The sequence below is a fragment of the Sturnira hondurensis genome, unplaced genomic scaffold (genome assembly GCF_014824575.4).
Source record: "Sturnira hondurensis isolate 20B ecotype Veracruz unplaced genomic scaffold, ASM1482457v3 Scaffold0017436, whole genome shotgun sequence".
Lineage (NCBI taxonomy): Eukaryota > Metazoa > Chordata > Mammalia > Chiroptera > Phyllostomidae > Sturnira > Sturnira hondurensis.
The window spans coordinates 19,898,418-19,967,816 of record NW_028090067.1 but is presented as its reverse complement, the minus strand read 5'-3'; the positions used below and the strand labels follow the sequence as shown (position 1 = coordinate 19,967,816).

The window sequence follows — 69,399 nt, the reverse complement described above, 5'->3', positions numbered from 1 at the left end:
GCCAGACCACAGTGAATGATGGGGGTGCGGAGTAGGAAGGCGCTCTGAGAGGAGGGGGGCAGGCTGGTTCCACCTTCCCCAGAGTGTGAGCGCGGTAATGTGATTTGGTCTGGGTTGGAAAGCCTTGCTCTAGTTGTGGTGGTGGGAACGGAACGGAAGGCCAGGGAGGGCCCCCAGGCGCCCCCGGGGACCCCTCGAGCGGATGTGGGACACGGAGTCTGATGGAGGAGCCAGCAGGCTTTGCTGTCAGACCGGGTGGGTGGTGAGGGCAAGGCGGCCGGCCGAGGCTCACGTCCCCTCCTTCACTGCGTCCTTGGGTCTGTGGGTTGCTGACTCGCTCCGTACCTGACTGTAGTGGGGAGAGCCACAGGGTGGGGCCTTGTCTTTGCACAGTACCCAGCCTGGCACCCAGTAGGTGTTCAGCGTATCTTGAGTGAAAGAATGGCTGGGGAAAAGTTGCTATCTTAATTTTCACTGTGCCAGTAAGACATCTGAAACAAAGGAAATGAAATCAAGGGCTCCTGGAAGCAATGGCTGGCTCAGGGGCAAAGCGGGGTGCGAGCCCGGTTCCCCGGCTGCACCTCTGCTGCAGGGGCCCTGTGTGCATGGCCTCCTGGCCTCACATCCTCAGGCCAGCTTCTTGCCTTTGTTTGAAATGTGGTACCACGGTGAAGTAATGGCCTTGCAAGTGCCCGGGTTCGGAGGCGGAGGCACAGGCGATCTGGAATTCAGTTCACAGAGGAAAGCTCCCTGGGAGCTGAACTGGGCCAGATGCCAAAGAACGGGGAGCGTCACCCCCATTCCCGCGGTCAGGCCACGGGGGAGACCAGGGCCGGCCGGCCAAAGCACTCACCCCTTCCCGACTGCATCAGGGCCGTGTTGCCAAGTATTTGCCCTGATAATGTGGGAGGAAAGCCTGCGGCCTTCTGATTTGTATTAACACGCTCCTTTCTCCGCTTTTCTTAACTGTCTGTCCTCCAGCGGAAGTGGCCCGGGAGCTGCCTGGTGAGACGGCATGTGGGGCCCGGACAGGGAAGGCGGGGAGGTCGCAGGGGTGCCCGCAGCTCTGTGAGGGGACGCCCTGGTCTTTCTCCCAGGCCGGCTGCGTGCACTGCCGTGTCTTTGCCAAGCGCAGGCTCCGTTCTGTGTGAGGCAGCCGCCCTTTGATGATGTGTGATTCTCGTGAAGTTGCTTGAGGTCTGACAGTAGCGAGCAGATAATGTCTGCTCAATCAGGTCACCTCTTAAACTTGCTGAATGGACCACTTTACCCTTCAAAGCGAAGGCTGGACGTGTTTGTCCAATTCTGACATACTTATCCTGAGAGACTGAATACGCAGAAGGACAGTGGCCAGACCGTGTATAAAAGTAGAACTTCGACCCACGCCCCGCAGCAGCCTGCCCAGGAAACCGTCCACTCCCTGAGCTACAATAAACAGCCCAGGAAGCCCGCCTGCCGTCCTCAGACGGACAGGGAGACCCACTCCCCTCCCTGGTGCCAACCCAAGGAGCTGACCAGCTTCTGTAACAACGGGGCCAGAAAGACCAGATCTAGATTAGTCTACAACTCCCCTAATTTTGTCTCCTCCTTCCAACTTAGGACCAGCTGGAGGGAGCCAAGTAGGTCCCCTTAGCCAGCTACACGGGACCAGGGCTTTTAGCGAGCCTGCAGCTTCCCCGGGGCCGGCAGCCTCCGATCAGGGCCCAGTGGAGCCTTCCCTTCCTCCCCTGGGAAGCCTTCCCACTCCGTTGCCACGGCGAGTTCAGGACAAACTGCCTTGGCCTTTCTCCTCTGGTGGGTCTTCGTCTCTCTCAGCAGTCCGCAGGGGCTGGGGGGACTTGGCTGTGCGTGTGTGTGCACAGGCAGCCCAGAGCTAGGTCTTATCTTAGAAATTAGTTTCAATTTGCCCATGACTGAATTTTCACCACACGATTCTCATGGCCAAGGTCTCAGTGAAGGTGTTTCCCAGCACTTGGCCGGAAACTACCGTATCCAGAACGTCAGGGCTGTATGTTTGCAGCGTTGCCCTAAAGGTGTACACTCTGCACTGGGTGTGAATGGGTGGCCCTTCCCTCGGAGGGGGGCAGGCCTGAGATGGGAAACCAGCACAGAGAGCCCCTCGAGCTGCAGCCTGGGGAGGCCACAGACCTTCGCCTGTTCCTGGAGCAGGCTGCGACAGTCCACAGGCACAGGCGGCCAGGAAGACCAGAGGCTCTGGGTGTCCCCTCGAGAAAGGCAGAGCGAGGCCAGGCCCAGATGGTAGGGGGCAGCAGTTCCAGAGGCCGTGGTCACTCTGAGAGAGGAGGAATCAATCGACCTTGGAGACTGAACCAATCCCCCGTGGGGATAAATAAATCAGCTCTGGCCAAGCACATAACATTTTTATTAAAGATTCAAAATCTAGCCCTGGCTTCCAAACCAACCAGATGAGCATTAGGACTTTCTGTGACTGACCTCGGATAGACTAGGCTTAGGGTCCGGGGAGGGGACATGGCTGGTCCCCTGCATTGTGTCTCCCGGGAACCCTGAGGGCTCAGGACAGAGGCAAGCAGTTCAGTGTGGGCTTTTGGACATGTCTGTACCACCAGCCACTGGACACCCCATGTTCCTCTGTCCTGAACTGCGCCCCCTACCATGTCTATCACAACAGGGACGCCCAAGCTCAAAAAACTGGGAGCACTAGCACCGTAACACGAATGTGTCCTTCTGGCTGGTGGGACCCTTTCTGGTGGGTTAGATGCCGTGTTTAGCTGCTGCATTCAAGTGTCCAGCAGGCCACCCCAGGTAACTATACACGACGCTGCTGGGACTACCCCTACACGTAACTGTCACGCTTGTACATGAGCATGTCCTCGGGACGTTTGTCTGCAAGTAAAACCCTGGGTCGGAGCATCACTAGATAATGTCAAGTGGTTCTCTGCAGCCGTCCACTACCCTCCGTGTCTCAGTTTCCCCTGAAGTTTTTCAGATATTTATCTTTCCACTTTGCATTCTGGATTTTTATTTATTTTATTATTTTAAAGATTTTATTTATTTACCTTTAGAGGAGAAGGGAAGGAGAGAGGGAGAGAAACATCAATGTATGGTTGCCTCTTGTGCATCACCTGCTGGAAACTGGCCTGCAACCCAGGCATGTGCCCTGACCGGGAATCAAGCTGCAATCGTCTGGTTTGCAGGCCCGCGCTCAATCCACTGAGCCACACCAGCCAGGGCACATTCTGGATTTTTAAAATGTCTTCCGGCCCTGGGTGGTGTGGCTCAGTGGATTGAGCACCAGCTTGCCAACCAAAAGGTTGCAGGTTTGGTTCCCAGTCAGGGCACATGCCTAGGCTGCGGGCCGGGTCCCCAGTAAGCCTGTCCTGAGTTTTAAATTTTATTATTTATATTATTCAGATCTATATGGAGCTTTTTATTTTTAAATTTTTATGATGGGAAAATTTTTAAGTGTATATGAAATTAGAGATGAGAGAATAGGAAACCCCTCCCTACTTATTGTTATTCGCCTTCAACAAGTACCAGCCCATGGCCAGGCTGGTTTTACACATATTCTTCCCACAGCCCCCACCTCGCCCTGAGACGATTTTGAGGCGAGACTCGGACACTGTAGCATTTCATCTGTAAATATTGTTCTAAACCTCTTTTCTTGTTTTTGTGATGTATTGGTATCTCCTCAAGCGTCCGCGTCCTTCTGTGGGTCTGCAGTCACCACCAACATTCTATTTAGATGGAGTCTCGGGGCTCTGACCCCGCGCTGCCGGGGCGCCCCAGGCGGCCTCTTTCTTCCCCTGCACTGGGCTCTGCCCCGCACGCCCATCTCTGGATGAGCTCGTCTTTCCCTTTGGGAGGTCCTGCTCCCCAAATGGTGGGAGTGTCCCTCTAAAGCCCTTTCTCAGCTGCTTTTAGCAGCTGGTTTAGAGTCACCACCAGCGTGGGACCAATTTTTTTCTTGACATGTGGTTCTGAGACCCCGCGTGCAATCTCAGTTTGGCACTCAAAGTGCAGCCGAGTGGCCTGCGTTTCTCCAAGGACCCTTTTTGAAGCCCCCACTGCTCTTGCCTTTGCTGTGACGGACAAGCTTCCTCATCGTCCCCCGGTGCCAGGGGACAGGTTCCCTAGCCCACACGTCCACCCACGGATCAGCCCTCGCAGGAGCCTTGCTTTGCAAGGAGTCACAGCTTCAACTCTCCACATCCTGCAGCTGAGATCTGATGTTGGGTCCCCGCATCTCATCTCAACGCAGAGGCCGAGCTCGGGCCCTGTTACCCTCGGATATCCCTCCGTCGCTCCCGCATCCTGCCCCGAGGCCATGCCGGGTTGAATCACGATACAACCATCCTACTTTTGCCTTCTCTGTTCTGGCCCCTGGGGGTGTCCCATTTCTACAGGTTAACTCAGCCCTGCGCTCCTCACAAGATACAATGTGGTTATATTTTATCATGCATGGCTCCATTTTTATAGGGAGAGCTTTTTCACGTTATCCTGCTCAAGAACTGAGTCCGCTTTATTGTAAAAGCTGGCTCAATTTGTTTTTGTTTCTTACAATTAAAAAAAACCCCAAAACCTAACCAATACAGTTATCAATGCATCTGGCTGCAGTCAGAGCCACCTGCCCCCGGAGCCACAGTAGAGTCCCCGTTCTCTTTGGTCCTGGCCTTGCTAAGGACTTCGGGTTTGAATGCGCCGCCCGCACTGCACTAGGGCAGACCTGCTAGCACCCCGGCTCGCGATGACCACCCTCAGTCGCCCTGCAGAGCCTCTGAGGACAGAGCCCCTGACCCCTCTGTGGGTGCCCACAAGCTGCGGTTTTTGCTCACTGAGTCACATCGACAGCGGTCTGTGCGCTTCCCACTTTGCAGAAACTTCAGAATTCTGGATTCTGCTGTGTGGTGGCCTCTCTGTCCATTTTTACTTGTAAATTGGAGACATTCCTCCGTAACCCTGCCACGAAATTGCCAGCCAGCAGACAAAGGGCCCCCGTGCTCACGAGCCAGTTCTTTCCCTCTCCAGAAAGGGGAGTCTAAGAAACGGAGTAAATTGTGTCCCGTCTCTGCCGGGGACCTGTAGCCCTCGGTGCAGTCCCCGCTGTGTGGTTGCTTGTGTTCTGGGCTCAGGGAGGGGCCAGGCAGGCCCGGTCAGCCCCGCCCCCAGCTCAGCAGCCTTCCTTTGGAGAATGATGAAATGTTGTAACCTTAGACTGTGGTGATGTACCCAGCTCTGCAAATACAGGGTGGGCAAAAGTAGGCTTCCAGTTGTTCGTAGGGAAAATAATACAATAATTATTCAATAATAATGCAAGATAAACTCTGTGTTTCGTTGACACAACTGTAAACCGACTTTGGCCCCCTGCTGGGTACCAAAACCTTTGCATTATATACACTTGAAGCAGGTGAACGTTGTGGTTTTATAAGTTCAATCTCAGTAAGGTTATTTTTATAAAGTGCATGAACCATATGGCGGGGACAACCCGCTTGGGTAGCCCAGCCAGGCTGCACCCCGGCCTTCCACATGACGCGAACCTTCGGCTAACTGCTCCCCATGCACCACCCTGTCCCGTGCACCCTGACTTTGTACATCTGTCTTCTCCCTCCGGGCCCCCCAGGGACGTGGTACAGGGGCTGAGGGCAGAGACCGCTGCTGGGAGCCAGGGAAGCCCTGGGGCATCCAGAGGCCCAGCCCTGGGAGGTGACCCCAGTCTCCCACCTCCCCCCTCCTTTCTGAGCCAGCCCGGAAGCCAGAGGACAGCTCTGACTCTCCGCTGGCTTTGGCTTCTCCCCGAGCAGTCCTTTCCTCTGACCTTATCGTGGCAGGAAGCCACATGAGGCCTCTTCACTCGAGCAGTGTGGGCTGGGGAGAGGAGGCCCACTGCACCTGCTATCCAAGGGCCCTCATGCCCTGAATGAATAACCGGGTGTGGGGGCAGGGCCCCAGCATCAAACCATGGAGCCGACTGACAGACAGGCTCCTTCCTGAGTGCGCTAGGTAATTTGTCCTATAAATCAGAGCTTATAAAGCCGATAGGAATTAATAGCACTCAAACTCAATAGCTCTGGGGAAGGTAGTGCTGGGGAGAAGATGGACTGGGTAGGGAAGATATTGATCCACTTTTAAAAACAGAACCATCCACTTTCTATTTCACACATACGCACATTTTGCTGAAAAATAGGCTGCCGGCAAGGGTGCAGATGGTACGGAAGAGGCCTCGGACCAGAGCGGGATGTTCGTTTCTGCTGTGAACACCCATGGGCAGACGGGGCCTGTGCGGTTTCAGGTCGTGTCCAGCCTCACAAACAACGATGAAGCGCAACAACCTGAGAACAGGCTCAGTAACCGAGAGCATCGACACTCCTCCCCAGCCTCTATGTGCCCATCACAGGTCGAAGAAAACAGAAGAGTGTGACCACGCAGGGACCCCTGCGTCACCAGACACTCGTCTTCCACAGACGTGAGCTGGGGAAAGCAGAGATCCGGGCTGGCCTGGTGGGCGGCGCTCGCTCTGGGCCTGAGGTTTTGTGAGTCACTCCCCAGAGCTGGTGAGCCGGGATTCCTGAATAGTTCTCATGTCTAAAATCCTCCACGTTTTTTTTTTTTTATGTTCCCATTAGAGTAAGTATAATAAGGCCATAAACTTAAGGCCTTTAATACCCAAGAATCGATTCCGGATAAAATCTGTAAGTTCAGGTACTTTCAGGGATGCCACATCCTTAATGGACTATTCAAAGGCATCTTTCGGGTTGCAATGAGGATTTTTGAGGTTAACAGCAAGGAAATTCTAGCTCTTGTTCACACACAAATCCTGAACTATTATTAATGGCTTAACATAAAAGAGATGTTTCTCACCCACGAAAGAGACCCACACATGTGTTTGTGGTTGGTTCATCGTTTCCTCTACACAGAGATTCGGAGACACTCACCCTTCCGGTCTCCAGGCTGCACTGCCCTCGGAGGCTTCGTCCATCAGTCCGGAGGGCGAGGGTGCAGAGAGAATATTTAGCTCTTAACCACATTGGCTCGGCAGTGACATACAGTGGAACCTCGGTTCTCAAACTTCATTCGTTCTGGAAAACTGTTCCAGGGGATCTCCTTTGCCGCCTGAGAGACATGTGACTGATGTGTCAGCATGAAAAGGCTGTCCGGGAGAGAATCGAGGTCTGAAGTCTGACTAGAAAACTGAGACATTTTGTCCGTGAACTTGGTCGAGAACTGAATTGTCCAAAACCGAGAGGTTCAAGGATGGAAGTTTGAAGGTACCGTGGTCCTTCCGGCCCTCCCTCCATCACCAAGGGCTGCACGTTGTCTGGCCAGGGTTGAGGACAACTCAGAAGCAGAGTCCCTGGCTGGACAGTCATCTTCAGGTGACACCTCTGTGCTGCCGAGGGGAGGAGCATGCTGTCTTTGTCTCCTCCAAACATCTCTTGGGGCCACTTTAAAAAATAACCTCAGTAGAACTGAGAATAAAAACATGCGGAAATTCGCGGGGCGCAGGTGCAGTGCAGGTGGACGGGAAATACGCAGCGTGAGACGCTTACGTTTGAAAAGAGGAAAGTCTCAAATGGATAACCTAAGGTCCTGCCTCAGGAAACTGGAAAAAGAACAGAAAGAAAGAAATGATAGCCCTGTCTGGTGTAGCTCAGTGGATTGAGCACGGGCCTGCAAACCAGAGTATCGCGGTTCAATTCCCAGTCAGGGCACATGCCTGGGTTGCAGGCCAGTTCCCAGCAGGGGACACACGAGAGGCAAACATACATTGATGTTTCTCCTTCTCTCCTTCTCTTCCTCTCTAAAGATAAATAAATAAAAAATCTTAAAAATATAAAAATAAAAAGGTATTTTAAAAAAAGAAAGAAATGATAAAGGGTAGGAATCACTGAAGTTAAAAACAGGAAAACAATAGAGAAAAATCAATAAAACAAAAAGTGGTTCTTTGAAAAAATGAATAAAATGTATAAACCGCTAGAAAGACTGACAGTATAGAAAAAAAGAGAAAACACAAATCACTGATACCAGGAATAAAACAAGGAGCATCACCCCAGTTCCTATGGCCGCTAAAAAGGCAAGAAACGAGTACTATGAACAACCATGTACCCCAAATCGGTGACCTAGATATGGTGGACCCATTCCGTGAAAACAGCAGACTACCAAAACTCGACCAAGATGAGATACATAATCTGAAAAGTTCTATTTATAACCGTTAGGGAAATTGAATTCATAATTTGAAATCTCCCATTGAAAAAAACATCTCCAGGTCCAGGGAGGTTCAACAGAGACGTCTACCAAACATTTAATGAAAAATCAACCCCAAAGTTACACAATCTCTTCCCAAAAATAATAGAGGAGAAAACACTTTTGACTCTTTGTCTGAGGCCAGTACTCCCCTGCTGTCAAAACCAGACAAAGGCAGTAGGGAAAAAGAAAACCACAGACCAATACTTGTCACGAACTTATGTAAGTCCTCACCAAGCATTAAAGCGAACACAGTAGTTATAACGAAGGAATTATACAGGGTCCTCTGGCCGTGAGAGTCTCACGAGGGGCCACTCGAGGAGTCACCAGGGCTGCGTCATCGCAAGGCTTGCCTGGAGAAGGACCTGCGTCAGAGTTCACGCACGTGACTGTTGCAGGGAGTCAGTTCCTGGCAGCCTGTTGGGGGGGGGGGCTACCCCAGTGCCTCGCCACGTGGGGCTCTCTGTGAAGCAGCTCGCAATGTAGCGGCAGAATGAGCAAGCGAGAAGGAGAGAGAGGAATGGAGGGAGGGAGGGAGGGGGGCAGGGGGCAGACAGGGACAGAGCTGGCAAGCCACCATCTTTTATAGCTTACTCTCAGACGTAGCACCCCAACAGTTCTACTGTGTTATTCCACTTCTAGGATACCCCGGACAAGGCGGAGGAGAACAGGTCAGGGTGGCCAGGGGTTTGGGGAGGGGCTGACCACCAAGGGGCAGAGGAGGGAATCTGAGGACAGAGGGATGCTCTTTATATTGACAGAGGCAGTGGTTACTGGACTATGGGCGTTTGTCAAGCCCCAGGGAACCGAATAACCGAATAACAAAGAGTGAATTTTACTGCGTGTAAATTTTTAATACAATTTTTAAAGTTAAAAAGGAGAAACCCTTATTGTTTCTAAATGAAAGAAGAAAGTTTCGACACATCCAATTTAGGGATTTTGGAACCAATCCGATTTCACTGTTAGAAGGTTTGTTTTTGTTTTTTTGGTCAGGGAGGTAAGGAGGTGGGCTCGGTGAGCACCTCGCGGAGGTGTGGCAGGTGCCCAGGAGCATGCTGGGACCTCGAGTGTCTTCCCATTTAACCCTCACTCATTTGGGAGGGCGGGGTTATTATCCCCACTCTGCAGAAGAATAGGCCGAGCCTCAGAGGAGCGAATGACGTCCACGGCGAAAGGAAGGCCACAGAGCAGGGATGGGAGTGCGGCTCTGCAGAGCCCAGGGTGTCACGCTCTCTTCTGTTTTCCAGACTTTCCACGAGTTCATGTGGCTTTACGATCAGGGCTTGCTCCACTTCTGCCTACAGCTGCTCCGAGTAAAAGCGCTGCTCCAAGCACAGCTCTGGAGGTGCTAAACCCGCTCCCTGCCTCCTCTTAAGAAGCATCGCCATTCTTGCAATCGATCCTTGTTTGCTTTGTTTGATTCGGTGTCTTAGTTTTCCACGGTTGACCTAAGAGTACCACCAACAACAGATGTTTACTCCCTCACAGTTCCAGCCGTTAGCAGTCCACACTCCAGCTGTCAGCAGGCCTTGCCGCTGGGGCTTCTGGGAAAGGGTCCTCGCTCTCCCCGACCAGCTTCTGGTGGGCCTTGGCTTGCAACGGCGTCACTCCCACTCTGCCTCTGCCCCTCAGGGTCCCCTCTGCTTCTAACAAGGACATGGGATGTAGGGCCCACCCTAAATCCACGATGATTTCCTCTTGTGGTGAAAGGAACTAATTATATCTGCAAAGACCCCTTTCAAAATAAGCTCACATTCATGGAAATAGGAGGTCACTCCTTGAACATGTCTTTCTGGGACCACAATTGAACGCACTAAGTTCGGTAAGACTTGCTCCAAGGGGGCAGAGGCAAGCTGGAGCCCCAGTGTGGTGCTTGCTGGTGGCCCTGCAGACTTCTTTGTCCTCTGCTATCACCCCCATGCCTCGGTCAGAGTGCTCCCTTATCTCCTCTGTCCGTCTAGGGAGGGGCTGGGAGGTGAGCTACACTGGCCACTTAGCAGCAGAGAATCACAAACTCACTCTTCCTAATACATCCCGCTACTTCTCCCTCCTTCCTTCTTCCAGAAATTTCCCCTGTGGTGTCTGTGGTGAGGTAAGCTCTCAGGGAAATGGGAGGGAGGTGATTATGGATTAGAAAGCCCCCTGACAACTTACCCTTTTGTGATAGGGGGCTTCTGTTAGTTTCGGCCTGCCCTGCATCCTCCCCTGCCCCCACTGCCCACCCCATGGTTTCCCTGGAGGCCCAGTAGTGGGCAGGGCGCCTCTCTCTCTTGCTTCTTCCAGCTCCCTGCGCTCAGGCCTCCTTTCCTGGGGCAGCCCCTTTCTCCTCCCTCACTGTAGATCTTTGCTTGCCTGCAGCCTTGCCCGGCCCACTCCTGCCTTAGCCCACGGCTGGGCAGCCAGGCACAGGCTGGAGCTGCCATCGTGAGCCTGCCCGCCAGCCCCAAGCAAGATGCATCCCAGCAGAAAGGGCCAGGGTGCCCGGCTGCAGGCTCCCCCTGAGGCTCCATGCTTTGTGTGTTTGCAGAGTGAGAAGGGTGAGAAAGGGTGCAGGTGAGCTGGAGGGAGTAGACACCTTCGGGGGAGGGGCAGGGAGGGAGAGTGCAGGCGAGGAGCTTCTTCTTTGTAGATCTTTGGTTATTGCGCTGGCTGAGCTCTGACTTGGCTCCGCCCCCAGCACCCTCTCACTGGGTTGGGGTTCTGTCCCCTCTGTGCTGCCTCCTTCCCCATCCTTGGGGTTTGGGGGCTTCCCTGTGAGCCGTGGTCCGGGGTCTGCTCCCACCCCTGCAGCCCTGCCTGCTAGGGCCCCTGGCTTCCTGGCTCTGATGCCAGCAGGTCCCCACCCCAGAGCTCCTGGCCTTTCCTGTCACTGGACCGACCTGTGCCCCACCCCTTGCCAGTAACTTGTGAACTCGGCATAGCTTCTCAGATCCCCTGCCCCCTTTTCTGGAAACAGGAGCTGCCAGCCCCACTGGGTTCTGGGCTCAAGGGAGAGAATGGCTGAGAAAATGCTTTGTAAAACCAAATTAGAAAGCTCACTTACTACTAGAGACATGGGATGCAGAACACAGCCAGCTCAAGCCATCCCTCTTCTGTCTGGAAGGCTGAGCACTGGGGCCTTGGGATCCAGGCCAGAGATGCCCTCCTATTCCTCCCCAGCCCAACCCCTTTCCTACCCCTGCCCTTCCTATCCCACCTCCAGGGGGCAGCATGTCTCCATCCGTGTGGACAGGTTCCCCTAGAGCGACCGTTCAGCCTCCGCCACTGTCCCTCACCCAGGCTCTGGCAAAGGGAGAGGGGGGGGCCTGGGGGCTGGGAGGGGGAGTGTGGGGGAGTCCAGGGGCTGGTTGGGAGCAAGGCAGCCACCCAATGTCACATTCGGGACCACATTGATATATTGCCAAGGTGCAACTTATAGTCTTGCAAGATTCAGAACATCCCTAAATCGCCACATTTGCGGAAAATGGATGGGAAAATGGATGAAAAGCCGATCAAACAGACGTTTGATGCCAGGATGAAGAGCAGCGGGTGCAGCAGGATGGAGTTGGAGGCAAAGTGCGGCCTGGAGTCTGACAGCTGGAGGCGGAGTCTCCTATCATCCATCAAGACTGAAAGGGAAAATGAAGAGAGGCCTCCCTGACTCTCCTTCTAGGAGCCTGGCTTCTGATGTGGAATGGGCTGGCCAGGGCTGGTGGGCAGAGGGCCCAGGGTGGGCAGGGGCAGGCACAGGCCAGGGCGACTGGGATTCTGGGGGCTGGCTTGCTGGTAAACCACAGCCCAGTTTGGCATTTGGCTTGGAAGCCTGACTTGGAAAAAGCATGGCTTCTCCATGCTTGTGGGGATAAATGAGGGCTCCTGGGGCCACAACAGCAGAACCCTAAACGGCAGAACTCCCCAGAAAGAAGATGGCTGTTATGGGGCGGGGGGGGGGCTGTTACTGTGTACCCCGTATGCAGGCATGGCCTTTCACGGGCCACAGGCAGTTTCCACTCCTTCTGGCCTTTCTTCTCCATTCAGCTTTCTTTCTTTTTTTAGACTTTATTTATTTGTTTTCAGAGAGAAGAGAAAGGAAGGAGAAAGAGGGAGAAAGGAAGGAGAAACGCCAATGTGTGGTTGCCTCTTGCGCGCCCCCTACTGGGGACCCAGCCTGCAACCCAGGCTTGTGTGCCAACTTGGAATCCAACCAGCAACCCCTCGGTTCGAAGGCCAGCACTCAATCCACTGAGCCACAGCAGCCAGGGTTCTATTCATCTTTCAAGGCAGGGTAATGTGAACCACTCTCTCCTCCCTGACAAGGAAGGCGTGGCTCAGAGGGCCCTCAGGACTTGCCCAGCCCCACAGGTGGGAAGTGGCAGGGCTGGGTCTTGAACTCAAGTCCCTTGCTTGCAAGTCCAGACTCTGGTTCCTCTAAGTCACAGTCCACCTCTACCTGGAAGGCTTGTTTTCAAGGTTGGGCCTTCCGAGCAACATCAGAAACCAGCAGGACAGGCTGCTACTTTCTCTCTGGGACACTTTTTCTGGAATGGCCAAGGCCCCTTCTGCCAGAATGTGCCTGCCTATTCGGTCAGTGCCATTCACTAAAAACCCATCCTGTTTTGCCCCTCAGTGACAGTATATAATTGCAGTGTGTCCCCATGGTCATACCTCGCTGTAAAGTTTGCAAACGTGAGCCAAGAGGCTCAACCTCAGTTAAGTCTCTTCCCACTCGGAAGCTGGGTTTCATTCATCTCATTCATCGGTGGGGGGCAGGGGTTTCTGGAAGCCCTGAGTGAGGAAGAGTGAATCCAGTGAACATGATGGAAAAGGATTTAAAGGTCTTGCTGATCTGATGGAAATATCAGCACTCACAGAGACGCCACAAAACGCCTCATCGGCCCCTGCAGCGAGGGCATCTGGGCCACGTGGGGGGACTGGTGTCATCCTGCAAGGAACATTAACAGCTGGTCCCTGTGTGAGAAGACTTGACCTGCCCTGAGTTCTTACCACTCACCGGTGAGGGAAACGTGGCCCAAGCTCACTTTTCTCTACAGCGTACGGATGGGGCATCCGCGTGGGAGCCAGAGGTGAGGAGAATGCACGAAACGCAGGGTGTGTGTGGTAGGGGCAGCCGGGCAGTTGATGCAAAATACCTGTCACTTTCCCGGGTTGCTGTTTATTTATCGTATCTGTCAGCCTTTTAGAATTTGTAACTTGTGGTTTCTATTCTCACTAACAGGGGAAGTTAACATTCACTGTCATACCTAATTTTGGCTTTGTAATTGTGGGTTGTTTTTCAGTCAGAGACCCTTCCAAGCTGTGGAAGCCGCGGGCCCAGCTTCCCCTGTGCTGTGAGGCGGCAGTTTGTGGAGACGCTGGGGCTTGGCGGCTGCGCCGCTGCCCTGGGTGCGGGTTCAGGCCGGGGCTGTGTCCCACGGGGGCTCTGAGTCCTTCCCAGAGCCAGCTCCTCACCCCTTCCTCCCTCTTTCCGCTAAGATGGTTTCAGTTCCTGCCTGGGCTTATCCTTGCCTAAAGGCTTACCCTCACTGAGAGCTGAGGAAGCCTTTTTCTAAACTGAAACGACCGGCGGACAGTCTCAGCCAATGATGCAGGAGCTGGGGTGATAGTGGGGCAGAGGGACGGGGGCGGGGGGGGGGGGCTTCCCAAACAGCACCCTTCCCAACGGACCATCCTGATGGGCCTCCAGGGACAGGCGGGGCTCGGGCTTCGCCAGGTGAGAAGCCAAAAGACCCACGAGGGGGGGCAGCTCCCACACCCCCAGGGGAAGGAAGAGCTTCTGGGGCATAGAGGGGGTGCAGCAGAGGGTCCACCAGCAGCTGGTCGGCCCTTCCCCCTACTCAGAGGAAATGGGGGATCCAAAAGGACATGGGGGACTCTCCAGAGGCAGAAGCCCAGAATGGGGGAGGGTCCGTGTCCCGCCGGGCTCCAAGGGGCTGCAGTGGGAGGAGCCCTCCATGGGGAAGGGTCTGGAAGCCAGGCTGGGGGAAAGGAACAGGACCAGGGACATCTTGGCCTGGAGATGGGGAAGTGGAGGGCCACAAAGCCTGTCCTCCCCTGCAGCTCAGGAAACGGGAGAAGGGCCTGGGAGTGCCAACTGCCCCCGCACTACTCATCCCGGGCAGGGGCTTCTCAGCCAGCCCGGAGTCACTTATAGAACCAGGGCAGAAAGGAGGGGAGGGGAGGGGGAGGGTAGGAGAGGGGAAAGGGAGGGGCGGGGGAGGGAGAGGAGCTAGCTTCAGAACCTTATGGGGTGGGGCGGTGACCCAGGAAGCCCCCTGAGCCTGTTCCTCACCCTCACTCCCAGGCAGCCAAGGCTGCCCGCTCCTACCCTTCCCACCAGGCCCAGAAGCGAGGCCTTGACCCACCTACCCCTGGACCCCAGGACTCTTTATAGTCTCCTGTCCCCCCTTGGCTTCTGCACCTGTGTTCCTGGGAGTGAGGTCTGTGACTCGGGAGTCTGGGATCTTGCCTGAGGGGATGGGAGGGATGGGTGGAGGGGTGTCTTAGTTTTCCTGTGTTCTCAGCATCTAGCACAGAACCCTGTCCCCAGGGCACCCCTTAACCACCTGCAGAATTGAATTAAAAGGAGAGCTCTCCATCTGAGGCCAAGTTGCCTATTTATAATTCTTTGTGTTCGCCAGTTCTTTCCCAGGAGGGCCAAATCCTGTGTGTTCAGACTCTGACCTCCACTGCCTACAAGTTTGTAACCAAAGTCATATTTGTCTATCAGTGATTTGATTAGAATTCCCCGCGGGGTCCTTTTCACCTCTTTTCACCTCTGTATCCCACCTCACGCAGGGATGCCTCTCCCGAGCTGTTCATTCCTTCAAGAGATACATCTGGTTGACCTGAGCACCTGCAAAGATGAAGCCATCCTCACCCGGGAAGGGGGGGTGCTGCTGCAGGTGGAGCAGGTGAGGGGCTGGGATAGGGCACAGGCGGACTGGAGCTCTCAGTCTAGCCGGGGAGTGCGGACAACCCCGGAGACCGTCACGAATCAGTGCTCATGAGCAGGCAGAAAGGGATCCAAATCCCAGCTCTGCCCTCAATGGTTATGTGGCCTCAGAGAAGCGAATTTCCCTCTCGGTGGAACCTGAGCTTCCTTATCTGTAAGATGTATGCACAATAGAACCCGCCTGGCGGTAATGGCTTTTGGACGGACGCAGCCCAACATCTGGCAGAGAGGAGTTCCACTCCCTTCTTCAGTCACTGCCCCCCCCCCCCCCCCCCCCCCCCCCCCCCGCCGCCCCGACCCAGGCACAGGCCAGGTGGTAGGGTCCAGGAGGCAGGAAGGCTGCGGTGAGGAGTGAGGTGCAGGCCCTCCACAGGCAGGCAAAGTGCCTCCTGCCCACTCTGAGCCCAGCGGCCTCCAGCAAGGAACCCCTCCCGGTCTCCCACAGGCAGCGCAGGACCAGCCATTGGAGCGCATCTCATCTTCCAGAGGGCCTGACACAAAGGTCAGCAGATACACGTGGGGAGGAAAGGAAGGAAGGAAAAGTCACAGGGCGTCCCGCCAGGCTGGCGGCTGCTGCTTGGGAATCCGTTCACCCAAGTCAGAGGAGAGAAGCCTGAAAACAGTTCCTTCCGTCCTCTGTGGGGGTGGGGAGTTTCCGGGGAGAAAGCTGCTGGGCCAGTGAAATCATCGTAGGGCCCTGGGGCCGCTGCTCTGCCCTGACCTCGTGGAAGCCTCATGGTTAGGCCGTCCAAGGCCAAGGCTCAGCTGCGCTTTCCCTTCCTTTTCCTGTCGGACAGAGAACACACTATGGTTCTTGTGGATCAGCTCATCCCTTGGGGATCTCTGGTCCCAAAAAGATGTCAGCGTCCCTCCAGGGTAGAGGGTATTCTGTAGAGAACGGTTTCACACCGGCGAACACAGAGGTCTCCAAACTCTCAGAGGAGCCGCGTTCCTGAGAGGGTCTTTCTGGAGAGTCTTCCTGTTCAGACACCATGTTGTCAATGACGCCTGGCTTCCAGGACCGGCCAGAAAGCGGCTCAGCGTGTGCCTGAAAACTACACACGAAATGAAACCAGTAGAAATCAATACTAACCGCCATACCAGTCATTTTTAACGGAAAAATAAATGGTTTTATTCATCAGACTGTTGACACTGGAGAGAGAGGTTTCATCACAGGATGATGGGGAGGAGGTCTTCCCAGCCAGGCTCCCTGGGGCCCCTCTCCTGCCTCAGTAGTTGGGGCCAGGACACGACACCCCAGCCCCTCTGTCTGCCCTCTTCTGCTAGAAGCTTCCAGCAAGGCTTTGTGAATGCTTGGGCCTGGGTTTCCATGGCAGGAAGCCCGCTCTGGGCTCGTGTCCCCTTCCTGCTGGGTTTCCATTGGGTTGTGACTTAGATGTGTGGGGTCAAGCTCTGCCCTAGTTGGAGGGTGCCCTGGATGGGGCCTGGCCCTGAGCAATGCCCTGGAGAGGTTTGTTCAATGAAGTGACTCAAAATTCCTTGTGGGTCACTGGAGAGACTTCAGGGCCCCTGCAGAAATGAGAGGTGTTGGCCCGGGTTCTTTGTTGTCTGGGACCCTCGGAGTTGAGGGAAGACAACCTGTCGGGCAGAGAGGAGAGGGGAGGGCGGGAGAAGCGAGTGAGCTTTCCCGGGGAAGCAGGCCGTGCTGGGGGGCGGGTCCCCAGGAGAATCCCCTGCTGCCGCCCAGCCCCCCTGCACCCCACCTCTGGAGCCCTAGAGGGAACCAGCTCCAAGACCAGACTCCACACTGGCTGGGAGCCCTCCTCTCCTGCCCCGCTCCTTCTCCACTTCCCACTGGCCCCGAGCGCGCCCTCCTGCCCCCTCCACAGATTTTCTCATCTGTGGATAACTGCATGCTCTTGGAATCTCCACCTGCTCCATCTCCTTTTGCTGGACCCTTGCTGTTCTCTGCAAATCCCCCAATTCCCTTGGAAAGAGACCCTCAGTAAAGGTTTATGGCAGAACAGCTACTTTCAACCAACATCTTATTCTTTGCAAAATACTCTAATCTCTGTTACAGCTGGTCATCAAACCCATAGTTCCAGGTGGGTATTCGCTGCTTTCACACTGCGGTTGAGGAAACTCTCCCCATTGGTTTAGGAGATGAGGTGCAAGCTGCGGGGCCTTGCTCTAGGGTCCCAGGACACCATGCCGGCCGTCCCAGGTGGGAGGGAGGGAGGAGGAAGGGGTGGGGGACCAAGTCTCTTTGAAGGGCTCTTCCTGGCTGGCGGCCCAGCTGCCAGCCACCTGCCCCCACCCCAGGGAGTCCGCCTCGGGAGGGCAGTTTCTCAACTCAAGGACCAGTGTCTGTTAAAATACAGATCCCTCAGCCTCCCAAAGTGTCCTGGGGCCAGGAATCTGCAGCATCAGTGGCGGTCACACACACTCCTCTGCCCATAGAACCAAAGCGCCGTGTGGGGCAGCAAGGGTTGAATTAGCCTCCCCGGAGGCCGGTTCCCTTGTTGCATGAAATCACCACGGGGAATCCTGCCCAGAACCGTGGTCACTGTGTGGCCGAGAGACGGGTTGGCCTGGTGGTGGATCACTGGCTCCGCCCAGGAAATATTCCCCCAGAAGAGTTGATAGAGGGTTCCCAGCCACTGCAGCTTGTTAGAGCAGAGCGGGCGTGCTCTGACGGACGCTCCAGTGGGCGCCCAGGAAGCGCCCTGGAGAGGTGGGTTGGGGTCCCACCACTGGCACGCCTGCTCTCCGTTCCCACAGTCCCCACAGTCCCCAACACGCTGCTGGTCCTGCCTGCCCTGACCCCCCTCCACCACTCTATCTGTTGCTTCTCAAGCCTCGACCTGGCCTTGCTGGGCAGCTGACACCCCTCTAGGGTGGAGAAGGGACAGGAGAGGAAGATATCTCAGGTGAGTGTGTCTCAGTTAGCCACCAGGTGGTGCTATTGACACAGGTGGTGGCAGGAGGGGCAGGGGTGGCAAGGTTAGTGCAGGGCCTTCCAGACAATTAGTGCCCTCCACTGAGGACCCCCAGTGATGGGCCTCCTGGTCGGTGCTTGTCTCTTAGGGACACTGTTGTACCAAGGGCCTGACCCTAAGAAGGCCTTGGCACAGGACGAACACGGAATCGAGGCTGCAGAATGATGCCACCTCTGTTTCTGCACAGTATCGGCACTATTAGCGGTGTGGCAGGGGCTGGCGAGGGGCATGAGGTCTCACTGGCTCCTCCCAACCAAGTTAGCAAGGAGATTCTAGTCTAACCCCGGGGAACCGCCAACAGGGAGCCCCGCCCTGTGGTACCAGGTATGCCTCTGGTCCCCGCCTGGCCCCAAGCAGGCCGCCTACTCTGTTTTTCTCCATCACAATCTGTTGGGTGAGGCGTATGACAGCGGCCCCACTGGGAGAATCGAGAGAACTGCAGGGAGCACAGTGGTTAAAAACACAGCCACAGGAGCTCACGTCCTTGCTCCACTGCTTCCTCGCTGTGTGGCCTCGGGCAGGTGGCTTGCACTCTCTGAGCTTCAGTTTCTTCATCTGTAAAATAGGGGCAGCAACACCTACCCCCTCAGAGAGGTTTCTGTGAGGACTGAAGTGGTCAGCACATGAAAAAGCCTTTGGAAGTGTGTCTGGTATGAAACAAATACTTAATAAACAGGTGAAGATACAGAGCAGCTTGGGCTGAGAAGGGGCTCTGGGGAGGGGCTGGGCCAGCCACCCAGCCCAGACAGCACGCAGGGTAGATGGCCTCTGGGTGGGTTTGCACACCTCAGGTAACAGAGAGCTCACTCCCTTCTGAGCAAGGAGGCTGGTCTACTGTGGGACAGCCCAGCTCATGACTAGATGGGCAACCTTCAAATGAGGCACAGCTGGTTCTCGGGCTGAATCGTGCCCCTGCACCTGGTGGTCAGGGACCCCCAGTGTGGCAGGGGCCCATTGCTCTGTGATGCAGAAAGGGGGACCCCAAAGGAAAAGCTGGGTGTGGCTAGGAGGGAAGGGAGACTGCCCTCCACACTGGCCCTCTCCAATGTAGGGGTGCTGAGGAAGAGGATGGAAGGGAGCAAGGAAATCGACCAAGGCGTCCCAGAGCCCTAGGCCGTGGGGTCCCCGAGGACTGAAGGAGTGGGATGCTGTGGGGCTCAGACACCAGGGTCGTTGAGAGGGGCCCCTCCGTCTGGTGAGTTCCTCCTGGTGCTGGAGCCTGTGGGCCTGAAGGAAGTGACTTCTCATGGCGGTGGGGGAGGGGAGAGCGGAGCGTGGTCCCCTTCCCAGGCACCTCTGCGTCCTGTGCCGCTGCTGCCCACAGGGCAGCTGGGAGGAAGCACAGAGGAGGCGGCATCGGAACCAAACTGCGGCCAGGCCGGGCCACTCGCTCACACGCTCACCTTCGCTGCCCTGGGGCAGGTGGAAATCCTGTCTCGGTGGGGGGGGGTCTGTTTTCCTCTCTAATCAGGGGGTGCCTTGAGGGCAAAAGTATGACTTAGGTTTTGCACTTCCACTGCCTGGTACACAGTAGGCACTTAATAAGTGTATGTGGGAACTAAACTGAAAGCAGAGGCCAACCGTTTGGGTTCAGTGGAAAGCTTTAATCTTTAAGAGGACACAGCCCCTCAGGACTCCCCCATTTCCTCCTCCTTCAGGGCTGCTGCTTCCTCCAGGAAGTCCTCCCCTCTGCTCTGTATATACCCCTGCCACTGAGACGGGCTGCAGCAGTGGTTAGGAGCAAAGAGGCTGGGGCCATCCTCAGTCACTTCCCCTGGACACAATTCTTAGCTGTGTCACCTTGGGCAATTTCATTTTAGCTTCCCTGTGCTGCAGCACCCTCTTCTGTAAAAAGTGATTATTGTACCCCCTATAAGGGGTTGCATTGAGGATTAAATGGGCTTGATTGAAAGTGTGCACGGTGGGTTAGGAGCCGCCCAGAAGTGCAGTTGTGGCCCACATGCTGCCGCCCTGGTGCAAACCGGTGCTCAGCACAAGGTGAAGGGCTGGGCTGATGGGAGGATGGGCAAGACAGATGCCTGGACGAGAACGGAGTGCTGAAATGCGCCGTCCCTCAGGGGCCTCAAGGGCAGCTGCCCCCTTCCTTCCGCCAGCAGAGCCCACATCCTCTGCCACACCTCCCAAGTGGCTCATTCGCTGCCACCAACGGCGTGGGGAAGGAATGCCCATGGTCCAAGTCCAGAGAGTTTGCCGCCCCGCACCCACTTGGGTAAGAGGAGATGGAAAGTTTTGATGAAAATGAGGTTTCTGGATGTGCTGTGGTTCCTGTCGCCCTGGGTCCTGAGGCCCTGGCGGCACAGCCCGGCTCAGCCCCCTGCTGCAGCGGGCTCCTGCCCCAGGCCGGCTCCGGCCTCTTCCTGGAGGCTGCGGCTGCACGGAGCCCAGGGGTCAGAAACTCATCAGTGACTGGAGGCCCCACCCCCCTCCCCAAGCCCACCTCTTCTTTCCTGGTCACATCAGTGCTGTCCAGCCCGGGCACCTGCCCGGCATGGGTCCTGCCATCCTTCTGAAGCCAGTTGGGAGTCTACTGTGTGCCAGGCTTGATGTTGGGCACCCGCCTCCACTGCAAGCCTAGGAGGAAGGCGTTTTATCCCCCTTCACCCATTCACCCATCCATTCATGCACCAGAGTTTATTGAGCACATACTAGCTGCAGGCCCTGGGCTCTTGTTGGAGAAGGGGCCAACAAACAGGAGGCACCAGGCAGGCAAGGGGCTATAGGGACCAGGCCCAGAGGTGGCCAAGCTCCCAGGCTCCAGGGCTGCAGACTGGAGGCAGCTGCAGCGTGAGGGGTCTGAGGGCTGTGTGCAGGGGTGTGGGGAGAGAGACAGTGTCCGGGTGACAGGCAGGAGTGGAACTGGCACCTGGGTCCATGTTCTGAGGCGGACTGGCACTCGGCTGCCTCCTGATGCCAAATCATGAAGAGACTCCTGGAGGCACAGACAGAAGCCTTTAAACCGCTCCCTCCGCGCACAGAGGCATTAACGTGCCGTCTATCACCATGGCATCGCGGTGCGTAGACAACCTGCTCCCCCCAGGAGCTCCGGAACAGCGTGAAGCAGATTATCTGTGTCTCACTGTGACATGTGCGCTCATGTATCATCGTGATGGATCAACAGTCAATACCACTGGGGTCCCCTCCGGCCCCCAGCTGCTAGGAACGGTCTTGCGTTCACATGTCTCCCTCACCTGGCGGGCCATCCTGCTCCTGCCTGCGCTGTCTGCCCAGCACTCCTGGCGGTGGTGGGGACCGTCTTCCAGGTTTCCTCGTCCTTGTGCAAAGCAGCCTGGGGAGGGGAGGAGCTTGCTTGAAGGAGGGAACCAGCTCCCTGTCATACCATCGTTGGGGGCTGCAGTGGGAGGTGGGGGAAGGCTGGGGCCTCACACAGCTGGGTGTTACATGCTGGCCTGACGCACCTGTCCTGATCTTGGGCAAGTTGATTTGCCTCTTGGGGGCATGATTTTCTCCGTTGCACAATCTGGATACTAACATTTATCTTGATTAATGGAGAAATGCCAAGGGCAAAAGGCTCCCTGTCTGCAAATAGTTACTGCCCCTGTGTCCACGCCTGCTGAATGTGAGGATGGGGCTGCTGTGCAGGGCCAGGCGGGGAAGAAATTCATGCGTCTCCTGGTGGGGGAAGGGTGTGCTTAGGTTTAGGGAAGCCGAGGGCAGGAAAGACATTTCGGGCAGGCTGGGGAGGAGGCATCTGCTGGGCCTCTGTGGGGACCCACAGTGGCCCTAGCTGGGTTAATGACCAGCTGTGGCACCATATGGAGTGTGTGGCTGTCCTCCATCACTCACCTGCCTCTTCCTGTATCCTCCCAGTCGGTGGCACCCCCACCCCAAACACTGCTCTTTTATTTATTTGTTTTTAGAGAGAGGGGAAAGGACAGAGACAGACAGGGAAAATATGTGAGAGCTACACTGATCGGTTGTCTCTTGCACACCCCCAACTGGTGACCTGGTCTGCAACGCAGGCATGCACCCTGACTGGGAATAGAACCGGGGACCCCTCGGTTCACAGGCTGGGGTTCAATCCACGGAGCCACAGCAGCCAGGCCAAACCCTGCTCTTTCATGAGCACATCGTCAGGGGACCCCTGGGCTACTTCCAGGGGAAGTTCCAGTGAACCCGGGCATGTTTAAGCCGTTTCAGGAGTGAGCAGCTAAACCAAGCCCTGGAGTCATTTGTGGAAATCTGTGGTCTCTGGTCACCAGTATCTTCTGGACCAGCCACCAGCTGGAAAGGGGTCAGGAGGGGAGGAGCCATCCCACCTGGTGGATTGGGAGGCCTAAGCCCCGCCCAGCTCTTCTGCAAAATCGAGAGCACCAGAGCCTCAGCTGGCACCTCCTGCCTGACTACTTGAGCCTGGTCATCGAGAGGAGCAGGCCCACAAGGCCTTGAGGAAGCAGGGAGGCAAGGGAGGAGCTTAGTGGGGATGGGAAGGGGAACTGTGGCTACCAGCAGCTGTCCCCTCCTGGGAACTAAAGAGGAAGCAGAGACACTGACCAGGAGGCCCCATGGAGAGCCGGCCTTGGCCGTGGTGGGCCCCACGGGGCCCCCTCGCAGCCCCCTGGCTCCTGGGCTTGCTGCTGTGCCCCTGGACCCTGCGGCCCACAGGTATGTGGTCTCCTTCCCACGTGCTCCCTGCTCCGGCGCTGCACATCAGAGCAGCTTTCATCTGCCCGCCGCCCCGCCCGCCCGTGCAGCTAATTCCCGTCTGGTCTGGGGGGATTTGCTGGTTGCGTTTGAACACTGCAGACTTCACAGGGGAAGCCTTCGGGACCAGGAGATGTTTAGCTAATGCCTCGCCAAGGTGGTTTTTGAAGAGGTGGGGGCAGTGCTCCCCCTTCGATGCTGTGTTGAGAGCCTCCCTCTCAGCACTGTCTGACCTCCTGGCCCTTAAACCAGGTGGGTGGGCACAACTGTGGCCAGGGGGCACTGGGGTCGGGGGCAGGGGTCAATGGGGAGGGACAGCTCACCCCCAAGGAATCTAAGGTAGAAGCGAGGCGTAGAACCTGCCAAGTGGCAGAGGCACCTTCGGTGTTGTTGCCCAGGTTAGTGGGGGCAGGGGTGGGGGTGGGGGGTGGGGGGAGGAGCAGGGGGGAGGGCAACAGCTGGCCGCCAGAGCACTGCAACCTGACAAAGTTGTTACTGTTAGCAGAAAGGACAGCATCACCCACTTCCTGGAGGACAATCAGAGGCTACACCATTCTTTTACAATGAGAGCAAGGCATTTTGGGGAACCAGCACTGTGCCCCCTTCCTGGTCCCAGGCCCCCCTGGAAGCTGGAGGCCCAGAGTCAAGCCAGGACCTGGGGTGGGTGGCCTTGGGGTGAGTTCATCCAGGCCAGGGAACCCCCAAGCGTGTGCCTGCCCAGGCTGCCTACACTGGGTCCCTCGGCTCAGTCTCCCCCTGGGCAGCACTGACCCGGTCCCCAACCCCCATGGTGCAGGCCCGGGCAGTTCCCCCTCTCCACCCAGGCTTGGATGAGGCTTCCAGGAGCCGTCCCACTCGCTTCACCCTCCGCCTTTCCTTTATACCGTGAACAATAACAGCTGTTATTATCATGAATCTTGGAGCTTCACACTCACCCTGACTTCACACACACCCAGCGCCCCTGAGGCACCCTTGGGGTGCTGTTCCTCCCAGGACCATTGAGGAACAGGAAATGGAGCCTTGCAGAGGCCAGGTAGCCTGGCCAAGGCTTCGCTGAGCAGAGGTCAGGTTCAGACCCAGGTCAGCCTGAGCCCAGAGCTAGGACTATGGGCAGTGGGCCCCGGGCCTCCTCTCATCTTTGTTTGTAAAGCACATTCTTTAAGGAAGAGTCTTCCCCTTCCTCCCCACGCCCTCAGGCAAGAGCCAAATGTGTGGCACCTACTGCAGGCCTGGAAACCTGGGCCCCTGGTGACATCTGTCCTTGAATCTGGTCACCTCGTACCCCCTCCCACCCCTGAGAGGCGGGCCAGTGCAAAGATGGCCTGAGGAGACGATGCGTTTGCACTCACACTTAGTCATTTTAGACTTAAGTTCCCCAGATTCCCATCACTTCTCTTTGTGTGGTCCCTCCCCCGGCAGAAGGGACCCGCCACGTGACGCAGACTGGAAGAGGTTCTGCAGGTGCTGTCATGAAGGGCGATTTTGTAACCATCCTGAGTGCAAACAAACAACAGATTCCCCCAGTATTGCAGCAAACGCTGTAAGAAGAGAAACTCTGCCCTTTCACAAGAGGCGAAGTCATCCTTGTGGTCCCTGGGACCCCTCGGAGCAGCAGACAGCACCCCATTCCTCCTGGTCCTGCCCCTGCAGCTCCCCGTCTGTTGATCTACGACCCGTCCTCCCAGCCTCTGAGCTTTGTTGAAGGAATTTGGCCCCTCCCACATCGCCTACCCGCGCCCCCCCCCCCCCCGCCCCACTTTAGCTGTCGCGGGAGNCCGCGCCCCCCCCCCCCCCCCCCCCCGCCCCACTTTAGCTGTCGCGGGAGCCCTGTGCAGCCCAAACCGCAGTGAGATACAAGGATGAGGGCAGGCCAGGGGAGATCAGCCTGACTTTGAATCTGTTCTGCAACCCACCCAGAGACCCTCAGGGCGGGGCGGGGGCCAGGTTCTCAATGCCGCTGTGCCTCATCTGTTAAATGAGGGGGGCAGTGGAGCTTGCCTGCTAGCAAGCCTCAGGCCTGGGTGGCTGGGGCACATGGTTAGGGCTCGGAGAGGCAGCTCCTGCCAGCCCAGCAGAGCCGGCTGAAACGTGAGAGTCAGTTGACATCCAGGCGAGCCCATGGGCTCCCCGGGGTCATGCCCACCCTTTCAGTGGTCTCCAGCACACCCTGGAATGGCATCTCGGGACCTCCTGCTGTGAGCCCGGACTCAAGCCTGCTCTCCTCGGCTCTCCTGAGTCCTCTGCAAACCGCTTTTCTCAGAGGGCCTGGCAGCCACCTGTGGTCTCATGGGCAACTGCTCTCCCAGGGGTGAAACACCTGAGCCTGTATACCTGCTCTAGCCTTGCTTCCACCCGGCCTCAGTCACCTCCAAGGGCTTTGGGCCAGACAGACCAGGTTCAAGTCCTGCCTTCTTCCATGGACTACTGCGTGAGCTCAGGCAAGTTACTTAACCTTTCTGAGCCTCAGTGTCCTCAGCAAATGTCAGTCCCCATGCTCTTTCTGGCCTTTGCAGAACCCTGGGCTGTGTTATTTCCCGAATACCCATTGAGGAGGACCTGTTCTAGGCCCTGGGGCGACCTAGAAGTGAACAAGCCCCAGTTCTCACTCTCAGCCTGTTGGAAACCATGAGCTTTGCCTGGAGAACTTGACCCCTGACCAGGCGCGGGAGTTCCAGGCTGGGGTTTGCCTCCTTGCTCCCGTTCACCCTGGACTCACGAGCTATTGCCCCCTTTGATGTCTAGGTGGTCAGGAGCCTCCTGCCCCCTTCTCACAGCTCTGGCTTCTGCTTTTCCTCTTTGTCTAGTCCCGTACAGAGTTTTGGAGGCAGGCAAAGAGAAGGGCTTCACCGCTGGAGGTGGGGCAGGGGAGAGTGTTGGAGGGGCAAGGGAGCAAGATGGGAGGAGAGAGAGCAGGTGGGGGCGTGGCAGGCCCAAGGGGTAAGGGCTGGAAAGGCAGAGCCACACGGGGGGGGGAGGGGGGGCGGGGGCTGGGAAGGCGGAGCCACGACGAGGGACTGTGAGAGGGAGGTTTGACTGCAGAGCCTCAGGTCCCCGCAGAGTGGCCAGACACCACACCTGCACTGGGCTGTGATTCCAGGCGGATTGTAAATGCTGTCCCCGTAGGTCCTATTGTGACATACAGTACACATACAGGAAAGAACAATGCATCTTATCAGAGTCCCGTGTGGCTGCTCCCGCAGGTCAGGGAAGAGGACATTCGGGTGCCTCAGAGCCCCGTCCGCCCCCCACAGCACCCCTCTCCCCTCAGAGTCTTCTCCGTTTCCGACCTCTGTGTGTGTCATCAGAATGGTACTGTGTATCTTCTTCTGTGACCTGCTTCTTTCATTCACTGTTGCTTTTTTGAAGATACATCCAGTTGAGGGTACGGCTGAAGTTTATTTTCATCGCTAAAGGGCAGGGGTTGCAAACCACAGCCTGCAGGCTAAGTCCAGCCCACAGCCTCTTTGTATGGCCTACAAGTTATGAATGGTGTTCAGATTGTTTTAATGGCTGGGGGGGAACCCCCCCAAAGAATGTTTCATGACACGTGAAAATTGTACAATATTCACATTTCCGTGTCCATAAATAAAGTTTTATTGGAACAGAGCCACGCATCTCGTTCATAGATCACCTATGGCTGCCGATGCCCTGCGTTGGCGGAGCTGAGTCTTCACGAGAGAGGCCATATGGCCCGCAGAGCATAAAGTATGTACTGTCTGGCCCCGTGCAGAACACGTTTGTCAACGCCTGCTGTGGAAAGTGCCACTGAATGAATGCACTGCGATCTATTTACTTAGGCTCGGCATTTCAGGTGCTTCCCGTCTGGGGCTGCGGATGCTTGTGTGTGGTCTCCAGGCATGCGTGGGTTCAGAGCCACCAGGACACGTGTCCCCACTGAGGGTGCTTCTCTCCGGGCTGGCTGTCCACCTCCCTGGGGAACTGTGGGCTTCCAGAGGGCAGGAGGGCCCAGCGTAGTGCTGGCACTGGGGGTGCCCAGGCAACTTTAGCAATAATGGGACAATTCAGTGCCTCGCTACAGACAACCCGGAAGTGGTTCTGAGCACGGTGGAGACTTGATGCCACCAGACAGGCGCTGGGGGTCCCGGGGTCATACGGGTGTGAGCTTCCTGGTCCTCCTGAGCTGCAGGCACGGACTCTCCCGTCTGGTGAATGACGGCGGCAGGTGAAGGTCCGGGTAAACAGGGGCCTGGAAACAGGGTCGGCCTCCCACGTCTGCCCTCTGACCCTGGGCCTCCATCTTCTTCCTAATTCACGTGGGTCTAGGCGGGAACTCACTGTAGTCGGTGTGTGGGTATCAGATGCTGAGATGGGGGGGCCCAAGACAGAGGAAGGCGAGGGGCGGCTGGGGTGAGCCTGGAGGGGGGGGGAAGAAAGGGAATAGACGTGAAATTGGCAGGTGAAGCTCCTGGCCCCCTGGCAGGACGGTCCTCCAGGCTTGGGTTTGGGTCTGAGGAGGCTTTGGCCGACTCGCCTGACCACTGAGTCCCAGGCTCCCTGTCACATTGTGTAGCACCCTCCTCTGTTGGCGTCTGGCTAGTGGCATCGGGACAGCATGTCTAGGACCCTCTGACACTCCTCAGGGTGGGCTGGTGGGGGCTTGACCACGGGAATGGGATGGTGTGTGGTGGGCCTGGCAGGAATCTGCACCCCTCCTTCCCCCGGACTGTGTGGGCTGTGGTGGAGGGTGGGGGCAGAGCTGGAGCCCCTCTGAGGCTCTGGGCCAGACCTTTGCTTGCTGCTGAAGGGCCAGGGGAAGGGGACACTGAGCAGGCACAGTCCAAGCCCAAGGGCAAGAAAGGTGCTCCTTGCAGTGCTCGCCATAGGGTCCAAGGGCACATTTCTGCAGGACCCGGCAACACATATTAACATTTAAAATGTGCATGCCCTTCACATCAGCTCCTACCCTCTCACACCTTGTCCTAGAAAGCTAAGGGCCCTGAAGACAATCTGCATGTACCAGGGGATCCCCAGCGGGGTGCCACACAGCTGCTGACAGAGTGACCCCGTCAGCTGGGCTCTCATGGCAGTATGTGTGGGTAAGACTCCCCTTCCTTGTGGGCTGCTGCCCTCCACTTCCACACCCCACTTCTGAGCCAGGCTGGACGGCTGCCTGTGCCTGAGGCTCCTGCTGCCCACTTGGCTTGGGAGGCGTGCTCTCAGGTGTCCCCTTGGTCACTTCCACCTGTCCTGTCAGTCTGTCAAGGTCAAACTCTGCTATTTTCTCTGCCCACTCTCCCACTGGCAAACCCAAAGCCCATGCCGACCTCCCCACCAAGAGTGGTCACCTGTGGATCTGAGCGTGCAGGAGCTCGGAGGCCCGGGGGGCACGCCTGGGCTCACTTGGGGCAGGTGAGGGTGCGGACAGAGGCAAGGGATCCGTGTCCAACCTTAAGAACTGGGCCGTGTAAGAAAAGCCAGAGAAAGGTCAAAAGAGAAGGTGCGGGCTGTGGTGGGGTCATGGAGGAAAGGTCAAAGAGGGAGATGTCTGCAGGGTCAAGTTCAAGGCCAGAAACAGTAGGAGCCACAGCTTAGTGACCTGAGTTTTTGCTGACCTCGAGCTTTGGTGGGAGGGTGTGGGGCAGGGAAGAGACTGGATGGGCTGGTTAATTGGAGGGGCCAGAAAATGAGGGTGGGAGGAGGGAGGGCAGTGAGTGATTTTCAGCCCCAAGGGTATGGGATCTTTGGGGAGGTAGAGAGTTAAGAAAAGTGAGGATAAAAGTGATCTGGTGCAGGTGCCCACTGGAAGGAGTTAGTGTATTGACCGCCAGAAGCATTTATATTTTAAAAGGAGGCTGGAGTGGGGTGGGGGACCGAACCCTGCAGAATGAACACTAATGTGAGGTTTCAGGCAGCCGAGGGACGGTTCTGGAGTCTGTAGTGTTTCTCTCGTCTTCGTTCTGTGGGAAGTAGGAGCTTGTCACTTCCCAGTTCCAACGCCCACAGAGGCTCCCCCAGGTTTCCTGGACGGCACTGGGCCCTCTGGCGCCCCTCCCCACCCAAACCTTTCTTCCAACTCCACCAGGCTCTTGAGTCTTCCCGCTCTGTACCTTGTTACAAGGTGCATTCTAGAAATGTCACCCAAGAGCTTTCTTGTGCTTAAACCCCCTCGCTGCCCCCGCCACCTCCACACACACGTGGCTGCCTCCTACTCTTCCTTCGAAGTCTGTCTCGGCGAAGACAAGGGGAGGAAGGGGCACATGTTCCCGCTGGGACGTCAGGGCGGCAGGCCAGTCCCCAGGTCTCCTTGATCCTTCTCTGAGGTGTCTGGCATTTCCGCAGGGAGCATTTTCGCTTTAATAATGGTCAGGGAGACCTGAAGAATTATCATTTAAAAAACAATGGCCCGGTCCGGGGGTCACCTCCCAGCTGGTTGGGGCCCCTGCCCTGCTTTCTGCAGCCCTGAGACCTTTGTCCTCCCACCTGTTTCCTGCTGTCATTCCGCTGGAGTCTGGCGCCCCCCGGTGGGACTCTGGGGTGCACACACTGCAGGACCCCCGGGGGTCTGTTCCCCCCTCTCCATTCCACCCACCCTCCTTCAGAGACAAGGAGCAGGACCCCCACTACACCCATTGGCCCTCCCCTCCCCTCCCCTCCACCCCATGCTGACACCCCGCTTTGAGGGCAGAGGGGGATGTAACTTGAGAAACAGAGTGTCCGGCAGCCCCCGCTGGCCGCACCCTCGAAGGAACTCCGAAGTGTGAGCAACTCTCCTGACCGGCCCAGCCAAGAGGGAAGTGACTGCTGTAAAAATACCAATTAACGCCCAGGAAGCTGTAACATTTCTGGGACCAAACATTTGACATTCTGCACTTGGTTTGTGTCCCCACATGGCCACTGTGGCCCCAAGGTCTAGAGTCTGGAGGCATGATCAGGTGGAAATGGCCCCGAGGCAAGCCCATCCGTGTGCGGCTCCGATCACTCGGAGGCGTTGAAAGATGTGACAGCCAGGCAGACGCCAGCGTTCCGAGGGCATCGTGCTAACGGCTCTGTGACACTCGCGCTCTGTCTGAGGGTTGCCTTCCAACGCCTGCTCCACGCTTCTCCCTCGTCAGCCACGTGGCCACACGCCGTCGTGTTCGAGGCGTGTGTGTCCTGAAGGACTCGCCGTTGTCCTGGCATTCACGCTCAGGCAAAGGGCTGGCGCTCCGCGATGAAACCAGCGGCCTGCCTCTGCGTCTTCCCAGCAGCCCTTCAGATGGGCCTTTAAAGAAAGGCATGGCTCCAGAGGATGCCAGGGATAAAGCAGACAAAACTCCGTGCCTAAAATAAAGGCAGTGGGCACTGCTTTCTTCTGCAGCTGGGGAATCAAAGTGTTTTCCTTTAAAATCGACCTTAGTCGGAGTGGACACCTTTGATCAGCACGTCTGGCCTGTCCCCCCAGGCTGGTGCTCAGAGCCGAAGGGGCTGGGTTCCAGGCAGAGGCAGAGCAGGGGCCAAGGCCTGGCCCAGAGATCAGTGCATGGCGGGGGTGGGGGGGGCAGCCAGGAGGTCCGTGCAGCTGAAGGAGTGAGGAGGCAGGGGCGAGATGGGGACAGTGCCAGACCCGGGGTGGGGGCTGGGGAGGGGATGTCATTGCTGCAGTGAGGGAGGGATGCGGCTGGCTTTGGATACTCGGTGGGCCCCACCCAGAACCAGTCTGCGGAGGGCTCCTGGGCCCAGGAGCTTCTGCTCTGGGAGCCTCAGGCTCTGCAAGAGCTGGGCTACAGTGGCCGCCACCCTGATGTTGCAGGGTCAGTCCTGAGTACCGTTGTCCCCAGACTCCTATGAGCTGCCCTACGTATCTGTGCATTAGATGACCCAAGTCTGGAAAAATGGCCTCTGAATGTTTAGCTCTCTTTGGAAGAGTACAGTTCGTTCGTTCATTGGACAAGTTTTTTCCTTTGCTTGCTTTGAGATTTTAAAATTGTAGCATAGAGTACTGATTAAGCATGTGGGGTTAAGGACCCAGAAGGACCAGCTCAAAATCCCATCTCTACCACTGACAACTGTGCTGTTTGGGTAAAGCTTTTACTTCCTGAGCCTCGGTTGTCCCATCTGCAAAAGGGGACAGTGCCCAGGGATGTCCGCTCCTATCATCACGTGGCTTAACAGGGATGCCTGAGAGTCTATGTTGGGCGGCAGACAGGGAGGGGGTGCGGAGCCACACACCCAGGAATGGCTTAAGGAGGGGTGGAGCAGTTCCTGCAGACTGAGAGGGGGACCCTGACAGGAAGGGGCGGGACCTTCTGAACAGTGGGAACAGTGCAGGCAAAGGCCTAGGAGCCTGGCAGGCCTGGTGGTGGCAGGGGCATGAGCTGAGGGCCAGGGCGGCTGAGCCGAGCTGTGCAGGTGCTGGACACATGGCCTGGGTCCCCTGGGCCAGGGACTTGCAGGGTGTTTTCATGGTGGCCCACAGTCAAAGGATGTGGCATAGTGTGCACCCAGCTGTGTGACTGTGGCTGGAACCAGAAGGCCGCAAGCAGTGCCCTTCCTCCACGCGGAGCGCTCCGTGTAGTTTTCTCAACTGCTGTCTTGACCTCGTGGATTGATATCCACTCCTTCCCGGGTCTCCTCTGGTGGATGTCCTCCTCAGGCAGGGTCAGCGGGGTGGCCGGTGGATCCCCAGGAGCAGTCGGGCAGGCTCTGGCTGGGAGGAGAGGGGTGTGCTCTGCAGCTGTCTGCTCTCAACCAGCAGTTCAAGTGGTCCCAGGTTCAAAGGAAGAACTGGAAAAGGGGGGAGTCAGGCGCCCATTGGGTGATAGACAAAGTCTTTCCCAACAAGGCAACAGACAGATGGCAGGATGGGGCAACAGTGGGAGGAGGCTGCTGAGGGGAGAGCTCTGGAGGCCACGCCTGCTGGGCGTGCCCAGCATGTGGGTCTGTCTGTGGAGGGACTCGGGACTCCTGTGGCTTCCTCACTCTCTCCTTGTGCCTGGTGAAGGCAGGCTGGCCCTACGGCAGCCTATGAATGTTCTTGGCCCCTGTGAATCCTGCAACAACCTTATAAGCTTGATATCGTTGGCCTCCCCTGTTGCAGGGGAGATGCTGAACTTCAGAAAAGGAAAGCCGCCTGTCCAAGGTTGCACAGCTTCAGGTGAGAGAGCCAGGATCCAGACTCAGGCCTGTGCTTTTCTAGGCACCTCGGTCCCCCTTTCTGGCCAGGCCTCAGCTTCCTAGCTGTCCCTGGGGCTTTAAGAAGTGAGGGATGGAAGACATGCCATCGCCGGGAGACACCATCTCCTGAGAAGTAGGGGTGGGCAGAGCGTGGGGGTGGCAGCCTGCGCGGCCCCGTTGAACCATCTGTGCCTGGCCATTGTGTGGGGGTGGGGAGGGGAGCACACGGTGATTCCTGATAAGCAACCAGGTTCTCAGGTGGGCCTGGGCTGGGGTGGTGGCCCTGGAGATCCAGTCCTGTCAGACACCAGGCTGCAACTGTGTTTCAGTCCCGTCCCTGGCTGGCCCACCCCAAGGGACCTCACCCACCAGGGGTGCTCTGCATGACCCACACTCACCACGGGCTCACACGTCTTCCGTCCAGAGGTTGATTCATGCCAAAGGGGGTGGAGGCTCTGTAGCCAGCCAGGGTAGGGGAGAGTGGGCAGGGAGGGGCAGAGGAAGCCTGCCAGGCAGGCACTGCAGATAGGTGGCCCCGTGTACGCAGGGCCGGGGGTGGACTCCTTCGTGCACTTTTATCCCACTCAGTGGCCCCACTGGGGCACACTGATGTGGCTCCTGTGGCTTCCCTGCTCCTCAGCCCAGGAATCCGAATTTCCTCCAGCCCACCACCCTGGGCCAGGGCCCCCCAGGCAGCTCATGAGCAGAACCCTGAAGGACCCCGAGGCCAGCTCACTGTGCCCTGGCCTAGCTTGTCCCATAGGGACACAGTCCCTTTGCCTGAACAAGTGATCGATCACAATGCAGCAGTCACCGGGGGCAAGGTGGGCCTACTCATCGGGCCACCCCAGTGGCCCTTGGGGGACACACTTCAAGCTCTGTGGGGTCTTCCTGAAGCCCCCTGGGCCTTTGGTGAGAAGCAGGCCCTGCAGGTCAGGCAGGGTGCCCTGCAGCCACTAGCTGGCCTCTGACTATGCCAATGTGTCACTTCTGCCAGGATTCTCTTCAGCACCCAGTGTCCACTGTGTTTGGAGCCACCACGAACACCCTTAGCCCTGTGCCAGGTCACAGTTGGCAGAGTTCCTGACTGCACTGCCTGGCCTGGATGCCAGCTTTTCTTCCTTAGCACAAACAACATGGGTTCAAACCCCAGCTCTACCACCTAGGAACTCTGTAGCTTTGGGCCTCTAAGATGCCTTGGGCTTTTTGGTTTTTTGTCTGCAAAATAAGGTTGCAGTCATTGCCTCATGGGATCGTCGTGGTGTTGAGTTGACACAGGGCATGGGGAGCTCAGCCAGAGTATGTTTTTGATACATGTTCTTTCCCCCTTTCCTCGGGCCATTTCTAGCCTACTGTATGCATGTGTTCCTGCTTTCAGCTCACTAATGACCTCCAGACCCCGGGACAGCAGCGTACCCCTCCCCCACCTCCCCACGGGCCCTCCCACCTCAGGCTCCCTCTGCTTCCCTGTTACACTGGGGACATTGCCAGGACAGGGAGCCCCTCCTGGCTTGGGACGGGGCCCGGGATCTCACCAGTACCCTTGAATGTTTGTTGGAGGTGCACATATGGTAGCTGCAAATGACCGTGAACCTGTCTGTAGCACCGAGCTGTAACTGGGGGATGCTCCACAGCCAGCTGGAGCAGCTTGCACCCCAGAAGGGGCCTCCTGGAGGCACAGGTCCAGGAGAGGGGTGGGGGATGGGCTGCTGGGGTCCAGGTCCGGGGTGCTGGCACTCAATAAGAAGGAGCAGGGGAGGCAATTAGCTACATTCACCAGGCCCGAGCCCAGTTGCCTTCGCTGGAGCCGTGGTCCCCTTCCTCCCGTTTTTTGTCCTGCCGTCTCCAGCTTGGCTGTCATCCAGCCACAGAGACGGCCTCATTGCTTCCCTTTTTGGAGAGAGCAGTTTCATCCGAGGCCTGGGTTTCCCTCTCTCGGGCAGATCTGAGCCACGGCCGCGCATTTCATGACCCTGGTCCTCTGACCTGAAAATAATGAATCCCGGAAGATCACAGGACAGTAGTCACCTATTTTTATAGCGTCCCCCAGAATTGTAAAGATCAGCTTAATTGCATTTGCAGATTCCATCATTCTCTAGAAGGAGGCCTCAAATACGGAGGTTTTTTTTTATTTTAATTTTTTAAAAAGATTTTATTTATTTATCTTTAGAGGGGAAGGGAAGGAGAGAGGGAGAGAAACATCAATGTATGGTTGCCTCACGTGTGTCCCCTGCTGGGAACTGGCCTGCAACCAGGCATGTGCCCTGACTGGGAATCGAACTGCGATTGTGTGGTTCACAGGCCTGCGCTCAATCCACTGAGCTACACCAGCCAGGGCACAGAGGACTTTTTAAGACACTTGGATGAATGCCCTCCTGCCAGGACACACAGGAAGGTGGCCACGTAGCGCTGACAGCATGTGCAGCCTCCCCGGCCTGACGTGGCCTCTCAGATGCTCGGAGAGGAGCAGGAGTCTCGGAGCAGGGCGGGGGGGTGGGGGTGGGTGGCGGTCCTGAGCAGGCCTGGGTGTGGCCGCCTTCCTGGTGATTTGGGTTCAGCTCCAACCTCTGGATGCCCAGAGGAGACCTTAGCCTGCTGTCTGCGCTGGCTGTCTCGCGGGGTCACTGTGAGAACCAAATGGGAAATTACAGGTCTTCTAAAAGCTGGCAATGCCCTCGCCCATGTGGCTCAGTTGGAGTGTCATCCCATACACCTAAATGTTGTGGGTTCAACTCCTGGTCAGGGCACATGCCCAGGTTGATTCCTGGTTGGGGTGCGTACGAGAAGGCAACCGATCGATGTCTCTCTCTCTCCCCCTCTTCCTCTTTCTCTAAAAGCAAAGGGAAAAAAATGTTTGTGTGAGGATTTAAAAAAAAAAGTTGGCTCCCCAATGATTCCCCAGCTGGGTCCGGGGACTCCGTAGGAGCTGGCCAGTGAGGAGGAAGGGTCCTGGGCAGCGCCCACAGCAGAAGGGAGCCCACTGTCTGTGCGGGACGGATGGACGGCAGCTGGGCAAGGCGAGCAATGTCCATTTCACCCTCTCGCCATTTGTCCTTCATGGTTCTCCCGGGACCCCCACCTGCCCTGCCCTGCCACATCTGGGACAAACCTCAGCCCTGAGCCGCAGCTCCTTGTTTACAAAGGGTGTGCTTCTGCAGTTAGAAAACAGCAACTGCCACCCCGAGGTGCAGCCCAGGGGTAGAAGGTGCGCTGTGACATCCCCACCTGCTCCACCCGCCAGAGGGGGGCTGTGCCAACGCATGACAAAGCCAACCTGCTGTGACACCAGTGACTGCCGTTCTTTGGGGGTGTCTTTCTAGTTGCCCAATAAGGAAGTCAAAATGTCAGCGTAGTCAGAGCTTCGAGGGATGAACCGGTGTGGAGGGCCATCTCTGTCCCTGTCCCCAGTCTTCTGGGGGGCCTGCCTTCCCTCCCCTTGGGATCCTGTTCAGGGCTGAGCTACTGAGACCTGTGCAGGGACCGGCCTGGCCTGGCGCCAGCCCGGCACCACAGGCGGGAGGCCCACGCCTCGCTTTCCCCCCACCAAATAAATCTCCCTGCTCCCTCCAAGCATCTCGAAACCACGATCTTCTCCCGATTAACAACCTGGCCAGCATGTTCTTGGCTGCTTGCTGCCGACCTCAATTTAGAACTGTCTGCTGTTTGGCTGCTGGAGAGGGAAGGTGCTGGGGGGTGAGGCCTGCCGAGGCTGAGGGGGCTTGTGCAGTGGAAGTCTGGCTGTGGGGGCGGGGTGCCATCTGCTGACCCGGCCCAGAAGCTGACCAGCATCTCAGGAGGCTGCAGGGGAGCAGGAGGGCCTCAGGCCAGGCCAGGATGTTGCTCTGGGGGCTTTCAAACTGTCTTCCTAGAGGCCGCTGTTGAAGACGGGTGGTGGGGAGGGGTGGGGAGGAGGCAGCTCCCATAAAACTGCCTTGGTGACCGTCACCAGACATCACGGTGAAGGCTAAACGGCCACGTGTGGAACACCACTGTGTTGTCAGAAAACTGCTCTTGGGGCCATTGCTAACTGTTATATTCTATAAAAATTTAACACGTTCTTCTCCGAGCTCAGATGCAGGCCAAGCTTTCTGTCTCCCCATGCCTGGCAGGCCTCCTCCTTCAGGCGGGGACAGCCCCGGGCAGGCCTGTCTCCCTCCAAGAGTCTACTGTCAGGAAGCACTTCTTTCTGCCACTCGCTTGCTTCCTTCCTCTTTACTTTCATCCTCACCTGCCTGAGTCATCTCCGGCTGCACCGTTATCCAGTGAGGCTCCTCGGCCTTTGGGAAGGCGACTGGTGGGAGTGTGGAGTCTGGAGTCCTCTAGCCCCTGGTGGGACTGCAGCTCCACCCCTGAGAGGTCGAAAGCCCGCAGCCTGCCCTCCCTGACTGTCAGGCCCCTCTTCTCCGTGAAGCGGAGCTCTTACACACTTTGCCATGAGTGTGTTGGGAGATGGCGAGTCATGCGTGTTAAGCCCCGGGCATGACGCCCGCATAGCTCCAGTGCATGAGGAACAGGGAGAGCCTCGGCCGCCTGGGAAAGTGGGCGGGGCTGAAGCTGCCTGGAGAGTGAGCACTGTCTCCTTTTCCTTCTTTGGCAGGAGGGCAGTCGGTGACCCACACTGGCCCCCCCATTGTGGTCACTCTGGCCAACAAGTCCACCCCCTTTGACTGCAGCATCACCTACCCATACACCCCAAAATTCAAAAACTTCACTGTCAGCTACTTTTATGTGGACCGCCAGGGCCAGCAGAGGAGGGAGAAGAGGACGGGCTGCCAGCCCGCCATGGGCAGAGAGAACCAGACCCTCACCACGAAGTGCAGGGTCTACCCCAAGCTGCACAACATGTCGGCCACCGGCACCTACTACTGCTTCGTCCACTGGCCATACTTCCATGTCAAAGGCAATGGCACCTTCATCCTGGTCAGAGGTGAGGCCTCCGTGGCTCTTCCAGGGAGGAGGGCCCAGAGGCCCACGCAGCAGAATTTGGGGCCCAGGATCTAAAGTGTGGGGTGAATACCTCACCTTTCAGCTTTGGCAAAGTGGAACAGCACATCCTGGAGGAACCGTGGGTTGCACAGGTGCCAAAGCACCTGTCTTGGTGTTGGAAGGGCAGAGGCCTGGGGTGTGGACCTCCTCTGGCTGCCTCTGGCAGGTGACCTGAGGGATATCCCTTTGGTCCCTGGGTCTCAGTGTCCCTGCGGCATAAAGCAGGTGCTGAGCGAGTGTGGAACGGGGCGTGCGCACTCGGGATGGTGGCAGCCTGTGAATGAGCACTCAGCTCGTGCATCTTCCTGGGGACAGGTTTCTGGCTTTCATCACACTCTCAAAGGAGCGATGACACCCAAAAATTAAGAGCAGCCTGTCCCCGAAGCTGTGATTCTCTGACCTGCCTCTTCTACTCCCGTTGGGAGGGGCTGGGGGTTCGGAGACCCAAGTCCTGGGAGTGGACCCCACTCCTGTAGCCAGGATGTGGCCTCGGGCCTGGTGTTCATGGCAACACCCCGCCTGTCAAAGTCTGGTGTGGGGGTGAGTGAGGTCCTGCACACGAGGCTGGAGCCTGGCAATAGGGTGAGCTGGCTGAATAACAGACACCAGCGTGCCTGGCTCGTGGTCGGCACTCTGCAATTTTTTGCCAGCTGGTGGATGGAGAGAAGGACGGAGGGAGGGAAGGATGGATGGCTCAAGGGAAGGGGCTGGGCTGTGCCCTTCACACCGCCCCAGGGTCCCCAGGCGTACAGGCCAGGCACCTGCCGGGCCCAGAACAAAGCATCCTCTGCAGCCTCCCACTGCCTGCCCATAAGATCACTGTTTCACCTGTGGAGAGGGGAGGCCCCAGGAGATGAAATGACTTGCCCAGGGTCCCACCGGCAGCTCTCAGTGGAGCCCGCTCACTGGGGCAGGGCACTTAGGAAGCCAAGGAGCCAGGACCAGATGGCAAACACAGGAAGGGCCTCAGCCAGAGCGAGTGTGAGAATGCGTACCTCAGGAGGGGTGGGAGTCTGGGGGTTCTTGGGGTAGGTAAGGGGGATTCTGGGAAAAGGAGACTAGGGATTGTGGGGCCTGGGGGTTGGCAGTGTGGGGTGTCACGGTGCCTTTCCTCCCCTGCCCTCCTCCTAGACACAGGCTACCAAGAACCCTCAAGGGCCCCCCAGAATGTCTTGCTCTTTTGCTCCATCGGCCTACTGAGTGTCCTGAGCATCCTGTGCACGGCTCTGCTGCTCTGGAAGAAGGTAGGGATGCACGCGCACACAGGCACAGCCTCGCTGCCCCTCCACCCCTCACTGTCCACTGGGCATGCTCCTGAGGACCAAGGGGCTGCCTGCTTGCCCCGCAAGGTGTACATCCTGGAGCATCCTGGTGAGGGGTCCTGGAATAGGGGTTCCCTGTGGCTCCTTGCACCAGGCCCCTCCCTCACCCTACCTGTGGCTGGGCCTGAGCTACCGACTGATCACTGTGAGTTGCAAAAAACCACAGCTCTTCTGCCTTTGCTGTCCAGGGTCTAGCCCCTTCTCCCTGGCCCCTGGCCCCTCCCACCCTGCCCTGGCCCCAGGCTTCATCAACCGCTTACCTGGAATCTGGGTCTCCCTGCTTTCCCACTCTGTTCCCCAGGCTCTTGCTTAGGTGTATAGTGCTGTCCCCCCTCCAGAGAGCAAGCCCTTGAGGGCAGGGACTGACACATAGTATGCACTTGTGGAAAGCATGAGTGGATAGGAGCCAGAGGTGGCCACTTCCAAGGTGGGCAGGATGACAGCGTCACTCCCATTTACAGGGGAGGACATGGAGCCTCCGCTGCTTTCCCGAGCTGCCTATGGCCATTCAGACGGGCGTATTCATCTGAAAACCACAATTAGAAGGGAATGGTGATGGCCAGGGATGGGGCTCCAAGGGGCGGAGCATCCTCGCACCTGTAACAAAATGCACCCACCTGATTCTTCCAGGAAGGCTCCCTCTGCATTCCCCAGGACGTTGCCCCGGCCCAGCCTCCCCATCCCCCCGGAAGGCCTGCCACTCCTGGGGCTCTCTTGCTCCCTCCCCTCACTGTCCCTCCCAACTCTCAATCCACCCACACCTGTGGCTGCAGAGGAAGCCTTAGAAAGTGCCAACCTGACCCCGACTGACTGATTCCCTGCCCTGGCAGCTCTCTGAGTAATGGCACGGTGGCATCCCGCCTTCTGTGGCCCTGCCCTTACAGCCCCCACCCTGGCTTTTACGTCCATCTGACCACTTTCTTTCTGGCAGTCTGTCCTTCTGCGTGTCCCTGACATGTCCAATAGTCTTGTCCCTGTGCTATTCCATGTGCGGTTTCTGCAGCCTGGGACACTTTCTCAGACTCCTCTCCCATCCTCAGGAGATGGTGCAAGCCCTGAGAAATCTGGTCCAGTGCTCTGGCAGACTTGGGGCTCCCGCCCACAGCCCCACAGTGGCACTTACCTCCCCGGCAGCCCCATCAGTCTCAGTGGGAGTGCAATGAAGCCAGTCCTCAGTCTTGCTCACCGTGGAGTCCAGAGGGGCCCTGCCCATGAGTTACACCCACCAGCCTTGGCAATGTCCAGGGGAGAGGCACTGCCCCCCCAGCTGTCTTGAGGTGGGCCAAGGCCTGTTTGCCTGTGACAGACACCTCTGGTGCAGGGGCACCAGATTTGAGAACAGGGCATCTGGGTTTGATCAAGGGCAGTCACTGACTAGGGGGGCCGGCCTCAGTTTCCCCCTCTTTTAAGTGGGAATTCCATGCCCTCCTCATCAGGCTACTATGAGGGTTAAACAGAAGTAAGAACCGGTCCCACAGTTCTTTGCAAACTGTAAAGTATGACGTGGGGCCAGTACCTGCCTCACCATCTATGAGACCTACACAGTCAAATGAAAGAACACAGCGGAGACTCCAGGTAAATCAGAGAGACCTGGGTTCAAATCCTACCTCTGCCACTTCCTGGCTCTGTGGCCTCAAGCAAGTCACCTGCCCTCTCTGAGCCTTCTCATCCTCCTGTGTGGAACAGAGATAATAAGAGGACTTGACTTGTGGGTTTATTGAGGGGGACATGAGACAAGGCAGGTAGAGTGTTCAGAGCCCCGCCCCCCCTCACCCCCCCCCCAGCACCCAGTGAGGCTCCATCTTCCTGAGCAGCCGTTGTGTTGTGACTAGGGGTGGCGCTGGCTTCTGCCTGAGAGTGAAGTAGCTCTCAGGAGCTAATCCTGAGTAAATGGGCTGGGGATTGGCAGGCAGCCAGGGTTTTTAATTAGCTTCTACCCAGAGATGAGCCTGTTGTTCCACTCTTGGCAGTGTGGTGCCTGCAACGAGGGGGCACGATCAGACAGCCTCCCAGGGCCTCCTCCTTGGAAGGAGCTGGCGGTGCCCGCCTCCTACTCTTCCTCTGAGCCCTTTGGCTTCCCACCTCCGGGGCTGCAGTTAGTGCTGTGGGCAGCAGCCAGCAGACAGGATCTTTCTGACACCATGCTGTGGTTCTGGCCCCACCCCCCTCTAAAGGCCCACGCCCCCCACCGATGTTTCCACTGCTTGTTTCCTTCACGCACTCCTGCACAGCTGTCCTGCCTGACCCAGGCAGGTCCACCTCTCTCTGGCCGTGCTGACCATCTGGAAGTTCCTCAAAACCTTCAGGACTCAGCACATGCTCTTCCCTCCACCTCTCCTCCCTCTTACCAAAAAAACTTCTCAGCCTTCAGGTCTTAAACGCCCCTTCCTCCCTGGTGAGGTGTCCATTCCCTCCCGTGTGCCAGAGGCTCCCTCCCTGCAGGTCAGTGAGTGTTCCACACTTTGGTAAAAAGTCTAGTCCCTTGTCCATCTCCCCACTAGGTCCTAAGCTCCGGGAGGGCAGGAACGGTGTCCATCTCTTTGTGCCACCAGGCTAACAAGGGGTGCCTGACAAGAGTGTGTTGGTTGGTGGAGGGCCACCTAAGTGCCACCCAAATGCTAAGCTCTTACTTTCTTCCTTCCCTGAATTCTTGCAGTAATTTTGCAGAGGAGGGTTACTGATGAAGGAACCAAGGCCCTGTGAGGGGAAGGGAGCCAGGGAGGGCAGAGCGGGACAGCACATCTGGTCCAGCCGTGTTGGCTCAGCTCTGCTCCCAACAGTCGCCCAGTAGCTAGGGACCCCGTCACACTGGCACTGCCCTGCAGCTCCCGCCTCCCCAAGTCCAGCCCTGGGTCCATGGGCAGTGCCTCATGGGGTCTTATCATCGCCAGATTCTCCAGGCAGATGAGTGGTCAGACGCAGGTCTTGGAGGCATTTGGCACGATTCCCTGGAGAGGGTGGGGGAAAGGTGCTGAGTGATCACTTTCTGTGTGGCCTCATGACAACCTGCCATCCTTTCCCCTGGTGGGTCTGTGCAGGGAGGGAGACTGGGGAGTCACTTGTCCCCAGCCCTGACAGTCTGACTTGCTTCCTTGCAGAAACAGATGAAGGGTTCACACAAACGCCCAGCCCGGAAGGGTCCATCTCCAGCCCTGGCTCCTGGCCTGGCTGCAAGCACAGCCGGACCAGAGGAGCCTCCAGCCGAATCCCTCTACACGGTGAGTCCTGGGGCCTCATGCCCCTGCCTCTCGGGCCTGACGTGAGGTCTGGTTCCCTGGCTTGGTCGTGCACCAGCTGTGACCTCTCAGAGCCTTAAGTTCCTCATCTGTAAACCAGGGACAAGAAGTCCTACCTGCTGGGCTCTCTATGAAAGTGAAGGGAGATTACGTGAAGTGCCCAGGGCCTCCCTTGGCCCGCTCGTCCACTTCTGGAATAAGGGGTAGCAGGCATGGGTTGTTCAGGAATAAGGAAAATTTCTTCATCCAACCATATGATGCCGTTGACCGGCTCCCCAACTCCTTCCTGTTTTTATTGCACAAACGACATCGCAGCAACAAGAATCACAAAAAGAGGAAAAGGTCCGGCACTGTCCCGAGCCCTTCACTCATCAATGACTTTTAATTCTTCACATGACCCCTCCTCACCACATATGGACATGGTTTTATGTCCTTACGATGGATCAAGAGGAGATACGGTGGGGACAATTTTCCACCTGCCCTTGCATTCCCCATCATTGCAGTGGCCTCCGTCGTTGTCTGGGGCAGAGGTTCAGCCCCATGCCCAGCCGAGTGTGCCCGCCCAATCCAGCTGCCCACCGGCTGGCATGCAGCCACGCTGCCTGGCGGCTGGGAAGGCAACGAATGTTCTTGCTCAGTTACATCCATTTTACACAAGTAACCTTGCTCATTGTAGAGAAAGTGAAGAATAAATACGCCACCCGGTGTCAGCTGGGCTCTCCATGAGGACTGGAGCTGTCAGGTTGGGACCTTAGCCTCACACCTGGGGGGTGGAGCCCTGTAGGCTCCCCAGGAGCGTGTTCTTGGGCTGCCTCAGACACTAGAATTCTGTCCCCTCCATCCTGACTCACACGTGGGCCCCGGGCTCTTCCTCAATCTCCACAAAACCCCACACAGAGGGCGTTCAGAGTAAGACTCTGTTTTCTGAGGATGGGGGCAGATGGGGACAAGGCAAAGGGATGTCCCCATGGGGCCATGCTGATGGCTCCAAGCAGAACAGAAGGATGCCAACTCACTCAGGGTCTTCGGGGCCTCCCCCGGGAATTCCCACCAGCCTCGGCTTCCCACGTGGCTCCAGACTTCCCCACATTCTCTCTTCCCTCCCAGCAACTCATCACGGTGTTTTCCCACGAGGACTTCTGGTGTCAGCTGCTAAATAGAGCACTTCTCTCTCTCCACACACACACGCACTCACGCACACATTCGCTCTCTCATATATATATATATATATATATATATATATATATATATATCAGAAAGAAAAAATAACCATTATCCTAATTCTGTCTCCTTCCAGGATAAATACTAGTGACATTGACTTCTATGCCTTCTAGTCCTTTAATAAAAATACATACAGAGACCCATACATGCATTCATACTTCTTTTTACTGAAGTAGCATAGCTGGTTTTTTCCCATGTTATACTGTCTCAAGAACATCTTTGCACATGGATAAACATTCTCTTGCAAGCTTATTTGGATGACAGAGACTCCGTTTTGCATGGAACACCTTTCCCGCCTGTGTTGAGACTCCACGGAGGCTCAGTCGGACGTCTCTGGAGTGTGGGAGAGAGGCCCCCCGCCCCCAGGGCTTTGCAGGGCAGCTTGGAGAGTTTGAAGACCAGAAAGATGTGAAGGGAAGCCACAGGCTTTGCTATCCCCTGAGACCAGTCCCTACCAGCTGGGACTGGACCTGAGCAGATGAGAATGCCATTAACCACAGGGATGATATTGTCCGGAGCCATTTGTTGAGTACCTACTATGTTCCAGGCACTGTGGTAGGACTTTAAACTATTACCTTATTAATCCTCATAAGGTTTTAGGATATAAGTGCTGTCCTCATTGTTTCTTTAAAAAACCTTTTTTTAAAGCCCTGGCTGGTGTAGCTCAAGTGGATTGAAAGCGGGCCTGTGAACCAACCAAACGATTGCGGTTCGATTCCCAGTCAGGGCACATGCCTGGGTTGCAGGCCAGGTCCCCAGTAGGGGCCATGTGAGAGGCAACCACACATTGATGTTTCTCTCTCCCTTTCTTTCTCTCTCCCTTCCCTTCTCTCTAGAAATAAAAAATAGATCAATAAATAAAGCTTTAAACTTTTTTAAAAAATAAAATAAAAAATCTTTGTTTTAAAATCCTTACCTAAGAACATTTTTTTATTAAGGACTTTATTTATTTATCTTTAGAGGGGAAGGGAAGGAGAGAGGGAGAGAAATATCAGTGTGTGGTTGTCTCCCATACAACCCCTGCCCGGAACTGGCCTGCAACCCAGGCATGTGCCCTGACTGGGAATCGAACCGCAATCGTTTGGGTGGTTCACAGGCCTGTGCTCAATCCACTGAACTACACCAGCCAGGGCTAGAACATTTTTATTTTATTGCATTTAAAGGGAGAGGAAGGGGATAGAGAGGGAGGGGGAAAGGGAAGGAGGAAGATGGAGAGGGAGAGAGAGAGAGAGAGAGAAACATCAGTGTAACAGAGAAACATGGATTGTTTGCCTTTCATAGGCTCCTAGACCAGAGATTGAACCCACAATATAGGCATGTGCCCTGACCAGGAAGCAAACCCACAACCTTTCAGTTTATAGGAGGATGCTCCAACCAGCTAAGCCACACTGACTAGGGCTCCATTTAATTTTCCAATTGTCTATTGCTGGTATGTAGAAGTGTAATTGATTTTTTAAAGACTTTATTTTATTTTATTTATTTAATTTTACATAGAGGGGAAGGGAGGGAGAAAGAGAGGAATAGAAATATCAATATGTGGTTGCCTCTCACGTGCATCCCACTGGGGACCTGGCCTGTAATCCAGGCATGTGCCCTGACAGGGATTCGAACCAGCAACCCATTGGTTCATACCTGGCACTCAATCCACTGCTGACTGATTTTGAAGACGTTTTCTTTTAATTTTTTTAAAGATGTATTTATTTATTTATTTTTAGAGAGAGAGGAAGAAAGGGAGGGAGAAAGAGAGAGAGAAAGAGAAACATCAATGTGTGGTTGTCTCTTGTGCACGTACCCCCGGCAGGAGACCTGGCCTGCAACCCAGGCATGTGCCCTGACTGGGAGTCAAACCGGCAACCCTTTGGTTTGCAGACCAGCACTTAATCCACTGAGCCACACCAGCCAGGGCAGACTTTTTAACATTTTTATTGATTGTGCCATTACAGTTGTTCTGATTTTTGCTCCCCTCCACCCTGCACCCCCTTCTCCCTCAGGCAATCTCCCCACCATTGTTCATGCCCATGGGTCATGCATATAAGTTCTTTGGCTACTCCCTTTCCTATACTGTGCTTTACATCCCCATGGCTATTCTGTAACTACCTATTTGTGCTTCTTAATCCCCTTACCTCTCAACACCCTCCCGTCCATCTCTTTATCTTTATTTAGCCTTTGGCATTTTAATTACAATGTGTCTTGGGGTGGGCCTCTTTGAGTCCCTCTTGGTTGGGACTCTCTGTGCTTCATGAACTTGCATGTCTATTTCCTTCACCAAATTAGGGAAGTTTTCTTTCATGAGCTTTTCAAATAGATTTCTAACTTCTTGCTCTTTCTCTTCTCCCTCTATGCTCTTTCTCTTGCACCCCTATGAAGCAAATGTGGGATTGCTTAAAGTCGTCCCACAGGCTGCTGACGCTATCCCCGTTTTTTTTGGATATTGTTTTCTTCTTGTTGTTCTGCGTGGTTGTTTTTTCCTTCTTTATGTTTCATATCATTGAGTAGATTCTTGGCTTCATTCACTCTAGTGTTGTTTTTCTATAATTGTTCTTTATTTTAGTGTATCTTTCATTTCTGACTAATTCTTTTATGCTGCTGAGGTCCTCCCTAAATCTCTTGAGCATCATTATAACCAGTGTTTTGAACTCTGCATCTAATAGGTTGCTTATCTCCATTTCATGTGGCTCATTTTCTGGAGTTTTGATCTATTTGGGCCACGTTTCCTTGTCTCTGCATTTTGGCAGCCTCCCTGTGTTTGTTTCTATGTGTCAGGTAGAGCTTCTTTGACTCCATGTCTTGATAGTGTAGCCTAATGTAGTAGGTATCCTGTAGGGTCCAGTGGCACAGCCTCCGCTATTATCCAAGCTGGGTACTCAAGGTACACCCTTTGTGTGGGTTGAGTACACCTTCCTCTTGTAATGAGCCTTGGTTACTGTTGGCAGGTCTATGGGAGGCATTTACCCAGGCCAGTCAGCTGTAAGGACTGGCTGAGACCACTGACCACCAACCTTTACCCTCCATGGAGGATCAGCTATGCAGGGACGGGTAGTGGGGCTCCGATGTGGTCTGTAGTTGTCCAGTGGATGCGCTGGCCTTGGAGTTTCCCGGTGGTGCAGGCCAAGGTCAGTTCCCACCTGTGTTTTGCCCAGAGCCACCCTGCTTGAGCCATAAAGCAATCTGAGATAGCTGCTACTTGTGCTGGGCTTGGAGATTTCCAAGATGAAGCCAAACTGTGAATCTAGGCTGCTAGTCCTGGGCCCGGGGCTCACTGAGGCCAGCTGCTGTTCATTTGAAAGGACTTAGGAAGTTGTGCAGCATGAGCCAAGACCAGCCATTCACATACAAAAGCAGCTTGGGTGGGCCCATGAGTTGGATGGGGCAGAGTCTCTGGGGATCTCCAAGGTGTGTCAAACAGTGTTAGCCAGGTTGATGCAATCTTAGATGCAGCACAGTCTGCAGATCTGTGGGGGGAGGACCCAGGAAAGGGACAATGGCCTCTGTTCCTCTTGATGCCAGAGACCTCAGCCTCCCCCGCCACCACTGCTGCCACCCAAGCCGCCACCCTGGCATTAGAGCCCAGAGGGAGTGAGTCTGAGTAGGTGAGTCTGTGTGTGGGTTCTTTAAGAGGAACTGCTTGGGGTTCCAGAAATTTCTTCCACTGACTCGATCCCCACTGGTTTTTGCAGCCAGAAGGTGTGGGGACTTATCTTCACGGCACTGGAACCCTGGGCTAGGAGGCCTGGTGTGGGGCTGGGGCTCCTTGCTCTCGAGATATCCCTCCTGAGTTTTCACCCACCGCACCTGAGTGAGGGACCAGCCTGTTCCACGCCTGCTCTTCTCCCACCAGTCCAGATGGATGTGGTCTCTTTGCTTCCGTAGTTGTCGAACTTCCATTCTACTTGATTTCTGTCGATTCTGAGCAATGGTTGTTCTATGTTAGTTGTAATTTTGTTGGGGTTGTGCGAGGAGGGGAGCCATGTCTGCCTACACCGCCATCTTGACTGGAAGTCAAGATTGATTTTTGTATATTGACTTTTTAAATAGAGTGACTGTGCTGAGTTCATTCATTGATGCTAATAGTTTCCCTGTAAATTCCTTTGGATTATGTATGCACACAGCTATGTCATCTAGGAAAGTGGAAGTTACATTTCTTCTTTTCCAATCCTCATACCTTTTATTTTATTTTTTCTTGCTTTATTGTTCTGCCTGAGACCTCTGGTGTGATGGGGAATAGGAGTGGTGACAGCAGCATCCTTGTCTTGTCCCTGACCTCTAGGGAAAGATTTTAAAAATTTTTTATTTTATTTTATTTATCTTTAGGGGGGAAGGGAAGAAGAGAAGGAGAGAAATATCAGTGTATGGTTGCTTCTTATGAGTCCCCTGCTGGGAACTGGCCTGCAATCTAGACATGTGCCCTGACTGGGAATTGAACCGCGTTCCTTTGGTTCGCAGGCCCATGCTCAGTCCACTGAGCTACACCAGCCAGGGCTAAAAAATATTTTTTTGTATTTTTATTTATTTATTTTTAGAGAGAGGGGAAGGGAAGGAGAAAGAGTGGGAAAGAATAATCAATGTGTGGTTGCCTCTCATGTGTCCCCTTTTTGGGTCCTGGCCTGCAACCCAGGCATGTGCCCTGACTGGGAATCGAACCTCGATCCTTTGGTTCACGGGCCCACACTCAGTCCACTGAGCCACACAAGCCAGGGCTAGGGAAAGATTTTTGATACTCCTTCTGCTACTCTCTATGGAGGGATACTTAGATGATTGATTTTCAATCTTTCTTCTTTTTTAATTTATGCAATCAAAGCTATGAACTTCCCTTTATGTATGGCTTTAGCTGTATCCCACAGTTTTGACATATTGTATTTTTAATTATCTTTCAGTTTAAATTTTTCATTGAGATTTCCTCCTTGCCCCATGGGTTATTTGAAAGTTCTTTGCTTAATTTTCAAATGTTTAATTATTTTCTAGTTATTATCCTGTTTTTTTTATTTCTCACTAATTCCTCTGTGACCAGAGAATATAGTCTGTATGATTTTAACCCCCCGAAGCCTTTTGAGACTTGCTTCATGGATCAGCTTACGACACTCTGTGCGCCGATGGAAAGAACTTGCAGAGCGCACTGTGCGTGGCTGCGTTGAGTGTTTGCTTGTGTCAGTCAGGCCAGGTTGATGCTATTAAAATACCCCACGCCCTTATTTGGTTTTTTATCTAATGAATGTTAAGAGGAGTGAGTTAAAATCCACCCATGTAATGGTAGATTTGTGTATTCTCCTTTAAATTATGTCAATTTTTGCTTTTTATTCATAGGGGGAAGTGCTCAGGATATATTAATACATGGGGATAAAAAGCTATGGTTCTCTGATTTTTAAAAATTTTCTTAGTTTATCTATTATCCCTGGCTGATGTGGCTCAGTGGGTTGGGCATGATCCTGTAAATTGAAAGGTCACTGGTTCGATTCCCCATCAGGGCACAGGTCTGGGTTGCAGGTTCGGTCTCCAGTCTGGATACATGTAAGAGGAAACTAATTGATACTTCTCTCTCACATTGATGTTTCACTCTTTCTTTCTCCCTCCCTTCCCCTCTCTCTAGAATCAATAAAAGAAAAAAATTGTTTAAATTACCCATTAAGCAGCATGGATTTGGAGGAGGCCGGACAGCCTGGGGTTCAAACCTGGTTGTTTTGCTCATGAGTCCTGCCACTCAACCTGTCTGAACCTTGGCTCCCTAACCTGTAAAATGGGGCTAATGGTACGATACTACATTTATAGCTCGTGGATGTGCTATGATTTCTTCCATCTTAAATTCCTTGGTGGAGCCCACATGCCCCTCCAGCAGCTCCGCTCTTTCTCCAAAACGCCTTAGAACTGTCGGTACTCAGTCTCTCTCTCTCCTTCCCTGCCCACCGCAGGCTTTCTGCCCCCTCTTCTCTTCTCAAGGGCTCCGCTGGCCCCCACACCATCACGCCCACTGGTCAGCTCCTGGCCATCACCTGCCCTGATGCGTAAGGGGCATCTCACACCGCTGGGAGCTCCCTCCTCCTTGACACACTTTCTTCACTTGCTTCTGGAACATTCCACTCTCTCCTGATGCCCCCCTTGACTCACAAACATACCTCTCCAGTCTCCTTCACTGGTTCCTCCTCAGGGACCCATGGAACCCTGGCCTCTAAACCTTGGGGTCCAGTTCTGGGACCCTTTCTTTTTTCTTTTTTTTAAATTTATTTATCTTTAGAGGGGAAGGGAAGGAGAGAGGGGGAGAAGTATCCATGTGTGGCTGCCTCTCATGCGTCCCCTGCTGGGAACTGGCCTGCAACCCAGGCATGTGCCCTGACTGAGAATCGAACCGCGATCGTGTGGTTCGCAGGCCCGCGCTCAATCCACTGAGCTACACCAGCCAGGGCGGGACCCTTTCTTTTTGATCCTCACTTCCTCCCCTGGGTGCTTTCGTTCAGCCTCAGGGTTTTGAGACCATCCATACTCCAGCAGCCCCCCAAATTTATGTCTCCAGCCCGGACATCTCTGATCACTAGCGTCAACTCTGTTTGAGTGTTCCATCTGCTTCTCTCTCAGACCAAACCAGTGCTTTACCCCTGGGAGCTCCTCTCCCATGGCCCCCTCCGCGCAGTGAATGATTGCTCCGTGCTTCCTGTCGCTCAGGCTAAAAACGTCGAACTTGCGTGTTCTATCATTGCTCATGTCTGATCCATCAGCACATCTTGTTTCAAAGCACATCTGGAACCTGACCCCTCTCACCCCTCCAGGGCTAGCGCTGGTGGGGGCCCCCACCATTTGTTGCCTGGAGTCTTGCAGTTGGTTTCGAATCAGCTGACTTATTATCCTCCCGGCCTCCCAGTGTGTCCCTGACCCGGCGCAGTGGAGTGATCCGTCCAACTGCAGACGGATTGCGTCCACTCTGCTCCGAGCTCCTGGCGTGTCTGTGTCCTCTGAGAAGCAAACAGCCACTAGGGTTACATGTGCGCTAGTTCCATCAGAGAAACCACCTGGGACAGAAACGGGGGCAGACCAGGGGAGCCATCGGGGGGATACAGGGCTGATCCTGAGCAAAGGAACAGGGAAGGGGGGCAGAGAGGAAGCACTGACCACCCTTCTATCTCTGGAAGGCTCAGCGAGGCCACTGGGAGCTCCAAGTTACCGGAGTCCAGGGTCCCCTAGGGCGGGCTTCCTGCATGCTCACCACCTGCCGGGAGCAGCCCATCGGGCGTATGGCCTCCGTGAGCAAGTAATGACCAGTTTCAGAGCCAGCAGCTGGGGCCTCCAGTCAGTGCTGATCCCTGGAGGGATGGGTCTGTGCAACACAGTCTCCTGTCTCCTCATCCTTCAAAGGTTCCATCTTGTTCAGAGTCAGCATCTCAGCCCTGACCATGGCCTCCGAGCTCTGTTCACATGTATCCCCCACTGTCACTCCCCGTCACTCACTTGCTCTGGTCACACTGGCCTCCTTGCTGCTCCCCAAACATACTAGGCATGGCCCCCACCACAGGGCCTTAATGTTGGCCGTGCCCTCTTCTCTAGCAAGCCTCTGCAAAGCAGGCTGCTGCAGGGCACAGGGCGTCAGTCCTTCGTGTGACTGACCCTGGGGCCACTCCCTCACTCCCCAGTTCTCTGCTCAGATGGCACCTTTGCAGCCAGGAGCTTCCTGACCACCCTTTTAAAACTACAGCCTCCTTGCCCCCTCCATGGCCTGACCTCCCTATTGGGGCAGCACAGCCCTGCGCAGTGCACCGCATCCCAGCATCACCACTGCGCTGCCTGGTCCAGCCCCCGCACAGCACAGCCCCAGGCCTGACTCAGCCCCAGCCTCTGCAGACGCCTGGGTGGGCCAGTGCCAGCAGGCCCACCCTGAAGGAGGCCGGCCTCGTCACCACCTAGGAAGGCCTGCAGGGCCTGGTTCAGAGTCTCTGAGGCTGCCCTGTGTTTCACAGCCTGGTGATGCAGGTCTCACCCTGAATGCAAATGCAGCCATCAGGTCAGGACCTGCCAGAGGCTTCACTGCACGGCTACTAATTGACAGCACCTCTGTAGCTGCCCTCAGCCCCTGCAGCTGCTTCTGCCCCCCACGTGGCCACCTGCCAGTGTGGGCCAGAGGCCCACGGGGTCCTAGGGTGCCCTTCTCTGGTGTAGAATGTCCCTGGCCTCATGCAAGCACAAGGAGCTGGGGGGGAAAGGCCTGGGTTCCAATCTTGGCTCCACCACCGAGGGGCTGTGTGACCCAAGACATCTCTGGGCCTCTCTGGACCAATGGGCAGCAGGCAGCTCGAGTGAGCTGGACCCGAGGGAGGGGGAGCCGCCCACAGGAGCCCAGATCTGCTCCGCTGTAGAGGTGTCAGCAGGAGGCCCTCCTCCCTCTTCTCTGTGACCAGAAGCATCCGGCTGGAGGGGCTGTCGGATCTGTGGAGACCAGGCCTGATTGGACAGAGGGTAGGGGCATGGGGCTTCTCGGTGCCAGGTTTGTGGGTGATGGCGGGTGCTTTGGGCAAGCGTGACTACCGACGGGTCAGAGCAGGCCTGAGGAGTTGCCTTCCCCTGGGACTGGGTCTCCTCCTTAGCGTGGCCCTGCACCCTTTCCTACTGGGAGGCAGTTTGGAAGCTCCTCTTCCGAGACCCACCCACCCCCTTTCCGACTCCAAGGCCCCTCGAACCGGTCCCCAGCGCCGCCTTGCTGTCACTGTGAGTGATGCCCTTGGAGTGAGGGACTCCCCAGAGCCAGACGGTTTATCACATGGGTTTCCACGCCCCGCTACCTCTCGGTGCCTCCCTCCTCCCCCCAGCGTCTCCTCCCTCCCTTGCCTCAGAGCACCACCTGTCTCTCCAGCCTGCCTCAGCAACCCCTGCTTGGCTGTTGCCACGGAAACCACCTCCTTGGCAACCAGCTGGCTTCCCTATGCCATGTACATGTGGAAAGGAAAAGTTCCTGCCTCTCGCTTAGGCTGTTGTGGCTCTGCTCTGACAGTCCCCAACAGCATCTCTGACAGTCCCAAACAGGGCCCAGGCTGTGACCACAGAAGGGTGAGACCATTTAACTGATGATGATTCAGCAGTTATAAAGCACCTACTACTTTCCAGACCCTGTGCTGGGCCCATCATGCACAATATCTCATTTAATCATGTGTTGAGCCTGCAAGATAGATATGATTATTTCCACTTTACGGATGAGGAAACTGAGGTACAGAGAGGTTCAGGGGTTGCCTATGGCTGGCAGGTATCAGAGCCAAGAGTTGGACTGAGTCTTGTCTGATTTCAAAGCCCCGGGTCTTTCTACCATCCCGAAGCACCCTGGTTAGGCTGCTCACAGCTGGGCCGAAAGTGAGTGAGGCCCCAAAACAAACACCCAGGTGAGTGAGGAGCCCCCCATCATGGATCATTTAGTGGTGTTCTTGAAGTGTGCCATGAAACAGCGTTCAGAGACCAAGGGACAAACCAGGTATAGCGTGATGTGAGAGAAGGTGGCCCCAGTGGGTGCCCAGGTCACCTGTGAGTGCCAGCTGGAGTAGGGGGTCCAGGGAAATCTTGAGGGGTGGGTGGGTGGGTGGGACTCTCACAGGGACAGGGGTTTTGGACGAGGGGAGTGAGGCTGGACGCTGAAGGGCTTGCCATTGCAGCTACTGCCACGGTGTCGTGGCTGGGGTCCGGGGGCTGGAGCTTTGAAGGGCCTGAGGGAGGTGGCAGGGGCACAGAGAGCAGTCACCCTGTGCAAGCACAAAGGGTGAGGTGGCTCTGAGAGAAGTACGACAGGTACGACAGGTGCAGCAGTGTGACCAGACATGGCATGGCATCCCCTCGAATACCATGGCCCACAGGGTCCGCCTGTCTCCTGAGCTCTTGAGGGCTGCCAGGGCCAGGCCCCGCCTCTCTGTTCACCGCCCTCTGACCCTCACGCCATCTCCTGCAGGCCCTGCAGCGCCGGGAGACTGAAATCTACGCCTGCATGCAGCCCGAGGCCCGCAGAACATCCTCCAGCGGTAGCCGTCTCTCACAGGTACACAGGGCACAGGGCAGCCCGCCTGGCTCCCCCTTAATTCCATCTGCCCCTCTCCTCGTCTGTGAAAGGGGGCAAACAAGACCACAGGAGTGAGCCCCGGCTGCTGACTCGAAGCACTGCCTGAGACTGCTAGCCTGGCAGCGGTGACAGCGGGTGGGTTGGAACCTGCGCTCGACCTCAGCCGCTGGGCAGCCCTGACCAAGCAGCTGCCCTCTGTGCCCTAGTCTCCTGTCTGTGAAGTGAGGAGCCCAACAGCTCGTATGGGCTTACCGTGAGGATCGAGTGTTGTAGAGGGACCCACTAGGTGCCTGCATGGTGTCGGCACTGGCCAATCCGGCCGGGGGTGTGAGGCTTTCAGTTGCCCCGGGCTGATGTTGGCTCAGGTCCGGAGCTGGAGTCGGAGCTGGTGCTGGCCCGGGCTGGCCTGGTCAGGGTTCCCTTACCACTGTGCTGGCAGCCATGACACGTTGCTTCATCACAATTCTCTTTTAAACCTCTGTTTGCTCATCTGTAAAGTGGATGAGTGACACTTGGCTGCAAAACCAAGTGCCCCTGAATTCAAATGAGTTCCAAGTTAATTAACATCCGAGAGTTGGACCCCATAAAGCATAAGCGGATACAGGAGCCTATGGGTACCTTAGAAGAGCCATCAGGAAGTGACGCTTGGTCTCCCCAGCCCAGGGGGCCCAGGCTGGTACTGTGTGGTGAATCTCCTACTCTCAAAGCCCTTTCTATACTCTGCCCTGGACTAGGCCCTGACTGGAGGCCGGGCTTCCCCATCCTGGGACACCCAATGTGCCTGGGCCATCCCAGGCAGTGCCCGCCCTGTGCTGGGCCTTGGGGTGCTGGCCAGGATGGTAAGACATGTCCCTGCCCCCCAGTAGCCTCGGGGCTGCAGAAACAGGGTCACTGACCCAACAAATACACAGAGACAGTTGTGGCCTCGTCCGACCATCCAGGCTCTGGAGAAGCACAGACCAGGGTGTTTGAGAGGGAGGCTGTTGGGGATGCTGAGCAAGCCCTGCAGGCGAGTAGGAGGTTTTGGGGGAAGAGATGGGGTCGAAGGAACCACCCCGACAGAAGAAAGAGCATGTGGGGAGGCACCGAACCAGGAAAGGGGAGGCCCACGGGGCAGGAGGGTGGAGAGCAGGGGTGGGGCAGAGCCGTGAGAGAAGAGGCTGGCGAGCGGGCTTGGCGGCAGGGGCTAGCTTTCCCTGTCCCAGATGCGCAGGAGGCCATCCGTCTGCTTGCTTCTGATGAGAATGAAATCAGTGCGAGTTTGTTCTTTTCCCTATCGTTTTAAATTTCTTTGTTTCCCCCAGGAAGATCCACGGAGGTTCGGGAGTGATGGTGAATCTACCCCGGTCTACGAAAATCTCTAGGACAGCTCCACCCGCCCATGGGTCCTGATGGTCGGAGGGCCGGAGGTCCTGCACCTTCCTGGTGCAGCCCCTCCCTCCAAGGGAGCTGATCTGGACCCAGAGTGAGGCCCTGGAGTAACCCCTCACTCACACCACATTCCAGGCCCTTCCTGCCTTGGCCCCATTCTGCACCCAGGCACACCCACTGAGCGTTTCCCATCTGTAGGCCTTTGTCCAAGCCGTCCCCTCTGGGAGGAGGGCCCTTCCTCAGTCTCCAAGGGTCTCACGGACCCTGCTTATTCCCAGAGCCCTCCTCACCCCCTCGACACCTGCAGGCTCTCTGGACACCAGCCTGCATTTCGGCCCACTAGGCGACTGGGAGCTCCTCCAGAGGGACCTGGCGAGAGACCCTCGCCTGTGCTGTGTGCACACAAAGTGGATGAATAAAGGAGCAACTCTGCAAATGTTCCCACCTCCCTGCCCCTGCCCCACTAGGCCAAAGGCACAAGGCGGCTGAGTAAGGTGAGGGGGAGGTGGTGGAATGGGAAGAGTGGGGTGTGGTAAGGACAATCCGCAGAGGCCAGGCTGGCCTTGGGGACAGAGGCGGAGGAGGCAGCTGAGTGGCTGGGGGACTGGAGCAGCGAAGATCCGCTGGTGAAGATCTCACCAGTGTCTGCTGGTGAGGAAGGGGCTCCAGACCCTTCTGAACAGGGGAGGGGGAGGCGGTGGCCAACCAGGAGCCGTACAACCTGAAGCTCTCTGCCCACCACTGGGAACCCCAAGGTTGTCTCCCAACTGCCTGTGCACACTCTGCCAACTGCTTTGTCACCGCCTCTTCTCAAGCCTTCACCCTTGGGCCTCAGCTGCTCCTCCTTCCACCCAAGGCTCTGGTCCCCCCCTTTCTGGCCCATCTCAACCCCAGCCACCTCCTTTGTCTTTACTGGAACTACGCTCAGCCCCGGTCCCCTGGGGATCGAGGGCCACCTGTTTCCATCAAGGTCCAGCTGCATCGTTTGGCACCTGAGTTCCCCCCTAGGTGGGCAGAGGGGTCTCTTCACTTTGCAGAAGCTCAGGCCCCATGTGGACAGTGGCCCTCCATGCCTGACCCTGTGTCATTTCCGCTGTTCTGAGTGTTACTTCATCCCTCATTGCACCTGCAGCGGCCCTTCACTGTGAGTGGAAACCCACCTCACAGGAAGCCAGGAGCTAAGAGTCCAGGTCGCCCAGGCTGTCGGCTCCGCCCGTGCCCCCCATGCCTTCCACTGTCTTCTCATTTGTAAAATGGGCAAGTCCAGCCTCCCTCCCCACTCCCTGCTGCCCCAGAGGTCCCTGAGGTGCCCTGGCACACAAACCCCAAATGTGTGTGGGAAGGGTGGGGGCCCAAAGTGCAGGCCCCACCCTGGACCCTAACAGCACTGGGCCATTGGCTCTGGACAGCACAGGCCCCTCACCTCAGGGAGAGAAAAGCTGGGGGTAGAGGGGGAGATATAGACTGATTTTCGGGAGAAGACCTGCACCTCTAATAAGGTGATTAGGCCTCCCCCAGCCCACAGGAGAGTCCCCAGCCTCCCAGCCTGGGTCTGGGTCTGGGCCTGGCCTGCAGGCACACAGCAGGGAGGGCTCTGAGCTGGATTACAGGGTTCAGTGGAAAGACCTCTGTGCCCCAGGAGGCTGGAGTTTAATGAACTCCATGCCTGTTTGGGGAGGTGAAGCTGCCTTGAGCAGGACTGTCCAGGTTCCCGACTCCAACAGCCTGAGTCAGCAGCCAGGGTGGGGGTGGGGAGACAGGGGAGACCGCAGCTCTGGGAGCAGGAGCCTCCTCAAGAAACCCAGAGTCAGCAAGCCCAGGAGGAGGCCACTTGGCTGGGCTGGGACCCCAGACCCTCTGGCTGGGAATCAGCCTTCTCCAGCTGGCCCCAGGGGTAGAGAGAGGAGCCTGGCAGGGTTGCCACACCCCTCAGCCCTGGCCCAGGCTGAAGCATGGCTGCCCTGTCCCCTTACTCCCTTCTCCACTGGGTCCTGTCCCTCCCTGCACTCAAAACCCAAAACCTAGCAAAGTCCCCAAGTCCAGTGGGGCTTATGGGGTCCTCAGGGACCAACTGGTCACCCTCTTGTGGATGCAGACTTTGCCAGCATGGTGGCTGAGCCCAGTTCAGGGCAAGGCTGTATAGCCAGGAGGTTTTGATGTGAGCAATAAAAAAGGCAGGGAGGAGGAGGAGGAGAAGAAGGAAGAGGAAGGGTGGGACACTGGGAGGGGCTTTGAAACAAGGTGGGTGGGGGAAGATTGTTCTGGGATTCAGGGGTGGAGCCAAGAAGACCAAGCACCTGTTACTCCTCCCTCCCCCCCAGGACCAAGAGCCTATGGAGATGGGCTGGTGCAGGGGTGAGGGTTGGCAGATTCCCTCAGGGGTGTAGGTGGCAGGCAGTGACGGGGGAGCAGAACGCTCCTAACAAGCAGCCTGGCAGGCTTTCAGGTAACTGAGTGGGTGGAGGAGAGTAGAGAGAGGGACGGCACTTGGGGGCCGTTTCAGGGCTGGGTGGCCGCTGGCCTCCCCAGTTCCACCTCTCAGCAGCCATGTCCTCTTGAGCCTGAGTTTCAGTGACAATCGAGACCACTCAGCGCTGCTCAGAGGACAGGTGGAGAGCTCCCCACTCTGCAGAGGGTTAGCGGCTGTGCCTGGGGTGCCGCTCCTTTCCCACTAATCCTTCCGGGAAAGCAGGCTGCCAGGACGCAGCGTGAAGGGGTCGGCTAAATGAGGGGCCAGCCTCCTGGTAGGTGGGGCCCCGGGCCCTGCAGGGAGCATCTTTCAGGGAGGGGAGGGAAGCAGAGGAGTGTGTGTGTGTGTGTGTCTGTGTGTGGTCTCAGGGGGTCCTGGAGAAAGAGAGCAGCTGGGCCAGTGCCCCAGGGAAGGGGGCCCGTGGGGAACAGGTGACTCTCAGGAGAAGGGGAGCCTAAGGGCGGATGATGGCAGCCATCCCGAGGGTGCGCCCTGGGCCTAGAAGGCTAGGGGTAGCCCCAGGCTGCCCTGAGGGCCAGGCCTCGGGCCTGCTTCCTGCCATCTGGACCCTGCCCCAAGGCCTGGCCTGCCCTAGCTCTGACCCGAATTTCCCACCATCTCTCCTCCTAGGTCACGCCCTGCAGCCCTCTTCAGAGCCTCAGGGCATTTGAAACATTTCGAGTGCTCCCTACGCCCCGCCCCTGCTGGGCAGCAGCTCAGAAATGGCCCAGCCCCCACCACCACCCCACCACCCCGCCACCCCCACACCCCAGCGCCTGTGGGTGCAGGCTCCACCCCTCCCTCGGCTCTTGCTCCTCTCAGCACTTGCTGGAGAAAACCATCCCTGGAAACCCAAGTGCAAAGTGGGTGTGGGAAGCGGTGGCCCCTCCCGTGCAACAATTTCCAGAGGATTCAGAAAAGCAGAGTTTCCATGGGAACACGTGTCGGTGGCAGGGGGGAACCCCACCTTCACAGCTAATATTGCAGGACCTTGGCTAGGGGTGGGGGCGCCCTGCCAGGCACAGCCGCTGCTTTTTGGCCACCAGCCCTCACTAACCTGAAATCAAGTTACAGGCAAATTTGCCCTGTATTTTTCCTTTTTTTTTAAACATTCTAATTTAAAGGCCACGCTCCATTCTAAGGATGCCTCTGGGGTTTCCAGAATGGATTTTTATGTAGTTCAATAGTTTTCTCGGCAGAACGCTCAGCCAGCAGAGGTGGGCCATGGCCTCAGCCCAGCTGGGTTGGTGGAGTGGAGTCTCTCTCTGTGCCTCTTGGATGTTAGGGGTGTCACTCATCATTTCTGAGTCCAGACTCCAAGGACTGGGGACATCGGCATGAGGCGCGGAAACCCCTTCCTTCCCAGGCCCCTCTGCGTTGCAGTGCCAACTACAGCCTCTTAGCTGGGTCAGGCCCTCCCCTGTGCACTTGGCCGTAGATGTATTTTTTAATGTCTATCTACACAGGTGAGGTGGCCACATGTTGCAGTAAAACAAACAACAGCAGAGTGAAATTCCCTTCGGTGCTCTTGCCACCTCAGATCTTCCATCCCGACCCCCTTCCCCAGAGCTGGCCACTGAATCACTTGAGTGTGTTTTCTTCCGGGCTGTTTTTACGCATCTGTGTACATATATGCTTATATATACACGTACAAGATGTGTAGTCCTTGCATGGGGTTCTGAAAATCTGAGATGACATCCTCCTGCAGGCGCTGCTTGCGCTCGCTTTGTTCATCTGCCCCACGTGGCAGGGGTCTGCCTGCGGCAGCAACTCAGGGCTGCCGGCCTCGCCCACAGTGAAGGGTTCCGTGGGGCCAGCTGACCCCACTGTCATCAGGCTCCTACAATGGCCTTTCCGGTGCCCACCATGGCCCCACACCACCGAAAGGGCCGCAGGGAGCATCCCTGGACATACCTGCAAACCGGTCAGGGTGTGGATGTGAACTACTTTTTGCCTGCCCTGCCGAATCCTCACACGTGGAGGTTGTACTGGTTTCTATTCCTTGGGCCATTTGAAGTAAATGAGATATTACTTTCTCAGTTTGCACCCCGCATCCCTTCATTAGTTGAGTAGCATTGCAATATCTCATTTAACCCTGAAGTGAGGGGCTTGTCTCTCCATTTAACTAAAGCAGAAACTACGGTCCAGAGAAGCTAACTACCTGGCTAAAGGTCACATGACCTGGAAGGGGCATTGCTGGGCTGGCTACAACTGTGTGTGTGGTCTCATTGCCTCTGTAGGTCGGGACAGGGGTCCTGCAGTGGGGAGGGGGACAGAAAGAGTCTTAGAGGAACCCAGTGTCCCAGGCAGAGGAAGCCCATGAAGGGACAGATTCCCTTCAGAGGTGGCCTGTCAGCTTCGAATTGCTCATACCCTGTTTCTCAGAGCTGTGGGAGTCTGGGGTGTCCTACTGCCCACCCCCACCAACAGTGGCCTGTCTTTCTGAGCAAAGAGACAAGTGAGCAGAGATGGTGGGTCCAGACTGGTGCCTGGCACCCCACACCCACTGCGGGGCCTGGTGTCAGGCAGCCTAGACATTTGGATCCCAGTCGTCCCCTGGAAATTTCAGGCACAGCACGCCTGGAGGTGTGAGCCGGCTCTTGGAAGCTTTATAATCTGGGATAATGCTGCTGTAATTGGCATTGCTCCCCATTTACAATCCTCTTGCTACCTGAAAACCTGCTTACAGTGGCTGTGTCTGGAGAGGGTTTAATTTTACCACTTCATGGAACTTCAGGGACTGAGGGGCAAAGGCTTCTTCTCTGTTACCCATTTGCCCACCCCGCCCCGATTCCCCAGTGTGTGTCACAGGCCAGGGGACTGAGCTCTGGCTGACCTCATTGCCTTGGCTCAGGGCGCAGCCCTGTACCCGGATCCCCTCCGTGGGTCCCAAGCTGACCTGGTTTCCTCCCCAGTCCCCGCTCCTTCCTCCTTTGAGCCCACCCCATTTAATTTCCCTCCAACCCCTCCCGCTTCCAGCCCTTGTCAGTCTTTGCCACCAGACTGATCTTTTGATAAAACACATATCTGACTTACTCTGCTCTCAAAACCCTATAATACCTTACATTTATGGTCAAATCATGGGCCAAGGTAATTCAACAGGGAGAAGTCTTTTCAGAAAGTAGCGGAGGGAGAAACGGACATCCTCCTGCAAAGAAGGAGGTTGGACCCTATCACTCACCCTTTCTCCTTCCACAGGATGGGCGCCTTGCCCTTCATCCTCACGCTCGGGAGTTTTGCAACCTCTTAGCTCCAGCTACATGCCAGGACTTTTACTGGGGCTGGGATAAGAGACAGATGGTTCTGTCCTCTCGGAGTCCACCAGCCTCATTTCCGGCCAGCTCCTGTGGCCCAAAGTCCCCCTAAAGCCCATCCATGCTCCTATCTATGAGTGCTGTTCCCCAAAGGGCCAAACTCCTGGCCCTTGAACCTGACTGAACAGGAGTTTCTGTTCAAATGCCACCTCTTCCAGGAAGCCTTCCCTAAAATCCCCTCCCCACTAAGTAGTTCATTCATTGCTCTGACCTCCTTTCTTGGAATCAATTAATCTCTCCAGCAGGCTCTGGGCTTCCAGAGCTCGAGGGTGAGGTGGAGGTGGGGGGCTTGTCTCGTTTTCTGCCTGACTCATCACAGGGGCTCTGGAGCCATTTGTTTAGAGAATAAGTGAAACCGTTTCCTTGGCTGGCGATTTGGTGCCAGCGCTTGACGAGAGAGCGATTTTTTTTCCAGTTTCCAGGAAGTGATCTCTAATTAGTACGTGACCCATTTTATACATGTGAAAATGGAGACAGACGCATTGCTGCCCCCACAGCACCTGCAGAGGCAAGGCAATGACAGCGCAGGTTCTGGAAGACCAGCCCCTCCCGCCTGCCGGGAAGGGGCAGGCCCCGCGCAGGGCTAGGGGGGTGCAGCCCAGGCCCTGGAGAAAGGCCAGCAGCAGCCCTTGCTTCACCTCCTGCCTGCCGAGCGGGGCTGTCAGAGGCTTCGATCGATGACACGTGCCTGTGGAGCTGGTGTCAGGGGCCTGGAGCCCTGTTAGGGTGGTTCTGCTAATTGATCCCAGAAGCCCCTGTCACTGCCAGGGGATGCCTCAGCCGGCTCAGTGATGTCCTGACTACTGTCCCTCGCCTCACCAGATGGCCTTCCCTCCTGCCTCATCTGCCTCTAGGCGAGGACAGACAGCCCCAAGAGTGCAGGGTCTGGGACTCTCCGAGCACCCAGCAGAACTAAGCCCAGTGGGCAGTGTAGAGAATGATGGAGAAGCCCCGCTGTGGGTCCCTTGTGTTCTAGCCAAGCCACAGCCCCCTGAAAGTGGCTGGATCAGTGGGGGAGGCTCAGAGCTGCTTGGGCCTTTAAAAGGTTTCCTACTCCTCTCTGAGAACCAGTAGGAACCTCAAATACTCCCCACCTTCCTCCAGCAGCCCTGCCTCCTTGGGAGGTGCTGCCTCCTTGGCGGGGAGCCCTGAGGTACCCCGTGTGGGGAGGGTGGAGCCAGGAGAGCTGCTGACCTCAGATCTGTTAGGACAAGTCTGTGCAGGTCCAGAGGGGAGGAAGACTCTGGAGCCAGGTGACTCGGTCCAGATATGAAAGTGGTAACTGTGGTATGTCCCCGGAGCCCCGAGCTTCCGCCCACCTCCTGCTTCCTCACAAGGAGTGAGGAGCAGGGATGGGCTGAGCCATGGAGCCTAGGTTGGCCTGGCCCCTCAGGGGCGCTCCTGCCCCACACACCTCAGTGCTGGGTGACACTGCTGCTCCTTTCTGGGTTCAGGTCTGGAGCTGGAGACCGTGGGGAGCTGTAGGACGCGGGGTCCCAGGGCTGCCCGCCTACCGGGAGGAGCAGCATCTGCTGAAGGGTATGGGGTTTCTTTATGAAAATGCTCTGGAGTCTGACGCTGCTAATGGTGCACAACCTTATGAATATGCTAAAATCCACTGAACTGTGCACTTTAAAAGGGTGAATTTTGTGATATGTGAATTACATCTCAATAAGAGGAAACAAAAACAAAAACTGTCCTGTTTAAACACTTTCTGTGCCCCCATTCATTACTCCCAGGTCAGAGCGAATGCACACGCACACACCTCCCTGGGACCCGGTCCAGCTCCGGGCTCTACCCTTCCACCCCAGCCCGCCCTGCCCTGTCCCCTTTCCTGCCCTCCTCCTTCCCTCCTGCAGAAAAGTCTTTCTGGGACCTTGCTCAGCCTCCAGCCTCTGGCACATGCAGCTCCCTCTGCCTAGTAGTTAAATGCTTACTGAGTTCTTATCTGCAGCTGGACACTGTTCCCATTTCCTAGATGAGGCAACTGAGGATCAGAGAGATAGAGCAAAGGGATACAACTCTGCCACACAGCCGGCAGATGGTGGGGCTGGGATTCACGCCCCAGAAGTGACTTCAGAGCTCACATCAGTTAGCTGCCTTCTGTGGTAGGCTGAGTAATGACCCCCCACCCTCAGAAAAGAGTCCACAGCCTAATCCCTGGAACCTGTGAAAGGCTTTGCGGATGTGATTAAGGATCTTGAGGTGAGGAGATTATCCTGGATTGTTTCCATTTCGAGAGTCCTTAATGGAGGAATTCAGAGGGAGATAATAGAAGGCAGACAGCGAAGTGACCTGGAGTCAGAGAAAGATTTGAAAATGACACGCTGCTGGCTTTGAAAATGGAGGAAGGGACCGTGAGCCAAGGAATGCAGCTCTGGAAGCTGGAAAGGACAGCAAAACAGCCTCTGGACGGAGCATGGCCCTGCTGACACTCTGGTTTCCGCCCAGTGAAACTGATGTTGGAATTCTGGCTTCCAGAGCTGTAAGAGAGCAAATATGAGCTGTTTTAAGCCACCAGGTTTGTGGTAATTGGTTACAGAAACCCTAGAAAACAAATATGCTTTCCCTCCTGGAACGGTCTATTCAGCCTCCCAGGCTGGTCTGTCCTTGAGAAGCCCTCTGCCCCCGTGGCCCATGGCTCACCCTGCTCTGTTCTCTCCGTGGATGCCTCCCACAGCCCTGACCTTGGAGGCTGCTGCTACCTGGGCCTCTGTGCTCACTCAACCTTGGGCCTCTTCTCTCAGCCTCAGCACCGACCTTGCCAGGCTAGTGTCATCCTCCAGCTGCGGCAGATTCCAGCCCTTGGGCATGGCAGAGGAGGGAAGTGAGGCTTACAGAGGGGTAGTGAGTGCCCAAGGTCACTCAGCTAACAAGGGACGAGGCCAGTTTTGAACCTGGGCCTGTCTGGATCCAGCGCTGATGCTCCCAACAACTCCTCTCCCAGTGGACATTACATAAATGTCCCTGGATGAGTGACTAGACGGGGAGACACAGGAATCCAGGGGAAATGCCTCCATGGTAAGGTCCTCGGGAGCACCAAGAGGGCAGTAACTCTGCCTGAGCAGTCCAAGGAAGGCTTCCTGGAAGTAGGGGCCTTGAAGAATGAGGGTAGTCCAGGTAGAAAATATGAACAAAGGCCTGAAGGAAGATGGCAGGAAAGGCGAGGCGTTTGCAGAGGTGTCACCAGCCCCAGGCTGTGAAGGGCCTTGGATACCAAGCTGAGGCCTGAGGAGCACAAAGGTTGGGGAGCAGGGGAGCAAAAGCCTCACACTGTTCTGTAGGAGGCAACGAGAGTGAGTGGCTCGGGTGGGTGGCCTGTTCCAATTTGGAGACTGCTGAGGTAGATGAAAGCTTAAGGGGCTGAGACTGATGCCAAGAAGGTGGAGGTTGGCACAGGGAACCAGACTTTTGAGCCCCCATCCAATGGGCAGAGGCTGATTTCAGCAAACACAACCAGCAGCACAGAAGTGGAGCTGCAAAGTGAGGAGAAATCCAGGTGGCAACCAGGAAGAGGTGTCCCAAAGACAAGAGAATGTGTCAGGACTCAGGAGACAGGTCGAGGCTGCAGACAGATGGGAAGGTCATCGTGCCCACAGCTGCAGGATGAATGAGGAAGTTAGAGGAGGTGTACTGAGGGGTAAGCAGAGCTCCCAACCCCAGCACCCATCTGGACCCACGTGGAATCGAGCCTTTCCTGCTGGGCTGCGCTTTAGGGAAATCTGATAGCAAATTCCAAACCAATAAGAGCAAATAAATGAGTGGTGATTACTGACAATGGGAGAGAGGGCACACCACAGGGTGCCTCCAAACAGCATCTCCTCCAGTATGTTTTAAGTGCTTTATAGGTCATTAACTACTTGACAGGGAGAGCCTGACACTTAAAGCAAAGAATTCCGTGCCTCTGCCAGGGAAAATCAATCAGAAATGAAGACGGAGCATTGCTGATGTTAGAATGTCCTGGGTGGGCAAACGGGATTTGATGAACAAACGGTTTCAAGGTCCTCTCCATTGTGGAAAGTGAGGCATACTTTGAGGCCATTTATGAAATCCCAAACTGGAGTTTGGAAATACTTAACCTTCCTTTTGCCATTTTTTTGTTAATAAATATTTCAGAGACATGGAAAGGTACAGAGACAAGCATAAACATCTAAGCCCACCGCCTGATTCTGACAAATAAAACACTATTGCTGTGGTTGAAGCACCCACTTTTTAAAAATACGTTACTTGTTGGCTTTTTTTATTCCTTGCCTTTTCCAAATCCTTTCTGTCTTCTCGCCCCACCTCCTCAGGGAGATTTAGGCTGACCACCCACCCCTGCCTGAGGCATCTCTCCTTCCTCTGAAATCTGAGTGTAATTACTGCCTCTTTAATTAACTTGGCGATTAATCACCACCTGCTTGAGAAACAGCTTTTATTGTCCTTGTCCATCTTGCATGCAGAATTTGGGTGGGGGTGGGGACCAGGCGGGTGAGGGAGGAGGGCCAGGCAGGCTGGGCTCTCCTCAGAGCCCCAGATCAGGCAGCATCTGCCAGAAGGCCTGATATATGGAGGGTCAGCTCCCTCCTGGCTGTTTAGGCAGCTGCCAGGTACCAGGAAGGGAGATGAACCGGCGGTAAGCGGCAGCTAAGCAGTGGGCAGCCCGAAGGGTGATCTATGCAGGGCAGCCTCAGGGCCTCTGCTCTGGTTGTTCTGTTCTGACCAGAACATTCTTTCCTGACTGAGCTTTGTGGTGGGTTATAGGGTGTTCCTCAAAGACTTATATTGATGTCCTAACCATCAGTACCTGTGAATGTAATCTGATTTAGATATGGGGTTCTTGTAAATGTAATCAAGATGAGGTCATATTAAATTAGGGTGGGCCCTAAATCGAGTGACTGGTGTCTTTACCAGAGGTCATGTGACAACAGATACACAGGGAGAACTCGCTGTGCCCCCAAGCTGTCTCTTCTGCATGCCTGAGTCTGGCTGCCCAGGATCTCAGATAACATTTTTGCAGTCGATTAACCCGCCCCCGCCCCCAACTTTAGGAACAGCTCCTACACCCTCCTTTGTCAGAAGAAGTCCTCTCCCCTTTCCCTTATCAGAGACCACCTCTCGGTTGAGAGGATCTGCCAGAGGTGTTCCCTGGGGTTGCCCTCCCTCCAGAATAGCATACCTGCTCAAGTCGGTCTGCTTAATGGTAGCTTCTGTGGCTCCTCCCACATGCCCCCACGCTCCCAGGGATGGGCAAGGTAGCCTCGTTTGAGCAGAGGGCTTCTAACCTCCCCAATGATTTAGAGAGGAGGTGGTCCTAGGAAGGGACCGGGCCCAGGATTCCAGTATTTTAACATGGAGGCTAGGGCTGTCTCATTCCTAACATACTGTACCCAGGCACGGTGCTAAGTATAGTACGTTCATTGACATAATTCATCTTCTAACACATCCTTTGCTCTAATCCAACATTGTCTTTTGATATACGGGTAACTGAGGCTCTGACACTCCACAGGGCATCGCTGTGTAGCGGAGATCTGAGGTCTAGTGATGCAAGCATGTCCCGTTTTCAGTTTTCACCATTCACTCCCAGGTGACAGTATTTTCTGCATCTCGGTCTCCTGATTCTTGAAGAATAATACCATCTTCTAGGGATGTTAGCCGTAAAGATAGCTCTGAGAAACCTGCATGTACGTTTTCCATTAATTCAATCGGCAAATAGGTCTTGAGCACCCACTGTGTGCCAGACACTACGGATACCGGGGTGAACAGCGCAAACCCGGTATTCTAACCTCAAGGTGCTACCTATTTGGTAGAAAGGGCCAAAAATAAACGGTTACACTGGGATGGTTAAGTGTTATATGGGATGCACGGAAGCAACGAGGAAAAGTCTGCAGATATCAGGAGGGCCCAAAAGAGCAACGGCGGGGACAAGAAAGAAAAGGCAAAGCATGAAACCCGTAACCCTCCACCCCCACTGCCTGAGCCCCCTTCTTCCACTCAGCCAATCAGGCGTCAGCATCGCCGGTCAGCCGACCAATCAGAAGCCGGAACAAGAGCGCTGGTCGCGGGCCGCTGCCTCCCCCCGGGAGGGCGGCCGGAGCGCGAGCGCCCCCGCCCTACCCCGCCCTCGGCCCCGCCCCAGAGCACACCCCGCCTCGGCCAGCCGCGCCTGCTTGGTGCCCCCGGACTGCCGCTGAGGCCGAGTATTGTCCTAACGGCCGAAAAAAGAGGAAAAGGGGGAGGTTGGAGGACAGCCACGTGGCCGAGAGAGGATTTATAACATTTTCTTTCTCCATCGACAATATTGCAAAATGTATGAAAGGGACCGCACCGCCGGGACCGGAGCGTGAGGGAGCGGATAAGGTAAGCAGCCCCGGCCGGTTTCGCCCCGGGTAGGGGACACCGGGAAAGGACTGGCCACCCCTCTACACACACACTGAGCGGCTGTCGCGGGGTCTGCGTCCGGGACCGCGCTCCCAAGGGTCTCCTGAGCCTCGAGCGGTGCGGAGGCATCTCGGAGGCGGTGTGCACGCGGCCCCCGAGCCGGGGCGTCTCCTGTGACCCGGGGCAGCCAGGCGGTGTGGACGAGCGCGGGTGGTCTGGATGAGGCAGGGGATCCGAGGACCCCGAGGTAGCCCAGACTGACTCCTAAGGCTGACATTGGCAGTCCGCGGCGGGGAAGGCGGTGGAGAGCGGACTAGGCGGGAAGCACCCTCCCGCGACCCAGGGGCCGGTGAGGCTGTGCCGGCCCGCGCCAGCGCTGGACCGCGGGCAGGTGTGGGCGTGGGCGGGCGGCAGAAACGGAAAGTTTGCTGGAGCGCGCGCAGCCCCGCCGCGCGGGGCAGGGTCCCGGCGCAGCTGGAGGCGCCGCACTGGGGGCGCGCTGGGACCCGCCGGACCACAGCGTGGTGTCTCAGCCTCTTCCCCCGGTGGGTGGCGCGGGACGGCGGGGACGAGTCCCAAACTCCGGCCTCAGCTGCTGGAGAACCGAGTCCTAGAGGAAATCCAGAGGAAATTGACTTTGAGCCTTTTAGACAAGTTCACCCAGCACCTGCTCTGCCAGCTCCGATCTGCGGTATTCTCCCTGTCCCCTGTGGGGAATCTGAGGGACAGATGCCAGCTTGGTGTCCCGACACACCACACGCTGCTAATCAGCAGAGAGGATGACAAACCGGGTCTGGTCCGAGCCTCAGTAAAGAGAAAGGGTGCCAGAGGTGGTAGTGCTGGGGGCGGTGCAGGTGGGACCTGGGGGTGGGGTGTAGGGAGGCCCTGGGTTGTGACCCCTGGGTCTGCCGCCCACTGCCTCTTTGTGGCTCCAGGTGGTCAGGCTAGGTGGTCCCAGTACCAGGCCAGGGGATGAATGGAGGAGGGAAGGCAGTGGTGGAAAGGGAGAATATTGGGCCGGTGATTCTACTGCCCACCTACCCCCACCCCCAGGTGTGCTGTACTGGGGGCAGATCCAGTGGTATCTGTACCACACTCCTACTGTAGGAGAAAGACACCCAACCCCAGTCTCTAACACAGGGGAAGGGCAGAAGGGAGTTTCCAGGTGGGAGGAGATACTTAACATGTGCACTGTGGTTTTGGGGTGGCTCAGTCTCATCCCCCAGTACTCTGTCTTTTGCCCCATTCTTACTCCCACACTCTTCTAGTCTCTGTGATCCTCCTACCGCAGGTCCTTTGCACAAGTTCATTTTTTCAATCAACAGGTAGTCATTAAACATCTCCTATGTCCCAGGCACTGCAACTCAATGGTGAACAAGACAGACCCAGTCTCTGCCCTCATGCAACTTCCAGAACAGGGCCAGGATGGTGGCGACAGTCAGGAAGGGGACGGGACCTGGGAATGGGAGGCAGCTGTGGGTGGGCACCAGGAAGACTTCTCTGTAGAGGTGGCAGTGAGTCAGAGGGATTCATGCCTCCTCATCCTTTGGGCCCCAGGAAACTTTCTCTGGATCCCCTTGATCTGATGCTTCCCTTTGATGGGCCCTCGTTCGTAGCCTGCTCCCTCCATGCACATTTGTATGTTGTTACTGGACCAGTGTTCTTCTCCCCGCCCCCACCCCCATCAGTGGTAAATGCCGTGAGGACAGGCCCTAAATCTCTTTTGGGTAGAAGGTAGGCAAAACAAATAAGGAATGAACAGAATTCCCCCCTGAAAGACCATAGCTGCTCCGCTAGGTCAGGCATCCAGATGGCAGTTTTCTTTCCCCTTCTCTGGCCTGCGTCTTGGGCTCCACACCCCATGTGCCATTCACAGAAACACAGTAAAAGACACCAGCCTGGTGGGGAAGAGAACAGGGAGAGGCCTGGTGCAGATGGCCCTCTGCTGAAGTGCCAAGGCCGGCCTGCTGGAAGTAGCCCTGCCTGTGGGAGGGAAGGAGAGGCCTGCAGCCCAGTGCCTGACCTGTTCTCTGAGCTCAGACTAGCCTGTTCCTCATGATTCTGCCCAACTCTTCAAATGCTACTCTGGGAGGTGGTGGCCAGCAGGCTCCCCAGGATGACCAGGGTACAGGGCCACCCAGTAACTGCCTGGCTCCCACCCACCATCTCTCATCCTAGGCAGACAGAACCAGGGGCACTGCCTCTCTGACCCAGAGTCAGGCCTCTCTCTGGGCTATAAATAGCTTCCTAGGTGACCTGCAGCTCATTTAAACTCCTGGCTGGAAAGTAAAAATCAGGCCTAGAGGGACCGACTTATTTTTATTTTTTGCAGTTTCTCCCCTCCGCGAACTTCTCCTCCCCTGGCTCTGGCAGACCTACACTCTGGCACCTGTCCTGTGGCAGGTCATGCTCTCAGAGATGCCTCACAAAGCTTTCAGTGGCCCCCACGCCTGCCCTCCCCACTCCAGGGGACCGAGCACCTCCACGCGTGCAGGGCTGGAGAGACTGTCTACACGCTTTCCTCAGGTTCTGGCGGGGCCAGTAGAAGCAGCCTCCCCACCCACTCAGTCAGACAGCTGCCTGACCAGAACTGCTTTAAAAAAATTAACTTGCCATGATTTACTCCCTTCTGTTCTGTGGGGCTCACCAGCTTTTAAAACATGTATTGAAATCACATTCACAGCTCCTGGAGCAACTTTAACTGCTTCCTCCACCCAGTAAAAAGAGCACTGGATTCCGAGTCAGTGACTCAGAGGTTCAGACCAAGTTCCGCTGGCAACTAGCTGTGTGACCTTGGGCAAATTCCTTAACCTCTCTGTGCCTTCCTTGGCTCCTCTGGAAACTGAGGTTGATGATCATCCTTCCCTCACAGTGTGTTGTAAGGATTAAATCAGACAGCGTTCAGGGAAGAGCTGTGCCAGGCCGGCCTGTGTTGTTTTCGGTTCCCCAGAAGTGGCCGTCTGCTGATTAGCCTGGTGACCTTGAACGGGCCACTCAGGCACCCTTAGCTCTCGGTTTGCGAAAAGCACAGAGGGTGTTTGTTCTAGGAGATGGGGCCACAGACCACCGCCCCCCCGCCCCGGCCCCTTCAGCCTTGGGTCCCCACTCCCCCCCTCCTACCCTCTGCCGGACACCCTCCTCTCAGGAGGCCCCTTTCCTCACCACCCGTTTCTAGTTT

At 56.1% G+C, this 69,399-nt stretch overlaps 1 protein-coding gene across 2 annotated transcripts; it reads left to right on the top strand.

The window, feature by feature from the left end:
• Positions 1–22,610: 22,610 nt before the first annotated feature.
• On the top strand, positions 22,611–54,513 carry NFAM1 (NFAT activating protein with ITAM motif 1). Of its 2 annotated transcripts, XM_037068347.1 has the most exons (6): positions 22,615–22,776; positions 36,527–36,856; positions 38,047–38,159; positions 41,336–41,455; positions 52,599–52,685; positions 54,011–54,513. In XM_037068347.1, exons 1-6 carry the CDS (start codon positions 22,677–22,679, stop codon positions 54,068–54,070), a joined length of 810 nt encoding a protein of 269 aa, XP_036924242.1. In that variant the 5' UTR covers positions 22,615–22,676; the 3' UTR covers positions 54,071–54,513. The 2 variants fall into 2 exon arrangements, with proteins under 2 accessions (XP_036924244.1, XP_036924242.1); XM_037068349.1 differs by lacking the exons at positions 52,599–52,685; positions 54,011–54,513 and adding an exon at positions 51,953–52,175 and having other exon boundaries at positions 22,611–22,776.
• The last annotated feature ends 14,886 nt before the right edge of the window (positions 54,514–69,399 follow it).

Excerpts from the sequence above, each read along its gene's own strand:
- NFAM1 (XM_037068347.1), top strand. The coding sequence starts at position 22,677 with ATGGAGAGCCGGCCTTGGCCGTGGTGGGCCCCACGGGGCCCCCTCGCA. Across the intron at positions 38,160-41,335 it reads CTCTGCTGCTCTGGAAGAAG|AAACAGATGAAGGGTTCACA; the intron begins GTAGGGATGCAC and ends GCTTCCTTGCAG. Across the intron at positions 41,456-52,598 it reads CAGCCGAATCCCTCTACACG|GCCCTGCAGCGCCGGGAGAC; the intron begins GTGAGTCCTGGG and ends CATCTCCTGCAG.